The 72,089-nt window shown below is 35.5% G+C and overlaps 4 protein-coding genes across 11 annotated transcripts; 2 read left to right on the top strand and 2 right to left on the bottom strand.

Annotated features, from left to right (window-relative positions):
- The first annotated feature begins 1,062 nt into the window (after positions 1–1,062).
- DWF5 (Ergosterol biosynthesis ERG4/ERG24 family) lies at positions 1,063–8,811 on the top strand. Its single transcript, XM_006850832.4, has 13 exons — positions 1,063–1,261; positions 2,485–2,707; positions 2,955–3,010; positions 3,632–3,734; positions 3,832–3,897; positions 4,187–4,300; positions 4,643–4,769; positions 6,929–7,029; positions 7,267–7,392; positions 7,500–7,564; positions 8,131–8,212; positions 8,346–8,428; positions 8,628–8,811. Exons 1-13 carry the CDS (start codon positions 1,068–1,070, stop codon positions 8,692–8,694), a joined length of 1,407 nt encoding a protein of 468 aa, XP_006850895.2. The 5' UTR covers positions 1,063–1,067; the 3' UTR covers positions 8,695–8,811.
- Positions 8,812–22,756: 13,945 nt separating this feature from the next.
- Positions 22,757–28,170, bottom strand: LOC18440697 (Ypt/Rab-GAP domain of gyp1p superfamily protein). The gene is made up of 5 exons (XM_006850835.4): positions 27,829–28,170; positions 26,388–26,491; positions 25,930–26,106; positions 23,785–25,613; positions 22,757–22,982 (listed from the first exon to the last, which is right to left on the bottom strand). The coding sequence occupies exons 1-5, from the start codon at positions 28,032–28,034 to the stop codon at positions 22,833–22,835; spliced, it is 2,466 nt and encodes an 821-aa protein (XP_006850898.2). The 5' UTR covers positions 28,035–28,170; the 3' UTR covers positions 22,757–22,832.
- Positions 28,171–44,852: 16,682 nt separating this feature from the next.
- LOC18440698 (small ribosomal subunit protein bS16m/bS16c) lies at positions 44,853–59,093 on the top strand. Of its 8 annotated transcripts, none has more exons than XM_088849003.1 (5): positions 44,853–44,950; positions 53,884–54,022; positions 54,306–54,351; positions 57,606–57,679; positions 58,553–59,093. In XM_088849003.1, exons 2-5 carry the CDS (start codon positions 53,890–53,892, stop codon positions 58,645–58,647), a joined length of 348 nt encoding a protein of 115 aa, XP_088705129.1. In that variant the 5' UTR covers positions 44,853–44,950; positions 53,884–53,889; the 3' UTR covers positions 58,648–59,093. The 8 variants fall into 8 exon arrangements, with proteins under 8 accessions (XP_088705129.1, XP_088705116.1, XP_020526849.1 ...); XM_088848990.1 differs by having other exon boundaries at positions 53,870–54,022; XM_088849006.1 differs by lacking the exon at positions 44,853–44,950 and adding an exon at positions 46,283–46,518.
- Positions 59,094–59,694: 601 nt separating this feature from the next.
- On the bottom strand, positions 59,695–64,306 carry LOC18440699 (pathogenesis-related thaumatin-like protein 3.5). Its single transcript, XM_011627538.3, has 3 exons — positions 63,576–64,306; positions 61,154–61,427; positions 59,695–60,164 (listed from the first exon to the last, which is right to left on the bottom strand). The coding sequence occupies exons 1-3, from the start codon at positions 64,093–64,095 to the stop codon at positions 59,951–59,953; spliced, it is 1,008 nt and encodes a 335-aa protein (XP_011625840.3). The 5' UTR covers positions 64,096–64,306; the 3' UTR covers positions 59,695–59,950.
- Between the last annotated feature and the right edge of the window lie 7,783 nt (positions 64,307–72,089).

The raw sequence follows: 72,089 nt of genomic DNA, 5'->3' as shown, positions 1-72,089 counted from the left end.
CTATAAAAATTAACCTATCCTACTAACAAAGAAACCTGACTTGCACTTAATTTTGGGAAAATCACAAAAACCCACGACTACACTTTCTATGCAAATACCAGCAACCTAACTTTTCGTTCACTTTTTTCTCCAAAATACACTTTTTATGCGAATACTCTCAACCAAATAAAAAAAACCTAAATTACCCTCTCTTACTTTTATTTTACCGATGCCTCTCTTTCCTCTATCCCACCAAAATAGGGGCTCCGGGCACGCGGTCTGGCAGTAGGCTCCCACACTATGTAAAGTGCGGTTCGGCAATAGGGCTCCAGCATTGTGTAAAGTGTTGGTCCGACAGTTGCAAAAGACGGTTCGACAGTTGCAAAGGGTGGTTCGGCAGTAGATATTACTGGATTCTTCTACTTCGTAAAGTGCGGTCCAGCAGTAGGGCTCCAACATTGTGTAAAATTCCAGTTCGACAGTTGCAAAGAACTGTAAAAGGTGTCCGGCAGTAGATGTTAATGGATTTCAGTACTTTGGTACTATGTAAAGAGCGGTCCGACAGTCGGTTCGAAAATTACCTTAAAGCGGTCCGGTACTTGTGTGCTCTGGCAATGTGATGGTGCATTTCGATTACTAGGGTCCAAAAGTCAATGTCAAATCTGGCCAAAATAATTTTTGTTTTTTGTGTACAACAAAAGCATTTCTGTTTAGAAAAAATTAAAGTTTTTACCTTAAGGGTATTTACATAACAAGTTTTTTGTTTTTTGTGTACAACAAAAACATTTATGTCTAGAAAAAATTAAAGTTTTTACCTTAGGGGTATTTACATAACAAGTTTCTTACGAGGAAAAAAGTTTGAGAGAAATTCGGGTTGGGGTAAGTTGCACAGAAAGTGTGCTATTGGGGTTTTTCCAGTAATTTTGTCTTAATGTCCTCCATAATTATTCGGCTCCCCAAAAATTCCCTGTCAATGCTACGATGTTTGGAAGCCATTTTCGATATTTATTGCAAAATGATAGGCTAATTCACTAAAAAAATTTCCCCCCGATCTCATATAAGTAAATAATTCTATTTTTTTTTGGGCTATGCGTAACAAAAATCTCTCCCCTCCACCTCTGATTCACTTGTTCTCCGTTAGGCAGAGAGAGGGAGAGTTTCAGAGAGAGAGAGGAGAGAGCGTAGGAGCAATGGCGGAATCTAAGACGGCTCATTCTCCCCTCGTAACCTATTTTTCAATGATCTCTCTCCTCACCCTTTGCCCTCCCTTTGTGATTTTCATGTAGGTTCTCTCTCTCTAACTATATTCTCTCTCTAGCTAACCTGCGTTCTCTGTAGCTTTAAAACGCTTGTATAATTTATGATGTATTCTGCGTTAATTGATTTATCTGATTTTTGGAACTAGGTGTTCGAATCTGATTGCTTTCTCTCTCTAGCGTTATTTCCATTTTTCTGGCTTTTTTTAATTTGAATTTGTTCTCATTTTTTCTTTAATTGCGATAGTAAGCTTCAGTTGCTCTTCGGGTAATAGTCAGATCAGCCTAAACGGATTTGGTTCTTGGAAAACCTCCTGTAATATAAACCAAATGGAACAATTTTGCTCTCTCTCTCTGAAAACCTGCATTAATATAAACCAAAAGGAACAATTTTGCTCTCTCACAACGGATTTAAGGACTTGAGATTCAGCATATTTATGCCTTATTTGGATTAGATGGCCTTTAATTTGGACAAAAAAAACTTATTTTTTGGAAATGTAGATCATCCTGGGCTATAAAAGAGTAAAAAACTGCAGAAATCAGGGTATGGGATTAGAGTTACGGATCGATCCTGCGATTGGAATGGCGCTTGAGCTATAGTAATAGCTAGTTACAATACTTTGATGGACGCCTAGATGTCGTATTTTATTTTAATAAATAGTTATATTGCTTAATTTGTGGTAAATGTTATTATATTTTCAAATCAATTCAATAACCAATCTCTCCTGAGGTCAAATGAATGAGCATTTTTTTTTTAAATTTTAAAAAATAGGTCATGGAATTAAGTTTGCTCGAGTAAAGTTGGATGCTGAAAGACTGATATTTTTACTGTGGTTGCAACGATGTAACAAATTTTCAGTAGATTTAAGCTAATTTCCTGCTTGAATTTTGTTATTTGTCATGCTTCTATCTGCTGTTTCAAGTCAAATACTTCTTGATCTCTTCCAGGCAAAGTGTAAGCTTGGCTTGAACAATCTGGATAAGTATATGATATGTTTTTTTTACTTGTTAAGAAGAGAAAGTTAGAGAAATGATTTGCATATGAATTATTTGCCCGCAATAATAGTGGTGTGCATACAAATTATTTGACAGAAATAGTAGTCGTGTCGCCAATTATATTTCACCTTTTTTTCTCGATCTCTAGTTCCTTTTGATATATGAGCCTAACTTAGATTTCATCATATTATGTCTTTCTTTTTTATGTTTATTTATTTATTATTATTATTATTATTATTTGGTAATGTTGCAGATGGTACACAATGGTCCATGGTGATGGGTCTGTATCCATCACTTGGGACTACTTGAAGCAAAATGGTTTGCAAGGACTCATTAATATCTGGCCAAGACCATCACCTATAGCATGGAAAATTATTGCTTGTTTTGGTGCATTTGAAGCAATGCTTCAACTAGTTCTTCCTGGCGAAAGAGTTGAAGGTCCCATTTCTCCTGCTGGGAACCGACCTGTCTACAAGGTCTCTTATTCGGCACCGTTGTTTACTCAACCTATTGAGATATGCTTTCCCCCCCCCCCCCCCCCTCCCCCCCCTTTATAGAACTACTGAGAATCTTTTTTCTCTTGGAATGATGTGTGACCAATGTTCCTAACACCCAATGAAATAAAGCATCTGCATAGTGTTCATATGAAATTCATCAATATGATACAATAATTGAGGTGAGAATGGTTGATGAAGTAATATAGCTGTTTTTCTATTCTCACAGGCAAACGGTTTGCTGGCTTATGCGGTCACATTGATAACATATATCAGCATTTGGTGGTTGGTTCCTTTGCTTTTCTTTATGGCTAATGTAAATTTGTAATTTAACTGTCTCCAAATAAAAAATTGAAATATGCTTTATACTTCAATAATTTGTCCTTTAGAAGTACTCATCAAAAACGAATTTCTACTTTCATAATTTGTGTTTGTGTGTTGATGAAATGTGCTGATGTGTTGATATATAATCCAAGCATTTGTTTTGCTAAATCCTGTTCTCTCTACTATTTTCAATGTTCCTGTCTCTATTTTTGCTGGCGCTTTTGATAAAATGTCACTTCTGATTCAACTTTTATTCATTATCATACCTAGGGGCAAATGTTCTATATTGCTTGGGTTATGTTTGTTTTTGGCATTTAGCATACTTCTCAATTAAATGTGGCGTATAATATTATTCTCAAAGGTTTTGCTTTTGAGTCATCTATGACTCTGTGATTCCCTAACATTTCCTTAGCATGCAAAAGTTGCAACTGCTGTCTTAAACCGGAAGATTTTGAATATTTACCAGGAAAGCATAAAAAGAAAATCCTATGTTTGATGTGCAAGCTACTGTTGCAGTTATTTGCTGTTCATGGAATTTTCCTCATTTTGGCAACCTTTGTAGCTCTTATATTTGTTATGCAGGTTGGGAATATTTAATCCTGCCATTGTGTATGATCATTTGGGAGAAATTTTCTCAGCACTAATCATTGGCAGCTTCTTCTTTTGCATTTTACTGTACATAAAAGTAAGAAAGCTCAATTGACCTCATCCATGCTCAGTTTCAAATACAGTTAAATGCATTCCTTTTCTTGTATTTAAGAGCAACTATATGTGCTTTAAAGGGGCATGTGGCACCATCTTCAAGTGATTCAGGTTCATCGGGGAACATAATAATCGATTTCTATTGGGTGAGTCTTCTATATATTTATTTTTGAAATGATAACTGTATATAATTGTATTGCTGCAAGGCCCAATAACTGGGCTCGCTTTGGGTGAGTTTCTTTTGCGTGGGACTCTAAAATTCTTAAGCAAGTTTTGTTCAATGCTGGAGCAAGGTGTTGTCATAATATATGTTCCAAAAAATATGTATCAACGTGATCTCACTCAAACAAAATTTCGTCTTTCTGTTATCTTCCAGTGTAACATAGAAATTATATATAGTCCTTTGCTGTATGATTATCATGTTTGCATGCGCAGGGCATGGAACTGTATCCTAGAATTGGTAAAAGCTTCGACATCAAAGTTTTCACGAACTGCCGATTTGGTATGATGTCATGGGCAGTTCTTGCTGTGACATATTGCATCAAGCAGGTTGGTCACTGTGCAGACCTATACCCACCTGTAAATGGATGTGAATTTTTATTTCTTCTTTTATTGTTTTTAACCTTTGGCAGTCTGAAGCACTCATGGGATGCACTCATGTACTTTGACACCAAACATTGTTTAGGAACTATACTGGAGGGCGTCTTTTTTCTGATATAAGAGTTTGTGAAAAGAAAAGAGTGATTTTACTGTTCATATATAGGGGATCTTTATGTAATTTAGTGATTTACTTTTCATTACACCGCATTCTTTATTTCCTTAATCTTTGTCTCTTGATCAGGACATTGTCTTCCATTATGTCTATTAACTTCGTCTATTTCATGACTGCAGTATGAAGCAAATGGTCAAGTAGTGGACTCCATGCTTGTAAATACTATACTGATGCTTGTATATGTAACTAAGTTCTTCTGGTGGGAAGCTGGGTATTGGAACACTATGGATATTGCACATGATCGAGGTTTGTTGTGTACTGTCATGTTGAATCATGTTGAGTTATTGTTCTTACCAAATAGTATTCTTTGCATGATGAATTAGAATGTGAAACGAGCAGTAGTTTGATTCGTGAATGTAACTTAGCAACAAAATAAAAGAGAAAAAAGATAGATGCATGAACATAGAAAACTAAGTTTGAAGAATATGGAGTTCATTTGAGACTTACATTATGAGAGGCATGTCTTTATAAAATAAAAGTTCCCCGTAAATCAAGGCTTGCTTTTTCTACTGAAGCTGTAGATACACTTTTCTTTTCTTATGAGGTGTGATTATCTATGCTGCATGTATAGTGATACATCTGAGACTAGTTTATTGTGTGTGATTTGGATTTTTAAGCCAGAAACTATTCCATGTTTCTCTTCCGGCCTTCTAGTTCTATATATATATATGGGAAATGACATTGTAAGACCCTCCCATACCCATGTGTGTAGGACCCAATAGGATCACCATTAAATTTGGCACAGATCTCTAAAAAAGTCAAGTCCCACACCCATGTGATAACTTTTCTAGAGATCTGTGTCAAATTTAATGGTGATCTTTTGGGGTCCTACACACATGGGTATGGGAGGGTCTCTTAGGATCATTACTACAAAGAGACAATTTATCTTTTGTACATGGATCACAATCATTATCATTTATTAGATGTCAAATTGGATGGCTTTCGATAAGTCACGAAGTCCGAGTTTTTTTTTGGAACTTTGTCTCTATTCAATGACACTTTTACAACAACCCATTTTGAAATTTAAGGGACAAGAATGATTATGACCTCTATGTACAAAAGATAAATGGTCTCTTTGTAGACAATTCCTATAATGGAAGACAATGTCCTGATCAAGAGAAATGGTCTCTTTGTAGACAAACCCTAAACTCTTTTTCCTAGGAAAAAGCTACCAATAGGTTGACACCTAAAATGAATAGTAATTTAGGTTATGCTTCCATCTAGTGCTTCATATTATGGCGCACAAAAGAAATAGAAAACAAATATTTCCCTGGTTTGTCTGGGGTCTTTTGGTCATTTTATTTTTTTGAAAATACTTATTTTATATTTCCATGGTGTGTGATGTTGTCAAGTACATAGGCCTAAAATTTCAGCTTAATCCGATTTATAGATTAAAAATAAAATGGAAAGAGAAACATGCATTTCTCAACCATTTGATCAAGATTTTATGGTTGGGAGTATATAGCCTTAATTACTATTCATTTCAGGTGTCAACCTATTGGTAGCTTTTTCCTATATATATATATATATATATATATATATATATATATATATATATATATATATATATATATATATATATATATATGTATGTGTGTGTGTGTGTGTGTGTTTATGTGTGTGTGTGTGTGTATGTGTGTGTGTGTGTGGTTTGTATAGGGCCGAGGCTCTAAACAATTAAAATAAACTGCACCTTCAAATAGTGTCGAAAGATGTAGTTTCAATACTGGAAATCTTTGTGATGGCCTGAAAATTTATTTTCATCTCTAATTATAAAATTTAAAGTTTAAAAAATGTTGTAGATCGAGCAGAACTATGAATCCAAAAATGCATTACAAGATGCACTATTTCCAAAACTTGAAATTCATTTTTTCTCACGTCGATGAATCTTGAGGTCGAGATGAACAATTTGAGGATTTTTGGGCATCAAAAGAACCTCTTCTAGTGAAATTTTTGAAATTTTAGAGCCTCGCACTTATATAAACTTATATATATATATATATATATATATATATATATATATATATATATAGGTTGGGAGGAGGGGTGTTTGTGGTTATTTTTCCATATCCAAGTTCTGCATGCTATCAGGAATATCCAGACAATTTATCTTGCCTTTTTGAAGGGATGTACGTGTTCATACAAGAGTACACACCATATCCATAGAGATACTGATGACTTTACTGGTTCCTAGCTATGGTAGGCATGGATTTGTATATCAGTCATTTGTTGCTTATTGGAAAATCATGGCTGGAAAATTTGTCATTTTATGCCCTATTAATCATCTGATTTTAAAGAGCTAAATTATTATTAGAGGTGTTTTTTCTCATTCGAGTTTCAAGATGGAGAAGTTGTTCTACTGCATTGGTCCCTTAACATTGTGTGCCTGTCTTTGGTTTTGACAGCTGGATTTTATATATGCTGGGGATGCCTAGTGTGGGTCCCATCTGTCTATACCTCTCCTGGAATGTACCTTGTCAACCATCCGGTTAGCTTGGGTTCTCAGGTAAATTCTAAGAAATAGATGGTGTTTTGTGAATCTATTGGACAATTTTATGAGAGTAACTCGCTTGCAAAAAAGTAATATTTGATGGCAGTAATGCATTGTCTGCCATGCTTTGCTTTTTGACCTTCTCTACTTGCATAGTTCATGTTTGATGATGTAACTTCTGATCTTCTAAAGTTATTCCTATGCTGATGATTATCTCATCCAAATTCTAACCAATTTTGAGAACCAATGCAGCTCGCTCTTATGATTCTTGTTGCTGGCATTGGATGCATATTTATCAATTATGACTGTGATAGACAGAGGCAATACTTCCGCAAAACAAATGGAAAATGCGTTATATGGGGAAAACCTCCATCAAAGGTGATAAGGCTACTTTCATTTCTAATACTCATCAATTATGTTTATGTAATATTTATTGTTGCATTAATAGTCCTAGTGAGGATTTTACTAATGTTGATTCTATGCAGATAGTGGCCTTCTATCATACGAACACTGGGGAAAAGAAATCCAGCCTTCTCTTGACATCTGGCTGGTAAGACGAGGAAAAAATGACTTTACATCATACTACTTATTCAAATCCATAGTAGCTGAAAATGATATATTTTGTTTCTTTCTAATGTCTGAACTTGATATTTCTTATGCAATTTATGTTTGCAAAAAGCCTTGTCATCAGTTAATTTGTGAATCTTCTGTCTCTGACTTATATAGGCTCTTACCCAGTACCATATTAATGGGACGGCTCTTTGAAGATACTTTTCATGACTAGAATATCGACTTTAAAAACCTTGGGAAGATAATCCTGGTCCTCCTAGATTAGTTGTTTTTAGAAATAAACAAGGATTTGGCATTTGTTGTCTTTGACTAGGAATGCTTTCAGAAGTTATTCTAATTGATTTTCGTTTGTATTAAGTCAGTTGATGCCTTTTGACTTGAACATAGGGCTAGTTTATTGTGAGCCAAGTAAATTCTCCTTCCTTGGAACATCGTAGTAGTATTTTCAAAAAGTTAGAATTCACCTTTCTAACTTCTTTTTTCTTTTCCCGTCTTTTGGAGAGAACAAGTTGTATCATTGGAGTTCACACGTTGCGATGCATGCAGGTGGGGTTTGTCTCGACATTTCCATTATGTTCCGGAAATATTGGCAGCCTTCTTTTGGACTGTGCCAGCTCTTTTCAATCACGTAAGGAGCATCTAATTTATCTGCTTGTTTTTACTTTGAATTGATATTGCTATGACCTGATATTTCTTTATGTGCTGGAATCTGATTTTCCTTGACATGTTTTTTTCTTGATCTTTCTTTGTGACATTTTCAGTTCCTGCCCTACTTCTACGTGATATTCTTGACAATTTTGCTATTTGACCGAGCTAAGAGAGATGACGAACGATGCATGGCCAAGTAAGCTCTCGCCAATTAGTAAAACTTCCAAGAAATTTTGAGTTTTGCTTTCCCAAATCAATTTTTTTTTTTTTATATCTCAAAATAAAGGAAGGGAGTTTTAGCTTTTCCTTAACAAAGAAAAAAACATTTGTGAAAGGTCTGTTGTTTGGATATATATACAGCGTTAAGGATGGAGATATAATTTATTTGTTAACAGGTACCAGAAATACTGGAAGGAGTACTGTGACAAGGTGCCTTACAGAATTATACCTAGTATTTATTGATGCTTTTTTAGGTATCTGTAACCTAAGTGATGGGGTATGTACGATTTTTTATGAATTGGTTGTAAGTTTTAGTAACTTATAAATTGTATTCTGTGAGGCCCTTGTTTTCTCTTCAAATATTATATGCATCTTTAGGTGAGAGAGAGAGAGACTTATTTGAGAGGGAGAAAGAGAGATGGATTGTCTTGTTTACTTTCGGAAAACTTATTTGAGAGAGAGTGGTTTATGTTGTAGAGAGAGATTCCCTTTTTGTGTGTGTGAGAGAGAGACTGTGTTTGTCTGTATGAGAGGGAGATTCCATGTGTATGATGGGGAGAGGGAGAGGTTCCCCATGTGAGAGAGAGATTCCCTTTCCCGTGTGTGAAAGAGGGAGAGAGAGCTTCCCTGTTTGTGTGTGTGAGAGCGAGAGGAGAGATTCCCTGTTTGTGTGTGCATATGTAAGAGAGATGAGAGAGAGAGAGATTTTCCCTGTTTGCGTGTGCATGTGTTACACATCCTCCTGTGTGTGTAAGAGAGAGAGAGACTCCCATGGTAACATTTTGTGTATCTCTTCTAAGGGATATTGAAATTCGACCAATCAATGAAGAAGGGGCCATTTTTTTATTCGTTTGGTTAGATGTAAAAGAATTGCAATGTTGGATTCCAGTTGACTTGGGAGTCAAAAACTTCCAAAAAGTTGTGAATTATCAAAATGACAGACTCGACTAGGGCTGTTCATGGGTCGGGTTTAGGCCAAGCAAAGCTTGGGTAGTGTTCAACGAGGAAGTTGGATTGAGCTGGGCCAGGTCGTTGTGTGAAGCCCTGCCTGCCATTTTGAAATTCTGTAAAATAATTGTCATTTTAACATTGCATTTTTAAACCCCACCATCTTAGTTAAAAAGACTTGTCTCTCCTCTAAAAGTTTCATCGTCTGCAAACAAAGTGGAAGGGAACACATGAACTAGAAAATGATAACCCTGAAAGGATCAAAGAAATATACATTACAAACACGAAACAAAGGGCTAAATCAGCTTGTTTGGACTTTTTGGAGACAAAACTTCAAAGTGTTTGAACTCTATGTCTATCGCTAAGCCAAATCCAAGGGAACACATGAACTAGAAAATGATAATCCTGAAAGGATCAAAGAAATATACATTACAAACACGAAACAAAGGGCTAAATCAGCTTGTTTGGACTTTTTGGAGACAAAACTTCAAAGTGTTTGAACTCTATGTCTATCGCTAAGCCAAATCCAAGGGACAGCTCATTAGAAACACAAGCACCAAGAGAATTTGACCGGGTAATAGGAGTACATTCTGCTCCCTTTGCGTCCTAAAAAGCTATTTGCAATGCGTCCTAAAATGCTATTTGCAATGTCATGTTATAGACAATTTTGCTTTAGAACCTGAAATCCAAACCTTACACTGCACTCGGAAACCGATAAAAGTACCCTAAAATTAATCCATCAGCCTAGTGAGTTGAACACCATCAAATAACAATCTATATAGAAACCCCGGTGTATTGATTTTTGATGAATTAAGCAATAAAACCAAACCCTTAATTTGATGCATATTAGTGAGAAATCCATAAAAATGGCCATTGACCATGAAACTAGTGGAATTTATAAACGAGCTTATGCCAGAATTCCATCAATGCATAATGAGCCTTTATAACTTCATTATCATTTAAGTTTTATCCAAACTATTTGGGATCTTCTACATGAATTTTATCTACTAAACTTACAACATTGGTTTATGATTTATGAAATAAATATAAAGTTTTACACTTGCTATCAACCTAACACAATCCTCTTCCTTTCTCCAAACTATTTCGGATCCAAATTGATTCACAAACTATGGGAATAGAGGAAATCATTCCGACTCTTCAATCTTATTGAAATAATCATGCAAGAGCATGCATCTGATGTTAATATAAATAGAAAAAATAAAATTACCGGTGTGGTTGGTTTCCTTATACACTGGACGTGCTGATGTTTTGCTGTTTTGTGTACCAACACAACTACAATAACAAGAGCTTCCTCACTTAGGAAAATCTTAAAATCACATATAATTACTTTCGTATTGCCACGTCCAGTAAATCTCAAAATAACTACGCAAACTCCAATCAATAAGTGGCTATTCAGAAGAAATTACTTGTTTCTTTGCATATCCAGTAATTATCAATGTGTGACTCATGTTATTGTTCTAGCTGTTTTTTCCAACTAGACTCCACTATTTTTTTCTTCGGGAAACATTACTATTCCTTTTATTTAACTGGGTGACACTAGTACTATATCTACAACCATTAACCATTCAAGCTGACGGCACGGATTGCTTCAAAACAATCATGTGTGGTGGTGTGCTTGCTATCGACACGCGTACACAGAGGTCACCTACATGCATGCAGAGAGAAGGAGAGAGAAAGAGTTCAACACACCAGCGTGGTTGATGTAAAAAATAACATCAGAAAAAAATAAAAATAAAAAGGTTGATAAAATGTACTTTATCTCAAGATCTGTAAGGGAATTCACCCCATGATTGAGAGAATATACCCTCTCTTAAGATCTGGGAATCTACCACAAAATAATTTCTTCACGAGACCAAATTTTATTAACTTATCTATCTCTTTTTACGATGAAAGGAAACCTCTTTTTAAATAGACTAAAAAAATAAGATAAACATTAACAAGAAAATCTTTTTCTGCACTTTTCCTATTTTATCTTTTCTTCCCTATTTTCTCTCTCTTCCCTTAACCTCACGTACAATCCCTTTTATCCAAAGCCTAAAAACTACTTTTTATGTAACCTTAATTTAACTTTATCTATTTATATTCCAAACTAAGTAATACAAATCAATCAATAACTAATTAACCCAAATCCATAAATATCAACTCACACATAAACTCAATGCCTACAAATATCCCTGCGCACCTCCTCTCCTTCTCATGAAGAGATAAACCAAAGAATAATAAAAAATTAAAATAACCCTAATATTATTTGCATCATTCTCCCCGGGTTGGGAGAAACTCGACCTCGAGCTCAAAAGTTGGTGATGAAGTCCCACCATGAGCCTTAATACTTTTTCTTCAAGACTGATGCCTGCAACTGTGTTCCAAGAGTAATTGTTGAATACGAGCTTGGGCTGATTATTCCTATTCCGGAATGAGTCTAGCTCCAAAAAAACATCAAGTTCAACCGATGAACACGCTTGACTATGAAATTTTAGGAGATAGATTTTAATGTCAAAATCTCGTGATCATTTTATCGGACGTGTTGGATCTGGCTGCTGTATAGAACACGACGAATCTAGCTTGTTAATTTCTTCTTTACGAGGAAGATTGTTCTCCAACCGCTGTATCTCTTGTTTCTTCTCACGTATTTTAGTTCGAACATCCTCTAGGATGTTAGAAAACTTTTCTATAGCTTGATCCCAATCTTGTTCACAACGATCATCTATAGCAGATCTAACTTGCTTTGATCTAGCTTGGTCTCTGTAGATCTAACTTCTCTGGATCTAATTTGCTCTCTGGATCAACCTGGCTATGATATCAATTGATGTAAATAAAATAATACAAAATAAAAATAAAAATAAAAGATTAAGAGGATATACCCTATCTCAAGGTCTGCAAAGGAATTCACCCTAAGGTTGAGAGAATATACACTCTCTCAAGGTTTACAAAGGAATCTACCCCAAAATAATATCTTCACGAGACCAAGTTTTATTAATTCATCTACATTTTTTTACAATGAAAGGAAACCTCCTTTTAAATAAACTAAAAAAATAAGATAAACATTAACAAAAAAAAAAAACTCTCTCTACACTTTTCCTATTTTATTTCTTCTTCCCTATTTTCTCTCTCTTCCCTTAACCTCAAGTACCATCCTTTTTATCCAAAGCCTAAAAACTAGTTTATATTTAATCTTGTCCTTTTACTTTTCTAAATTAGCTCCCTTATATTCCAAACTAAGTAACCCAACTCAATCAATAACTAATTAACCCAAGTCCATAAATATCAGTTCACACACAAACTCAATGCCCACAAATATCCCTACGCACCTCCTCATCTATTCCTGAAGAGATAAACTAAAGAATAATAAAAAATTTAAATAACCCTAATATTATTTGCATAAGTGGTGGTCAAAGTTGTTCCCCTCATTCACATTTCTATACGATACCATGTCTCTTTTACCTAAGGCTTCTTCTTAACGTCCAAAACCAGATCTAAATTTCACTATAAATAGGGGTGCTCTCCCCCATCTCTACACACATCTCTTTCTCCCATAAACTCTCTCTCTCTCCCCTCCTTAGGGGCCACACCACTCTCTCTCCTTTCAAATTTTCTCTCTCTAATTTCTCTCTCTAAAAGTTTCATATGACGTATTCTCTCTCTAAAAGTTCTATAAGAGGCATGCCCCAACCCTAGGTCTACTACTCTCTCTCTTGACCTAAAGATATTAACCCTAGGTTTACTACTCTATCTCTCTTGACCTAAAGATAATAAGGGTTTGGAAAATCAGGGGTAAAGCTTTAGTTAATTTTGGGGTTAGGGTTTTGTAGAGATTTAATGATAGTTATCTAGTTTGGCCGAAATTAGCTTTCACGGTTCGAGATTGAAGCTAGACCGCTGATCCCGTGCCATTGGATGTGGTGACTTGATATGGGGTGTAATAAGCCCGATTGAAGTAATCTTCAGTATCTTCTCTTTTACTGACTTGCTCTCTTTTATTTTTATATTCTCAAGCATAGTATTAGGTTGAATAAATGATATCAAGTAGGTGAGTTTTATTTTATTGTTGTGCTGTTTTATTTTGAAATATTTATTAGTTATAATAAGACTATATATAAGTGACCTTTTTGTCAAAATAAAAAAAAGTGATTATTATCATTAATAAAAAAAAAAAAATTGTATTCTGTGCCAAAATATCACATAGGTCTTCCTTTAATCTCAAGCATAGGGCGATCCAAGTGAAGACCTTTATCCATGGAGGGGGTCCAGAACCTAGCAATGATGGACCGTTGGGAGGGATGAGCAGCAGGGGGAGGTGAGAGGAGACTGGGAAAGTCCCTGATGTAGCCGGACTCCAAATGATTTGGTCCTCACCATTAGGTGAAAAGTAAAAGGAGTGGAGAATAGAAGAGAGTTCTAGAAAGACAGGGAGTTCATCATCTCGAAGCGGTATGTGGAAATGAGGATCCCAGGGTCTAGAGTTTCCAACTGTGCCAAAGAGCTCAGCTGTTGAGGCGTCGCGATTCCGCGCTAGACGAAAGAGATTAGGAAATTGCAGCGAGAGGGGACGTCGGTCAGTCCATAACTTCACTCTCGTCCCCGCCCTAAACGATTTGAATGGGTGGAAGGAGAAGCAAGGATTGGAAGTTGTCCTATCCACATCCCCCCACCCCATTCATTCGTTCTATTTGCATAATAAACTTTAGTAGACTTTTTCGTCTTGCCATCCTTTTTTAGTTGTTGGGATCAATCTCCTCCTTTTGTGCCTCGTTGGACATGCTTGCCAAGATATCATTTAGAAGAGTGACCTTTTTAATTAAATTTATATTTAGCTTATCAGCCCATAATTCTTAAAAAATAAATAAATCAGGGTTTCTTAGCTGATGTGCACATATGGAATCCATTTATGATACATCTCGATCATAGATCCATTAAAGTGTTTCCTCTCTCTAGGATCCCGCAGCTACATTTCGCCATCTCCGTTTATATACAGTGTAGATTTTTTCTTCCTTTACTTCTTTTGTCGTCTCGCTTGCAATGTTGGATTCTAGTTGACTTGGGAGTCAGAAAACGTCCAAAAAGTTGTGAATTATCAGACTCGTCATGGGTCGGGTTTAGGCCAAGCAAAACTTGGGATGGGCTGGGCTGGGCCAGCTCCTCCTGTGAACCTGCCTGGTTGGCTTGCCATTTTGAAATTTTGTGTAAGATAACTGTCAGTTTAACATTGCATTTTTAAACCCCACCGTCTTAGTTAAAAACACTTCTCCCTTCTCTAAAAGTTTCATCGTCTTCAAATTAAGTGGAACACATGAACAAGAAAATGATAATCCTGAAAGGATAAAAGAAATATACATTAACAACCACCCAAAAAAAAAGGGCTAAATCAGCTTGTTTGGACTTTTTAGGACAAAACTTACAAGTGTTTGAACTCTTTGTGTCTACCACTAAGCCAAAGCTCATTAGAAACACAGACACCAAGAGAATTGACCGTATAATAGGAGTACATTTTGCTCCTAAAAAGCTATTTGCTATGTCAGCTAAATGAAAAAAAGCTCTATATAATTTTGCTTGAGTTAACCTGAAATCCAAACGTTACACTACACTCGGAAACTGATAAAAGTGCCCTAAAATTAATCCATCAGCCTAGTGAGTTGAACGCCATTAAATAACCATCTATATAGAATCCCTGGAATATTGATTTTTGATAAAATAAGCAATAAAACCGAACCCTTAATTTGATGCATACTAGTGAGAATCCATAAAAATGGCCATTGGCCATGAAACTAGTGGAATTTATAAACAACCTTATGCCAAAATTCCATCAATACATAAAAGGGGTGCGGTTTGTATGGAGCCTAGGCTTTAAACAATCAAATTAGAGCCTACCTTCAAATAGTGTCGAAAAACGTGATCTCAATACTAGAAATCCTTGTGATAGCCTTAAAATATAGTTTCATCTTTTTTTATAAAGTTTAAAACTTAAGAGTTTTTCTAATGACATAGAGAGAGAAACGGGGATGTCACATGGTTCTCTCTTTGTTGATTGGCTGATCATGTATGTACTGAAAGAGCATGATTCTTGACTGCTAGTACAAATGAGAAAAATATCCCTGCATAATGATTTGATAGCAGCCTTGCTTAAATATAATATTATTCTTCTTTTTTTTTTTGAAAGGAGATCAATAAGTTTTATTGATTAACTAAAAGAGATTACAGAGCCAGAAACGAAACTTGAAGAGAGAGAAAGGCCCCCTTTAGTAAGAGAGTCTGCTAAAGAATCAGCTTCACGAAAGACGTGGACAAAAGAGATGTCAAGAGACCTAAATTGAAGACGATAGGTAAGTTCCTCTTAACATCAACTTCCAAGATTTCGGACCCCTCCTTAGTAATGAGGCAACAGCGCCAAAGGTCATGAAGGATGATGTTCAACAGTCTCTCAAAAGGACAGCCACAACCATCAAACACTCTACGATTCATTTCTTTCCATGCTTCCCACAAGATCAGTCCTCGAACAATTTGCCAAAGAACGCACCCCAACTTGGGGAGTGGTACGGACACATTCGAGATGATGCCAATAACCTCGGCAGGCATGATAAGCGGTATGCCCAATTTATCAAAGAACCAATACCAGATACGAAGGGTAAAAGGGCAGTGGAGGAACAAGTGAGACTTTGTTTCAGCATCTAATTTGCAAAGCAAACAAACATTAGGCAAACCTTACCTCTCTTGATAAGGTTATCAGTGGTCAGCACCTTGTTTTGCACAGCCAGCCATAAAAAGGCTTGAACTTTGTGAGGTAACGGTCACTTCTAGATGGTGGCAATCTCAAACATAGACCATCTCCACTGGTCATGGAATAACATATTATACATCGACTTGACTGAGAACTGACCATCGGGCCGAATCTTCCAAATGGCCATATCAATGGCATCCAGAGGGATATAGACCTCGTGAAGAAGTGAAAGCCACTCCACATATTCCTAAAAAATAGAGTTGGAAACTCTAGAATAGGGGAGGTTGATGTTTCAGCTAATCTGGGAACCCCTACGAATACACAAATCAGCTACAAAGGCATTGGGGTTGTCCATACACTGGAAAATAGATGGAAAAAGATATTTCAAAGGCATTAGACCCACCCACTTGTGGTGCCAAAAAGAGATGTTACGACCATCACCCAAACTCCACCTAATGTCCCTATGAATTAATGGATTTCTAAATAAAGGACAAACCTTGTGAACCACTTCTTGCCTCCACCCACATCCGACCACCACTTGATACTATAACTGATCTTTGTGAAAAAGGCTTCTCCATCACCATTTAGAGAAGAGGGCTTGATTAACCAACGACACCCGCCTCAATCCAAGACCACTCTCTCTCCTTGGGGTACACACTCTATCCTATCTAAAGAGATGGTATTTTTTTGAGTTATCAAATGAACCCCATAAGAAGTTCCTCATCAAAGATTCAATCTTCTTAGCCACCCTAGGCGGAATCAACAATAAAGACATCTGATGGATGGGTAAGTTAGACAAACACGCTCTAATAAGAGTGATCCTACCCCCAAGAGAAAGGTGTTTATACTTCCAAAGATTAAGTTTGACTTGAATTCTTTGAATGATCTTATCCCAAACAGCTAAGGGAAGTCGACCATCCAAAAGAGGTAAGCCCAAATAAAAAATAGGGAAGTTCCACCTTACAACCCAAAATAGCAGTCAAGTTTGACAAAAGAGACTCATCACAACTAATACAAATAACTGCTGATTTCGCAAAATTGACCTTGAAACCCAGTGCAATTTCGCAAACATTCAGAGGCATGACAACATTAGCAATCTGCCTAGACCTAGCTTCACAGAAAAGAAGCGTGTTGTCATCATATTGCATGTGTGAAATACAAGGGCCACTATTAGGCAAATGAAAACCATTAAAGTGGCTACAACATTGAAGATGAACCGACTGAAGTATTCAACATAAATGGAGAACAAAAAAGGGGAAAGGGGTTCCCCCTGCCGAAATCCCCTAGAAGCACGAAAAAACCCCGATGGGGAACCTTTGAAAAGAATAGAGAAATGTGTGGAGGACAGGCAGCCAAAGATCCAGCTCCTCCACTTCACCCCAAAACCCATATTCTTCATGATTTCTAGCAAAATGCTTCATTCCACTCTATCATAGGCCTTCTTCAAATCCAACTTAATGATAACCTCAAGTTCGTTGCTCAACACGCGCGAGTGGATACACTCTTGAGCTACCAAAACACTGTCGGTGATAAGCCTATCCTTAATGAAGGCAAATTGGAAACCAGTGATAATATTTGGTAGGACAACTTTAAGTCTTTCAGCAAGCACCTTAGCAATAATATTATAAAGATTGGAAAGAAGACTTATTGGTCTGATATCACCTAAAACTTCGATGACTGAAGTTTTGGGGATCAAGGCAATATAAGAAGAGTTAACTCCATGAAAAACCTCACCATGCCTCATAAAGTCTCTAACCATCTCCAGGATTTCCCAACTGATCAGATTCCATAACTTGTTGAAAAAGAACAGCAGGAAGCCATTAGGGCCAGGAGCCTTGTCTCCTAGTAAGGCGAAGACTGCTTTTTTGACCTCTTCCATAGTCAACTCTACTGCAAGAAGACCTCTCGCATAAGAGGTCAGACCTTTAAAACCCACTCTAGATAGTCTTGGCGTGACCTTCACTTCAGAAGTAAAAGCCCTCTTAAAGTGATCGGTCATAGCCGAGGCCATCGCGGATTCATTGTCAGGGTCAGTTCCAACAATCACTAGACCCGAGACATCATTTTGACGCCTCCTAGCACTGGTGATCGCATGGAAGAATTTGGTGTTAAGATCACCTTCCTTAAGCCACTTAACTATAGATCTCTGCCTCCAGAACACCTCCTCAACTTTGCGGAGCTCCTGAAGTTCCAAGGTTTTAGCGAGCCTCTCCAACTTCTGCTCCTCAGAGAGAATGCAAGAATTTTGGACAAAAGCATCAAAGTCGGAGAGAAAGGTAAGGACATCATCAATTTTAAGACTGACATTAGAGATGTGCTCACGTTTCCAGGCAATAAGCCTATGCTTGACGCAAAGAAGCTTTTATGGAGCTAGAAGTCCATAGAGCCAAAGGAGATAGAGTTCTCCCAAGCACTCTTGATAATGTTCCCAACCACTTTTTCAGAAAGCCAAGCAGCTTCAAATCTGAAAGGTTTAGGGCCTTTGGAAAGGACCTTAAGGCACAAGTGTAAGGGAGTACGATCAGAAGAGAGTCTCGAAAGAGCCCTCACCGCTGCACAGGAAATAATCAGTCCACTCCCCGAACACTAAAAATCGATCCAATTTAGACATGAATAAATTGAAAGAACTATTGTTAGTCCAAGTAAAGTAGGCACCAACAATAGGCAAATCAATGAGAACATGGGATTCAATAAAATCATTGAAGAACCTCATAGCAGACGAAATTGAATCAGAATAGGAACATTCATCCGGCCATCTCATAAAATTAAAGTCCCCACCCAAACAAAGCGGAAAAGAAAAGCTCCTAATAAAAGCAGCCATATCATTAATAAAAAGCCTGGCACTAGAGATGGTAGGACTCGAGAGTTTGGTTTCCTGTAAGATGGTAGGGCTGCGCCGAAGATCTCGACCCCTTGACAGGATCTTTACCAATAGCTTTGCCTTTGCCCTCTCCAGGGGTTTGAGCACCCTTCTGTGGATCCGAGGGGTGAAGACCCCTAAGAACCTCTTTTGCAACTTTCTTCTTATCAAGAATCTCTGTGAAGACCTCCGCAATGGGGACATCGTAATCCATGCCGCAATCTGCCACCAAACCAGTAATCTTCTGCTCGTACGGGATGTCTGGGCTCGAAAAGGAATCAGCAAGGGGCACCGCATCCGAAGAAGAGCCAACAACGGGCAACCCACTCACAAGTACAGGGATAGCAGTAAGATGAAAACTAAGTTGGACATCTTCCGGACGGGAAACAACAATTGGAGACGGCGAATCCACTTCCATCAGCACAAGGCTGTGGTCAACCATCCCCACTCACAGAGTCCGGAACTTCCCCTTCAAGAACCATGGCGTCTGCAGGATCATCAAGCGCAACCACTGCCAGCGGATCCACCAGCAATGGGTCAAACCTCAGCTTGGGAGAAGAGAGGGATCTCCTAGCTGCTTTACGAAAGAATAGGGGGGGTACATCTTTGCAGCGATCACAACAAAAGGTTGAAAGCAACCACTGAGCAACAGCTATAAACAGAAGCAAGGAAAGCAAAAAGCCCAACCGAGAGGAAGGAAGAAGATTTACAGGGAAGCTTCTGCTTACGTTGTGGAGGAGGCAAAGGGAGTGTCGGTTGGGAAAAGGAAAGAGTCTGTGTCGTCAGATAGCGTGCCGTCAGGGCAGGCGTCCTTCCGGGACGAAGCACCGGCAATTCACTAGAAACTTTTGGTGGTCCCCTGCAGACTATCGCAGGAAATGGAGTAGCACCCACCGGCAATTCACTAGAAACTTTTGGTGGTCCCCTGCAGACTATCGCAGGAAATGGAGTAGCACCATCAGGCTCAGCACATGTCAATTCCAGAGACACGTCATGTCCCCTATCCCGGAACGGCTCCTTATGAGTCGTCGGTGGCATCGCGAAACCGCCCACCAGGAACCAACATTTGGAGATTTTCAAAGTTTGAACGAGCTTCTTATCCTGCCTGGATTTCCGGTGATGGCGACATTTATGAACTAAACCGGTGTGGTTGGTTAGCCACGGGAACACGGCCCGTTAGTTAACCTTCTTCCCCCAATCCCTCACTTCCCCACGGCCTGGACCAGAATCTCTCTCCTCTCTTCAACGGAAACAAGGATAGAGAAAGCCTCCTTACCCACCACAAGTCTAACAACGTTTGGACTCCGTGCCATTTCCAAATCCGAATGCAAGCAAAGCTTAAATCTTTCCCAAGAACCGAATTATTATCGATGTCACAAAAGTATCCACTGACCGCACATGCAAGGGGACACCATTAACCCTAATCCACACACTCTCCTTGCTTAAATAAGAGGAGTGAGAGGATGGATTCCAACGGTCAAGAGAAAAGGAGCCTCCCCCTAATCCTAACTAACCTGTTAGATAAAGCGACTTGAATTTCTTCCCCATGGTAAAGCAAAAAAACTATCCTCAAAGATTTTTAACCTTAGGAGCATAAAGCAGTTTCCAACATCTTCTTGTCCAATCACTCAATCCGAAAAAATCAAGAGCATAAGGCAGTTTCCAACATGTTCTTGCCCAATCACTCGATCCGAAAAATCCAGATGTAGGTGGGGAGAAAGACCCAACGACCGGAAAATAACACCACCAGAGACGTAGGGAACAACGACACAAGGAACCCGGATTCCTCCCACGACTTTACCACACCTACAATCAGCCTCCTCACCAGAGACCATCTTATTATTACCGTAACACAATTATTCAACCCAATTCTTCAAGACATGGGATGTTGACTATACCTAAAACTTTCAGCAGCATTTGGCCATTTGTTTTCACAAGAAATATTTTTAATATAATATACTCCTTGACCCCCCTCAAGAATTAGCACAAATTATCAACCATAAAGAGGCATTGTCTTGAAACAATTACTGCTTGTGCATAGGCAAGCTGATATCTGGAGAAATGATGGACTAAGAACTTGAGCAGTTTCGACACAGTTATGAAAGATTTAAGAATGTCAAGATGCCGCTAAAGACCACAGCCGCGCACGCAAACAAACACCCATATGCAAGTACTCATATACAAAGGGACATTACTGCCCTTAAAGACGAGCTTTTGGCTAGAAAAATAACATTGACCAAAATGACGAATAAAAGTTTTTATTACTCATAAAAGAAAGAGGCTTGCATGGGTAACTACTCCAATAAAACACCATCAGTTGGTCACCTTAATTAATCACTCCTCCGAAACGAAGGCTCCACTATGAAAATTTAAAAAATACGTTACAAAATAAATTATTTTCAAAACTTGAAATTCATTTATCCTTTTTTTTTCTCATTTTCATACATCTTGATGTCAAGATAATCAATTTGAAGATATTTGGGTATCAAAACAACCTCTTCCAATGAAATTTTTGTGGTAGGCTCTAATTTGATTGTGTGGAGCCTCAGTTCTATATAAACTTTTCCCATACATAAATGTATAAGTCGTTCTTTTTCTACTTATATTTGTGCTCTAAATGATTTAGTGTAAATTAAAAGAGCCTTTACAATCGTGATCATCATTTGAATGTTTGAACTTTATCCAAACTATTTGGGTTCCGCTACATGAATTTTCTCTACTAAACATACAACATTGGTTTAGAATTTATGAAATAAATGTAAAGTTTTACACTGGTTACTAATCTAACACAACCGTCCTCCTTTCTCCAAACTTGAGACCGGCATGACCAGCTTGGGACCGGCCATGACAGAGTTTAAAAGAGCCTTTATAAATCATTAGTTAAATTTATAATTACATATCAAATGATTTTTATTCAAAAATTGTGATAAGATTTAATAAAAAATAGTGTATACTATGGGACTCATTTACTTTTTTTTGTACAAAAAGATCACAAATATTTTTAATAATTGGATGTAAAATTGAATAAATTGAAATGTGTCACAACATTCGAGAAATTTCGTTTTAGACTTTGTGCTCAATCAACGACACATCCCCAACCACCCGACTTCATGTCCAACAATCAATAATGATTGTGACATCTTTATAGCAACGTAAATGGTCCCATTACATACATTTCCTTACTAAAAATGTTTAATCAAAACCATGAGGGCGTGTTTGTCCCAATAAATAGAAACTCTAATATTCTTGTGCATGAATATTTTTGGAACTCATTTGCCTCATCCCATTTCAAACCCTACTTGTGCAAAAAATGCCAGAAAATAGCTTTTAAATAAAAATCATCATTGTCGTCGTCCAAGCCTTATCCCAATTATTTAGAGTCTGCTACACGAATCATGTTCTGTCATTCTGCTATCTCAAGAGCTATACCCTCAATCAGATCACAAGTCACCCTATCTCTTTTCACTACTTCCATCCATGTCCTTATGGCCTTCCCCTTGACTTTGTAGGGCCTTGACTTTTTACAGCCTTCAATGTTTTCCCAATGTTATTGATCGGTAGTATTATGAAAAGTAGACTTTCTATTTACTTCCACGACAAACACATCCTTATAGTTCAATTTTTTCTTCTTTGGGCTTATCGGGTAAGTAAGAAGGCCACAAGGCTTTGATTGATTGAAACTGAATATGAAGTCATTTCAGAAAACAAAAAGATCAAAAAGATAAAAAGCAAAGAAAGAATGTGGACTTGAAGAAGCTTGGTAGTGATGGCAAAACCAGGAATATTATTTATTCATGGATGGAAGAATGATAATTACAGTTATATATTCACAAAACCACCTCACATTTCAGAAAGAAGGTTGCTAATTTTCCGGAGTTCCTTGAGAGCCGCCATGGCTGTGACTTGCCCTTTGCTATTCAAAATATTTCTTGACAAGTTCTCCAACGAACCCACCTGGCTTCGTTCTTGCTGGAAAACTGACTCGATGACCTGCAACATAGATATGTGTCAGAGTTAGTTATCATAAATATTACTAGAATTTCGTCTCCTATAGCAAAAATGTTTCTTCTATGGCGAAATATAACTAGTCAGCCATCTAGTTAAGAAATGAAACTACTGCCAATTTCAACAATCTTTTGATGAAAGCTATCAATGCAAAGAATTGATTCACAAACTATGGGAATAGATGAAATCATTCTGACACTTCAGTTACATTGTAAAGGATTTGCACGCCAAAAACAATTATGCAAGAGCATGTATCTGATGTTAACATAAATAGTAAAAATAAAATTACCATTGTAGTTGGTTTCCTTACACAATATATTTACTGATGTTTTGCTGTTTTGTGTACCAACACAATTAAAATAACAAGAACTTACTTAGGTAAATTTTAAAAACACATGTAATTACTTTCGTATTGCCACGTCAAGTAAATCTTAAAATAACTACACAAACTCCAATCCATAACTGGCTATTCAGAAGAAATGACTAGTTTCTTGCATATCCAGTAAGAGTCAATGTGTAACTCTTGTTATTGTTCTAGCTGTTGCTTCCAACCAGACTCCACTATTTTTTTGTATCATTGAAGTTTCGGGAAACATTACCATTCCTTTTATTTTACAGATGACACAACTACTATATCTACAACCATTAACCATTTAATAAGATGGCGTTAATTGCTACAAAACAATCATATGTGTGGTGCAGGTGTGCTTGCTATCGACACATAAAACATGTACACATAGATCACTCACATGCAGAGAGAGAGAGAGCAACCAATCAAATGACACACCTGAATATTTTCAAGCATAGACTGTCCAAGGCTTCTGAATGTACTGATCACATTCTTATCTGCTGTTTCCGCTACATCAGTACACTCGGGCAAACTACTTGACCCTTCGGAGGCCAACCCACCAGCACGGCGGTCAGAGTTGTTGTGCCCCTCATTCACATTTCCATTCAATACCATGTCTCCTTTCTCGAAAGCTTCTTCTCCATTGGACCGACCAAACCTCCAAAACCACTGAAATTTGCCAGAGATAGGTTTCCTATCCTTTGAGCCAGCCTCCTTTTTACCATTTGCTTCCTCGGTGACCTTCACAATTGCGTCAGCCCCAAGTTCTCTCTGCTCCAAACCCTCCTTGGTTTCAGATTCCAAAAGGGGTTGGCACTCAGGAACAATGGTGCATGCTTCATCCACACGATCACTATCATCACCATCAAGAGATAAAGCACTAGTGACACTACTTTTTTCGGAGTCATTCTCATTGTCGATAGCTCGAATAAGGGCACTAGCATATGTTGATATATTTGGCGAGCTTTCCTCACTTCCTCCTGCTCCACTTGTTTCTTCCTCCATATCCTTTTCAGCATCTATCTGGACAGAAAAAGGCCTTTCAGGGCTAGACATACTGCCAGATGGGTTTTCTAAATCTTCATTTGAGCAAAGCTCTCGGTTCAGATCCTCTAAAAGCCTTCTCCTGACAGGGTACTGATGTCCATTTTGGCCATTTGCTGTCTTTGTATGAGATGGCTCTGATTCAGCCCTTGCTAGGCTTAATCGTCCCCTTCCTAAAGCCTTTTTCTCAGTCGATTTCAAGCTTCCTTTCCTTTGCTCTGACTTCAACATTGAGCTCCTCCATTTCTCTTCCCAGTAGCTATCAGGTAGTGAACCCAAAAGAGAATTAGGAGATAGCGAACCTGAAATCTGGCGAGGAGATGAAAGGCTAGAATTACGAGTAAGTGCAGATTTACTAGCATCAAAAGCCCCTGGGTAAAAATAAGAGGGTACTCTTGTATCAAGAGCAATAGTATACAAAGATCTTGCCTTCTCAATCAATTTTTTCACTTCTATATTCTCAGGAAAGTTGAGCAGCTTCTGAAGACAGGCAGTGGCAGTTTCGGTAGCGAGCAAAGAGGACCGGAGATGCAGAAGCATAGAGACGGCCATGGCTGAAATAAATGCCTCTCGAGGAGAATTTGCAATTCTCACATGATTATCATTGTTATTATCGGGAATAACAGGACTATTATCGCAAGCAAATATTGAGTCCCAAACAAGCAAGAGATCTTCTAGTAAGAATTCTCGCCCAAATAGTACACGTAGCCATCGAAGCGCAAAGTACTGTGGTTCAACCCCAAGCTCCACCAAATGGTCAAGGAGGGATATATCAACTATAGAAAGCAATCGATATAATGAAAAGGATGCTTCTATTACAGGTGGTAGACCAGTTAAAGAACCCACATTAGGTGAAGGAGAGAAGTAATCAGCCATGGCCACACCACCACCACCTCCGCTCAATAGTGCATCAAACATACAGTAAGCATCATGCTCCATGAATCTCTCAGATAAGAGAACCCCGAGTTCACCTTCTGCCCCATAAGCATCACTAACTAATACAATGGACCTTATGTCAGGATCAAGCTCATCCAGGCTGCTAACTTTGGCCACAGTTTGCCGAAAATTTATGTCATCATCACCGTCCTCTATTGCCCATTTGATATTGGACAAGCCATCAAACTTGTCATTGAAATGATCTTCATGAAGTTCTCTGACCTGGGCGAGGCGCAAGACATCAACATGAAGAACATATAATAAAGGAGCCAAAAGCTCATGCATACCTGCAATCCAGAAAACACCGATGATGTCCAAGAAACAGAATATTGATATATCAAAGTTCTGATGGGATAACTAATAATCCTTGCTTTTTACAGTACTCTAATGTTCAGAAGAGCGAGATGCTCTTGGACCATAAAGCATATATCTATGTGTCATGTTTCTACATGTTTGTTATTTTTATATATATTTTAAAGGCTGGATTCATGATGGCAGGGAGAAATTCGGGGTGTTCACTAATGGCACACATGCAGGTGCGCACACACACATGCACAAAATACACAGAGCAGTTTCATTACGAACAAACAAATTCCAGAATACCTTGTCTGTAACCAGTCTCTGGATGCCTGAGAGACCACAACAACAATATGCGTCTCAACATGGCTTGACATGCCGGTGTCTGGAAGTAGCTGCCATGCTCTGGGTATAACCGTGACAAATCCTGATCGACCATCCTCTCCAGCTCAGCATTTCGGAAAAATCGACTCCACATGCTTTCTACAAAACCAGAATCAAGTCCTCTTATATAGTCTTGAACCCAGGAAGAAACCAAAGCAAAGCATAAATGAATACTTAACAGAAAAAAAGCAATTGAGAATTTAAAACATAGTAAGAAAATATGAAAAAAAAAGAAAAAAAAAAGGATCCAATCTGGAATTACATATGAGCACTAAAAACACGATGAAACCAATCATCAATTTCTTATTTTTCTATTTCTTTGTAAAATAAAACTCAATATAAAATTCCAAGTCTAAAAAGTTTGTATCAGTTTAACAAACCAGGATTTTGTGAGAGCGGATTATCCATAACATGATCTGAAGCTTTAGTCCCATCGTCAGGAACATGTGGATCTATTAAAAGACGCCTTCTCAAGGTAGCATACCTGCCACAACAATGATTCAATATAAACCAGCAACATGAGCAGCATTAACTTGGAAGGATAACGAGTAACTCAAAATTCCAGATAATCCTATAGAAACAAAGATAACGAGTGACCATTGACCCAGTTGATCAAATATTAACAAACATAACTTTGTCAATTTTCTATTGGATTGAGAATTAAAATGGAAAAAATAACAAAGAAAAAATAGTGAAGGCCATGGGGTTCCAATTACAACTAAGCTCTTTAGGTGAAATATTCTTCCATACAAAAACAATGTCACTAAAAAATCCAATTTAGTAAACCTATAAATAGCTGCTTACATAAGAAAGGGACCAAAGGAACAGAATAAAGAAAAACTGGGAGCTTGGCCAAAGCCCTCAAAAACCCTGCGCGGAAGAAAAGGGCTTAAAATTCAAAGCACAACAAATAAATCCATTAAACTTCACAATTTAATGCCTATTTTGCTTAAATATCTGGTGCATATATTTCTTTGATAACTAAAGTCTGGAAGAAAATTTCACAAACAGAACAATATGCTCTGCACCTTACAGCTGACAGGGAACACCGCATAGCTACAAAAGTCAGATCGATTAGGTTTAGAACCAGCACAAATATTAGACTTGCCATTATCAATGTAATCAATCCAATTTCAACATGCCTGTTAGAAAGATATTCAAGAACTTCCAATCTCTCCCAGAGGGACTACTTCCATGGAGACTTTAAGGGGACATTGAAACATAAAGACAGAGGCATTATACAAAAAATCAAGATGAAGTGCAAAACTCAGAATTAATCCACAGAATAATTTCCAAAACCCCTAGAATAGATGTAGCAGTGAAGAGAAATTCACCCAATTGAAAAAAACCAAAAACCCAAATACATGAACATTATCGGTCCCAAAATCAATATGTAAATTTCCTAAATGCAATGTAAACCAAAAAAAACTCAAACGACCCAAAAAAAAAACACAAAATAAATAAAACCCATTTCGTAATTCCATACTAACCATGAATTATCTTAATCATTAGTGAAAATATTCAATAAAAAAAAAAGGAAGATGTAAGAAAAAAGCCATCTTTGATAAAAAAAAAACGCATTCGACTAAAACCTCAATAAGCAACATAAAATTCTCTTACCTTTCTCCAAAAAAAAAAACAAACAAAAAACTCTCGTAAAATATGCAAAAAATAATGCAAATAAAGGTCACCAAAAACATCTAACCAACCAATACAAATCATAAAGGCCGTATTGAAACCATGAGAGAATTCCATAAGGAAAAAAACAAAAACAAAAAACCAAAAATTCATAATTCACAAAAAATGGTCCAAAAACCCGACCTTCTTCGTGAATTAGCAGCAACCCTTCTCAGCTCATCGATGGAAGAGTCATCAGAAGGCAAAATCCCGAGATCTACTCGCCATTGCACGCCTCTCAGGCCAGGAAAACGTGATTTTGTTTCAGAAATATCATGAATTTTCAATGTTTCATGAATTGGCTTCTGGAGAGAAATGGGTTCAGATTCAGAAGGTACAGCAGGAGACATTTTTCAATCAAATTCTATTGTTTTGTGAAGAAAATTTAAGACCCAAGTCCTAAAAATGATGGAAAAATGGAGAAATTTAGAGAGAGAGAAAGGGGTGAAAGAAAGTCGCCTGCTCACGCACAACTCAGGCGTCCGATGAGTCATAAAGGATGAGAAGCGTCTCCATAAGAACATAGGAATATTACAGAAAAAAACAAAAACAATATAAGGATTATTTTTCTTTTGGTGGGATATATATATATATATATATATAATTTATTTATTGAAGGACGCAGTTTTGTATAAACTCGAAATTTTAAACAATCAAAGTAAAGCACACTTTCAAATAATGACGAAAATTGTGGTTTCAATATTAAAAAAATTTATAATAGCTTTAAAATATATTGTTATATTTAATTATAAAATTTCAAGCTTAAAAAATAGTACCTTCAAATAGTATTGATAAATATAATTTTAATTTTAAAAATATTTGTGATAGCTTTAAAATATATTTTCATCTCTAATTATAAAATTTTAAATTTAAAAAATAGTGTAGATCAAGCATATCTACCAAAATTTAAAAATCCTTGAAAATTGACGATCCAAAATTGATTACGAAAAAACAATCAAGAATTGTATTATGGACCTGGTTTCTATGCGGCCAAGCCGCATTGGTAGAAGCGCAGGCTCTTAATAAATCTATTTTTGAAATGGATTTTAAAACTTAAAAGTCTGGAGATCATGAATATGAATAAATAAATAAAAATTAAAAATTAAAAATAATAATTATAGCATGAAAACATTTGGACCGTTGGTTTTCATTATTTTTAGATCCATCTTTAAGATAGATGCTTTACATTTTTTGGATGGCATATGTAAAAATACGGCTCAGCCCGTTTAAAACAATTTTCCTTGTATTATTGATCTATGTGAATTTTGCAAATAACTAGCATATGAATTTTCCAAAAAACGATCGGCTCGAAACTGAAATTTTTTTTTTTTTTTTTCAGCTGTAGGAGACACAGTGTAGGAGCAAAATAATTAAGGTTTTGTCTGATTGGGCTTAGAATCAAACAAATATTCCATGGGCATATGCCACATATATAAAACGCGGTACCCCTTTCTTTTGAGGGAAACTGTACAAAAGGACACCATCAAATAACAAATGGTCAAAGAAGTCCACTTCTTTTTCAGAATTAAAGTTATTCCATTTTTATGGTACATGACAAGTTTGGTATTTGGATACCATATTCAAATCAAAATAAAAAAAATGAAAGGTATAAATTTTAATGAAAACCCCAAAAATCATGAACATAATCAAGGGAAGGGTTAGCACAAGGCCTGAGCTTTATCGTGAAAAGTAAATTTGCACTTGGATCTCACTGGAAATGATAAGTTTTGTCCGGAAACCCTCAAATTTGATTATCTCTTTGGGATCCGTCGGGTATACCTCTAACATTTGGAGTATACCTCTAACATTTGGACCCTGCAGGTTGGGTCCGGGTCCAAAACTTAGACTCGAGCACTATTTAGATATGAGTTCAAGTCCGGTTGGACCTGCCGTACCTGTAGACTATTGGAGATAAAATACTTCAAGCTCTATTCGTTTGGATGTATTAATGATCGTGTACAATAAGAACTCGTAGTCATCTTTAGCTATTAAATAACAAATCATACGGTTTGAAATTTAATAGCGGTTATTATGACGTTGTTGCCAATAATATGGGTATATGATAGTAAGAAAAGTGTCAAAAAAAAAAAAAAAACTCATCGTGAGGGTGGCAATGGACCCGACTAGACCTGGGACCCGAAGGGATAAACCTGGGAACCAACGTATACGGGTATGGGTCCAACTTTTTGACCCAACAGGTTTGGTCCGGGTCAAAACCTCGACCCAAATACTATTCGAGTGGACCTGTATCCAACCTGTTGCCACCCCTAATTTTGGTAATTATATAATTATAAAAAATAATTTATTGGCCCTGAAAATAACATACTTTGTTAAACATTAGTTGGATTGTTCAATTTTAAACGCTCATAAACTAATTAGAAATGTATTATTTTTCGTAACTTTAAATCTTATAATTAAAGGTAAAAGTAGATATTCGCACAAATTTCCAGCCATAAATACTTTTTATGGTATAAATGCATCATAATATTAGTAGACTAATATAGAAATTTAAAATTCAAGACTTGGGGAGAAACCAAGAAGTCCAAGTCGTGCCATACTTGGACTCGAAATTTCCATTCGGAATTTTACAATCAAATTAGAGCCTACCTTTAAATAGTGTCAAGAAATGTCGTTTCAATATTAGAAATCCTTGTGATAACCTTAAAATATATTTTCATCTTCAATTATAAATTTTAAAGCTTAAAAAATAGTGTATATCGAGTAGGATTATGAAAACTTGAGTAGGTCTATGAAAACTTTAAAATTTTGAAAATTGACTGTCCAAAAATGCATTACAAGATGCACTATTTTCCAAACTTAAAATCTTTTCTTTTTTTTTTTCTCATGTCCATACATCTTGATGTCGAGATGATCAGTTTTAGGATATTTGGGCATCAAACAACTTATTCCAATGAAATTTTTGAGGTGGGCTCAAGTTTGATTGTTTAAAGCCTCGGCTCTATATAAACTTTTCCTTTTACAAATAGTCAAATTGTAGTCAGTTATTTATTCTAGAGAGAGAGAGAGAGAGTATTGCTACAGGTAGGAATTTCTGATAATTTTGATGAACTTAAATGCAAAATTGCACTTTCTTATGAATTTTTTTCCTTGTTAGGTAGTCAGTTCACACTTGCAACAAATAGCAAAAAATATTGTTATTCTAACATCCAAATTAGGGACTTCAATTATTAGAGAAAACATTCTTGCATGTTAAGCAATAAATTGTTGTCATTTACTTATAAAGAGATTAAGGTAGGTGACTGGTGACCTCTTTTCTTGTAACACATTCTTATTTATACTACAAAATCGAGTTAAACTTATTGAACCCCCGCTCTGCACTTCTCAGCAAGAGTAACACGTTTCTATTTTATGATTAGAATTTTATGATAGTAAAAATATATATATTTAAAAACTAAAATCTTAAGAAATTAGAGATTATAGAATAAGTTAATAATGAAATTAAAGTTATTAAGATAGGAGATAACTCGCGATGAAATTAATAATATTTTAAGGGATTGTACACTATCGGACTATTTATTTTTGGTGTAAAAAGGTCACAACTTTTCTTACTTATTTTTGGTATAAGAAGGTCACAACTTTTCTTAATTATTGGTTGTGAAATCTAACATATTAGAATGTATCACAAGTTTCGAGAAAATTTGAGTCGAACTTTGTGATCAAGTAGTGACGCATCACCACCCATCCTATTTCACATCCAATTGTTGACAATAATTGCGACCTTCTTGTATCAAAAGTAAAATGTTTCATCATATGCAGTTCCATATTAGAATTTGTAATCGTGTCTATATGGATGGATTTTTTAAATTAAAACATAAAAAGTTTATTGTTATTAATGGGATAGTTAATCTCTTAGTTGTAAATACTGAAGGTTTAGTTTTTTATTCGGATTAGATTGTCTATCATACATTTCCAATTAAAATACCAATAAAGTTTTTATTTTATTTTAGAAAGGGATAGATATTGAATTGGATTAAAAGATTGGGGCTTGGGCCCTTTAATAGGAATCCTACCCTAAAGTCTCTTTATTTTCTTTTTCTTTTTTTCAAGTTATATTCCATTTGAATGCCACATGTCTTTAACTTTAACTGTGGCTTAACTGAAGTCGAATATATGTCGGATTAAAACCTAAATAAAAGTATTTGGTGAGTCAGCTGACTCATCTATTTGTGTGCATCTCAACTCCAAAATCTATTTTTCCCACCGATTCACCCAAAAAAAAAAAACTCGAACATATATTTTAAAGATGGATTTTGGATCTAAAATTTCAAAGTTTGCTAATCTCAACTACGATGATGATCACGACCAGAGATGTTTACTTTTTTGAAATTTATTTCCACCATCAATTTTGGCTTTTCGTGGGGGCACCATCTTTAGGCATCCATCTCTAAGATGGACATTTGATGCATGAGGAGGAGACGTATAAAACTGTATGAGTCAGCTAACTCACCAAAACCGTGCCTTTTTTTTAAGTCCATTAAGTCTTTTTCACTAATAACAAATAGAAATCAAAACTCTATAATTACAATTTTGGCCTCAAATTCAAAACTTAATACTTTCAAAAATAGAAAATTGTTTCACGCGACCCAATCTAGAAAGTTTAAAACATCCATCTTAAAGATGGATGCAAGTAGGTGTTCCATCTAAAAACAATAGAAACTAACGGTTTAAATGTTTTTTTTTTAGAATGATTATTTTTAATTTTTAAAATTTATTTATTTTTCATATTCATAATCTCCATGTTAGATATTACATGTCTCTAAAACTTAAATGTTAAAATCCATCTAAAAAATATATTTATTAAAAGGCATGCATTTGCACGTAGGCTTGGCATGCATTTGCATTCAACATGGGCATTTTGGTCATCATGCTCCTAGCGCAACCATCACACTCACCTTGGCCGCCAAGGAAGAGTTGGTAAATAAATAATAGAGGAATAATGCTAAGTAAAATGAATAGAATATTAATTGAAATAATAAAGTAACAACCACCCAAAAAACAAACAAATAATTATGATAAAAATATAAGATTAGGTGATTGGTTTAGTGCAAGATTGAGAGCTTAACAGGGCCTACTTTTAATTTTATTTGTTATGTTCAAACTCAATGGGGTCGGGAGGGGGGGGGGGGGGGGGGGGGGAGGGCTTCACAATAAAAGAGCCGCACCTCACAATATATTATGTGATTTTGTCAAAAAAATAATAAATAAATAAATAACATTATTATTAAAAATTAAAGTATGACACCTATGTTTTGTGGCAAGATGAAACCATTTTTGTTAGCACAATCTGTAAGGTCTAAGAGAGAAAGAGAGAGAGAGAGAGGAGCCGACCAAAAGAATATCTAAAATTCAATGGCAAGAAGATAAGAGAGAGAAGGAACAAGACAATTTATAAGATGGTAAAGACCAAAAAAATTTAGAGAAAGATAAGCCATTGCGGGTCCACAATTTTATATGGCTCTGGGAATACATGTTTTCATTTTTGTGAGTGTGAAGTACATGAGTGTGTACCATAGGAGAATATAATAAGTGCATGGAAAAAAGGCATCATCACTTACCCCTAAGTGCATGGCCAAATGGCATTATCACTTACCCACTATATGCATTTGGCATTTGTTTAAAATAAACAAGGAAATTTAACAAAATACATGTGAGAAATGTATTATTTAATACTTTATATACTTTTAAGTATTCCAAATCATGATCATATATATTTTGATGGGTATTTTTGTAAAATGTAAATTAGTGATCTCTCATAAGTCTTTTGATAACTTCCCCAATAAATAGAACTGATCTTGTTAGTCCACCAGCCTGTGGCAATAGAACAAGTGCAATGGTCGAAATTGAAGGAACCAAAAAATAAACATGCAATGATGTTCTAAAATACTTTTTTTGAGAAAAATAGGAGCTCAATGAATTCCAAATTTTGCAAATGTGTATTAATAAAAAATCAACTGCAAATTGGATCAAACTACATATATGATCTGAACAATTCATATCTTACCTATATTATTTTTTCCAATTTCAAATTACCCATCAAATGACCTATCATAAATTGGTTTTGAAACTTATCAACATATACCTAGGGTAAAATGTTAAATAGTTCAAATACTACAATAAAAAAATAGGATAAAGTTTATATAGAGCCGATGCTCAATCAAATTAGAGCCTACTTCAAAACTTTCACTAGAATAGGTTGTTTTGATGCCCAAATATCTTCAAATTGGTGTCAAGATGCATGGACATGAGAAGAAAATGGATTTCAAGTTTTGGAAATAGTGTATTTCGCAACGTATTTTTTTACCGTCATTTTCAAGATTTTAAAGTTGTCATAAATATGTCGATCTACACTATTTTTGAAGCTTTAAACTTTATAAATAAAGATGAAAATATATTTTAAGATTATCACAAAGATTTTCAATATTTAACCCACATTTCCTGACACTATTTGAAGGTAGGCACTAATTTGATTGTTTAGAGCCTAGGCTTTATACAAACTGCACCCTTAAAAATATCGAGCAATAAATGATCCTACCATCAGGAATGACATATTGGCCTAGCTAGCTAGTCAGGGTTGAAAGACGGTTGACATCTAGAGTTCCATTTCTATGAAAATCATGAGTTAACATTAAAAAAATGGAAAAAAATATATATTTGCCTTCTTGGGCCGCTTTGATCACCCATGTTCCTTCAATCGTGGCCATTGATCCTATTCCACAATATTATAAGGATCCGGTTTCTATATGGCCAAGCCCGCATATGTAGAAATGCCCTCTTAATAAATCTATTTTTGAGATGGATTTTAAGACTTAATTTTAAGGATATGTAATCTTTAACATGGAGATCATGCTTATGAATTAAATAAATTTTAAAAACTAGAAATAATTTTTTTAGTAAGAAAACATTTGGACTGTTAGTTTCTATTATTTCTAGATAGAACACCTACTTGTATCAATCTTTAAGATGGAGGCTTTACACTTTCTGGACCGTTTATGTAGAAATACGATTAAGCCCGTATGAAACAATTCTCCATATTATAATATCTATTTGGATTACACAATTTCATCCGTGATTCTCCACTGTACTATGCTCCCGATGCACACTGTATGTTTTCTCTCTCGTGCAAAAGACTTACTTGATAAATTATTTTTTATTCAATTAAAAAAAATACAAGCTTATGCCACGGTGGACCAAAAATTAATTATAAAAATTATTTTTTTAAAACTAAAAAAGTATATTGAAAATTATTTTTTTACTAAAGGGTGTGGTTTCTATAAAGTTGCAACCTTAAACAATCTAATTAAGGTGCACCTCCAAATTTTATCATAACATGAAATTTTGGTGAAAAAAATCTTAGGATTTTTTCAAAATCTGTTTTCATATCTAATTATAAAATTTTAAACTTCAAAAATGGTTAAAATCAAGTAGATCTATAGACATATGAAAATATGGAAAATGGACGGTCTAGATAATATGTTGCAAGATGCACTATTTTAGGAATGAAAATCTTTACTTTTTTTTTTCATATTCATACGTCTCGATGTCGAGATGATCAATTAGAGGTTTCTTCAACATTAAAACAACTGTTTTCCAATAGATTTTTGAAGTGCATTTGTAGTTCTACATTTTAAGGTTGCAACCTTATATAAACTTTTTCTTTTACTAAATAGGAAAAGTTTATATAAGGTTGCAACTTTAAAATGTAGAATTACATATGCACCTAAAAAATCTATCAGAAACGTTGTTTTAGGGTTGAAAAGCCTTCTAATTGATCATCTCGATGTCGAGATGTATGAATATTAAAAAAAAGAAAAAAGTTTTTCAGTCTTAGAAATAATACATCTTGCGACACATTATCTAGATCATCTATTTTCAAGATTTTTATATGTTTATAGATCTACTTGATTTTAACCATTTTTTAAGTTTAAAATTTTCTAACTAGATATGAAAATAGATTTTAAGATAATCTAAAAAAAATTTTACAACAAAATTACATGTTTTGATAAAATTTGGAAGTGGACCTTATTTGTTTAAAGTTGCGACCTCATAAAAACCGCACACTTACTAAAAATATAAAAATAAAAAGTAGATTATCATCTCATGGGTTGGCCCAGCCGCAACCTCAAAATGGTCGGTCCCGCCCCCACCAAAACCAACACTTTCTCTTTCACTTGTCACCTACGTGTCAAAACGACACGTGTCAGCTGTCAAATCTTAGTTTCGGTGGACGGTTTGGATCCATTTATGGGCACTCGTGGGCGGTGGGCCGTTGATTCCTGCAAGCCCCCAATAACCACACCTTAAATTTAGCCTTTTTCAGTGTAGGGAAAACCATTTGGCCTTATTTCATTGATAGGATGAAGGACAATAATTCAAGTTTCCTGTTTAAAGGACATAGCTTTTGTGAACGTCTCTTAGAAAGCGGGAGTACTGACGTGGGTCTTCTTTTGCCTCTTCTTCTGTCTTTCTTTTATCTTTTATTTTTTATTTTTTATTTTATTTTATTTTTTATTTTTTATTTTTTATTTTTATTTTATTTTCAATTATTAGAAAGCATTGTACCCTTACGGCTACACGTTATGTGAAGTAAAACCCCTTTGCCCGAGCTTCACTTTAACTGCGGTAAAAGGCATTGCTTTTGTACTTTGAGGATTGCCTCGAGCCTGGCTCAAACGGGCCCAAAGATACCAGTGCCTATGCTTTGTCTCTTGGATAGGTGGCCTGACCCAATCCCATAATGGGTTTAATTGGGATGAGACAGGCCAAGCTAATATAAACTATACCTACTTTTTAAATTGAAAAAATATCTTTTTATCTTTTATATCTCACGAGATTCAATAATTGAAAAATATTACTTGTAGGTAAAATGTTTCCATCTTTTTCATTTTACAACCCTGGACCCCTTTGATTATAAATTTTTAACCTAAACAAACATTAAAATGACATCCTATTCAAACTTTGTCTCTATTTCTATCTAAAACTCCATATCTCTCTCTCCACTTCTCAATGAGTTTACCAGCCAAAGGGTATAGCTTGAGCTTGAACACGAACACGCCTTCTTATGTGTGTGTGAGAGAGAGATGGAGTTTTAGAGAGAGATATGTACTTTGGGTTTTAGAGAGAGATAAAGTTTTAGAGAGAGATGGAGTTTTAGAGAGAAAAAGAGATGGAATTTGAGTTTTAGGGAGAGAGATGGAGTTTTGAGAGAGAGAGAGAGACAATGATGTGTATGTGAGAGAGAGAGATAGAGTTTTGAGAGAGAGACGATGATGTGAGAGAGCGAGATAGAGTTTTAAAGAAAGAGAGATATAAAGTCATTTTATAAGTTGTTGAGGTCAATAATACATGGTCAAAAGGGTTTAGGGAGTTGGAAAATAGAAAAGATGAAGCATTTTTGCTTACAAATATTTTCAATTATTGAGTCTGATAAGATATAGAAGTTAAAAATAAAAAATAATAAGATATTTTCTTTTTTAAATTTTGTAATAAATAAAGAGAAATTTATCAAAATACTAATAAAATATGAACTAGGTTTACCCATTTGTAGCTATTCCAGCTGACGTTATCAAGATCAAACCATAGCGGCTGAATCGGTGAGGGGCATGGTGTAATCCAAACTAGTGCACCAATTGCTTGAACTGGTTTAGACCGGATTAAAAGAAAAAAATAAGTAAAAAATGGATAAAAAGTTTTAAAATATAAAATTTATCAAGATCAAACCATAGCGGCTGAATCGGTGAGGGGCATGGTGTAATCCAAACTAGTGCACCAATTGCTTGAACTGGTTTAGACCGGATTAAAAGAAAAAAATAAGTAAAAAATGGATAAAAAGTTTTAAAATATAAAATTTATTTAAAACATTGTTTAATTTCATTTTGATGGTGTATTGGTTAAAGTTGGTTCATCCGACCAGCCAAAATTGGTCTAACATTAGTTTTGACCAATTTTTATCATACATGTGTTTGCCTTAGACCAGACTTGACACCAATCAGCAATCAAGTCAGTCGAACCACCGGTTCAATTTGGTCTTGATAACCATGATTCCAACTCATGATCAAGTGTATTTTTATAGGTGTTTCAAAACTAAATAAAAACATATAGGTATAATGTTAAATAATTCATCTTTTATGAGTATTTACATAAATGAACCAAAAACAAAAGCAAAAGTAGCGCAGGCCATGGACAATGCCACATACCCCACCCGGCTCTATCACAACGCTTGGATTTCAGGCCTTGCTCTGCCCTTGGGCCAAATTTAGTAGCTTAGGCAGGGGTAATTTAGGAAGAGGCCGCATAGAAAGGGGCAGGCACTAGGAGGGTTTTTAAGACTCCCAATTCAAAGATGGAATTTAGAGAGGAAAAAATAAATAAATTAATTAAAATTAATATATATATATATATATATATATATATGTGTGTGTGTGTGCGCGCACGTGCGCGTGCCTTATTGAAAAACAATAAGTTCTCATATGTTTAAATCATCACTATCATAATCTTTTTTTCAACTATTTAGGGTTGGCTATACGAGTCCTACTCCACTATTTTGCTCTATCAAGAGTCATATCTTCATTGAGTTAGCTAAAATAGATATTAAAATTTCTAAATTTTATATGTACTCTCTTAAATAGGTATTTTTACCTGATGGAGCAAGTATATATTGTGCTCTCATGAGATCACGCCATACTCCAATATCTTCAATTATCTCACACACAGGCGGTTACATGAAAAATGACAGAAACCTAAACAAGCAAAAAAACATTTTTTAGGAGGCTGTTGAGTTTGGACAGAATAAGAAAGATTAGATCATGCAATCGGAATGCATAATGTGTCTCGCTCTTGTCATTACTTTTAGAGGGACCCTCTCTCTAAAATGATGCAATTGACCACTGCTTTTTGACCCTCTCTCTCTCTAGTTTTGTCACACCACCTCTCCTGTGTCTCTCTAGAATGATGAAACCGCCCACTGCTTTATGAGACCTCATTTGCAAGAATGATGCACGTGTAATCTTGCACTTGGAGGGATCATTTTTGGTGAGCCACAATAAATCTATTCAAAAAAATTTAGGTGTGGCATTAATTGGCGTTTAGATGAGAGATAGTAGATTTTGATGGACTAGCCATATGTGACGCCAACCCAGTATAACACATGTTAAGACGTGCGAGTTAGTTCAAGTGAAATGATCGAAAAGAGCAAGGGGTATGCCCAAAAGGATGTGGTTGGAAGTATTCCAAATATATATAGAGATTTATAGCATCACTGAGGCTATGACATTTAATAGAGCAAACTAGTAGACCAAGATTCGTGTAGCCAACCCCAAATAATTGGAAAAAAGCCATGATGATGATGATATTGGGACCTGAAAAATATCACTGGATCCGGACCTGAATCGCATAGCAAACTCAACCTGCTGAGTCCAATTTTTGAACTCATACTCGAACTTGGATCAGGTCTACCCTCGGGTCTCGAGTCGGCTCCGGGTCCATTGTCACCCTTACTCTCTCTCTCTCTCTTTCTTTTTCCCCAGATGTACCCATTATATATGTATTTCAAGGCTAATCGTTACTCAATTTCAAATAGAAAATTAATAGGAAGCCAACAACGATACCATACCATAGATTAATGGTAAGTTGACAAAAACATATGAAAGTAATATGTAAAATTATTGTCAGTATGTTGTGCAGTTGTTTGAACAAGATTAGGTGATAACCTATATCTAACCACATATAAATCATGTGGATAGAGACATGTATAAATGAAAAATTTAACAAATTATACATTTGATCTTTCAAATAATTAAGTATGAAACCATTGAACGACTAAACTAAAAATAGAGCCTAAGCTCTGTACAAACCGCACCCTAAAAAAAATTGAATAGATAAAATTGCTAAAAATACTAGACTACAAATTTTAGGCCGAAACCGTTCAAGGAAATTTTTTTGGGGAGGATATGGGCATTTGAGAGTATGATATCGACATTTGAGCAATTTGTAGATATCAAATATTTTTATAGTTTTTATATGTAAATCATAATTTATTTTTTTATGGCAAAATCTTAAATGTTTAATTCAGTGTTGCCGAAATAAATGTCGTCCATGCCTTATTCATTGCTCCTAAAGAAGCTTCCTCATTGGTCCAGAATTTGTTCACTGTTGCTAACATACCCTTTGCACCATAAATTACAAAACGACTATAACATTTCAATAAAAAAAAAGAAGCAACTATTACAATGTATACTATAATGTTTGTCTTTGATTAAAAATAAATATCATAATTGCCCTAAAATAAAATGCTAGTACAATGTATACGTTTGTCTTTGATTAAAAATAAATATCGTAATTGCGCTACCTCGTCTCGTAGAAATCATGATTTAGGTAAGGGGTAGGTTTGTATAAGGCTGAAGTCATAAACAATCAAAGTAAGGCACGACCACAAGAAATATTTGAAAATTTATTTTAATATCTAATTATAAAATTTAAAGCTTCAAAAATAGTATGGATCTATGAACACATGGAAATCTTGAAAGTTTTGATGGTGTTTTTCATTTGCTCAACCTCAACTATTGGAACTGGAGGCACGACCTTAGCCGTTGTAGCTCTCAATCGTTGTAGCTCTCAATCGTCCCACAAACGTAGCAAATGGCTCATCTGGGTTCAGAAACTGCATATAATATTTGCTGTTTTCAATACTGAAAATCTATTTTTTCTCATGTCCATATATCTTAAGGTCGAGATGATCGATTTGAGGATTTTTGGACATCAAAACAACCACTTCTAATGAAATTTTGAGGTGCATCTTAATTTGATTGTTTAGGGGCAGTATAAAATTTTTCCTATAGGTAATGCACTAAAATATTTTATCTCACTTTGAGCATATCAATTGTTCATTCAAAATTATCCATTTTTACATTTGATAACTATAAGTGATTGTGATCTCGCTATATCGAAGACAAAGACATATATAAGAAAACCGGTCGATTCAGTTCGGTCTTGATAATCCTAGTCTGTAGAGAGAAAACCGGTCGATTCAGTCCGGTCTTGATAATCCTAGTGTGTAGAGAGCTTTGGTAAATGATAGTCTTTTTTTAAGAAAAAGAGTAAATGATGCATCTTTATGAAGTCAATTTGATCACGTTTCTTGATGCTCAAGGCTTTCTTTGGTCGTTGAGTGGTGCTCAACACTAGCAGTTAAATGAGAGTGAGTGACACTCACACGCCACCACTCGAATTTTTTTTTTAATCAAATTTTCCAAGGCTCCAAAATAATCAATAATGTTTTGGTTTACTCAATGTTAAAATACATTTGCTCCATCCTTGAAGCAACTTTAAGAGTTTCAAAGGAGAGTGCACCATACACCAGTGGCGTATTATGGTGCATCATGGACGCATACAGTCCGTTCTCATGATGAATGGTGGGGATTCTCTTTTTTTTCTTTTTTTAATTATATGCACGGTGGAAATTAGCACTGCTGCTTTTTTACATATACCAAGCATTTGCCATGGAGAACATAGAGTGGATGCTCCCGGGGTCCTACAGAGTGTACAACTCGTGTACTTCTTGGTTGTGGTTCAAATAATAGTTATGAGTATTGGGCTAGTCATTGAATTGGCTAGGGTTTGTCTAATCAAAATTAGTTCGATGGGTTCGACTATATTTTAAAAAAATATGAAAGAATAAGAATAATATTTTTTTTAATGAAATATTATTAGAAAAATTTAATACTTTGTTTAGCTAGTGATCAAAATCATATGGTCCAACCGGCCAAAAACCAGTCAAACACTGATTTTGAACAATTTTCGACTAAATTAGTTTTTTACTTTAGATTAGACAAAGTAAGGCACATGTTGGCAATTTGACAATAGGATGATCTGGTGTGACCTTGGAAACTATGGTTCGAAACTCTCTCACTCACTCTCTCTCACTCTCTCTCATACACACGCATACCCCCACATACACAAATTTATAGAAGGGTGAGGTTTGTATAAGGTGTCAACCAATATATACAAAATTGAACCATAACGGTTAATCGGACATATGGGCCGGGAAGCGGTATAACCGGCCTCACCGGTAAACGGCCGAGTCAACCGCTCTAACCGGGCAAGTCATAGACAGTCAAAAAAGTGTTGAAAAAAATAAAAAATATACAAAAAAATATACTAAAATATGAAACACATATAAAGAATGATTAAAACAAAACACATTCAAATGAAGTTTAAAATTAATGAAAAAATGAATTTTAACCCATTTTTATATTTTTCAAGGGCTAGTTCTAAAATTTTCTAGAAAAGATGGGAAAATTTAAAAATGAATATTAATGACCAAAACAATTTTTAATCTTTACCATAATGTAAAAAATATTTTAAAATACAATACAAATCAAATTCCTTATTTTTTAGAATTTATATATATTTTTTAGAAATTTTTTTTTTTTTAAATATCGGTTGATCACCCTAACCTCCCAAAACCGGAGCCGGCTAGTGGCCGGTTCCAATCTAACCGGGTAGTTAGTGGTTAGATCGGGCGACTTTGCGAACAATGGTGTCAACCTTATACTATTGAAGTAAGGTGTGCTTCAAAACTATGCAGTTTGGGTGCTGTAAAGCCTTGTGATGATATGCAAATCTATTGTTGCCCCTAATTTAATGTTTTCGAAATAGTGACGATCAAACAGATTTATAAACACTTGAAAATCTTAAAAATGGACCGTCTAGATAATATATTAGAAGATGAACTATTTTTAAGACTATAAATCTTTTTTTCTTTTCTAGGTATATGAATATCGAGGTAAAAATGATCGATTTGAGGGTTTTCCAGCATAAAAACAACCTTCACTAGTGGGTGCACCTTACCTGTACAGTATAAGGTTGAGGCCTTATATAAACTTTTTCCTTTATAGAATAGTGGCTGAAAAATATTGATTCAGCTCATGACTCAGCTCGAGTCACCCTGGCTTTGCACCCTAGTGAGTCCCGAGGCAAAACCTCATGACTCACCCCAAATCACTGCTCTTTTTTTAAAATAATTTGGTAATTTAGTTATTAATTAATTTATTTATTAATATTTTAAAATTATTATTATTATTATTATTATTTTAGTAATTCAATAGGGAAAACATGCCCTACCCATTTTTTAAGTGGATTAGGAGTTAGATTTGTGAAGATGTTAGTAGGGTGATATTATTGGTAGGATTGAAAACCACAACATAGTGACTATGGTGTGGGGTGCTACCACCACAACCTTAGCCTCTTCCCTAAAGTGGTATGGTAGTGGGGATTTGAGCTCTTACCTTTAAGTGAAAATGGAATACTACTGCCAAAGCTCAGGCTATTCTCAAAATTTATTAATTTATTTACTAAATTGTTTATAACATTGCAATTTATTTGCTAAAGAATAGCCGTCCAAGTCAGACCTCAGCTGAATCGGACCACGTTATTTGGACTCGACCTAGCGAGTCTGAGCCTGAGCCTGCACATTAATATAAAAAGTTTAGTTTTAATGTGATTTTAGGCCAAAACTTAATTTTACTGAACTCAAAAGAGCTCCTTTGGTGTCATGACTGGTGATTGGGCATTATCGAGGCAAGTTGTTGTCTAGTTTGGCAAAGATAAGGTCCAAATTCCTGTTTGTAATAGCCTAATAGGATTACAATTTTCCAGTCTTTTGTGTTCTTATTGAATCTTGATGAACTTGGCTAGCTAACGCCAATGGTTTCAAAACCCGGGATATGTGATGTGGATTATTTGCCTTAGATTTGCTTCAAATCATTGGATTGATGATCCAGATGGATCTGAATTGAGGATTTAGAAATATTAATAAATAAAATAAAAATAAAAATAGGTGTATACATGTTTTAAGGAGAATTGGGTTAGGACCTATACTATCTCGAAATTGGTTCAGTCTTTATCGATTTATATCTAAATCGATGATCCAGACCGAAAGTCAGCGAGTTCTAAAACAGTGGTAACATAAGGATAGTACGACACTAGTTTAAATGTAATCAAATAATTATAGGAAATGCATACTGTAAGAGTATTTAACTTGAGGCCACAATCATCCCCAACCATCCGATGTCAAATGTCAAATTTGATAACATGTAATCTGTCAAAGGGTTTGAGAAATCTTATTTGGAACTTTAAGTCTAGTAAATGGCACACCTCTAGTGACTTAATTTTAAATTGCCTCTCTTGCGTAAAACTTACACTAGATGTATATTCTAGATCTCAAAATTTGGGGGTTTAATTTTAAATTGCCTCCCTTGCGTAAAACTTACACTAGATGTATATTTTAGATGTCAAAATTTGGGGGGTGTGATCTCTAGAACCTGGCAACTAACTTAAAGATAAAAAATGAAATTGTAACCCTCTATATGCTTAAAAAAAAAATGACATTCTAAGATGGCAACATAACCATCTAATATCTAAAGGAATGATCTAGAAGTTTAAGAACTCAAGATCCAATTTTTTTAAAAAAATCAATCATCTAGTTAAAATTAGATGGATCCCAATATTTCAAATAGAAAAAAATCTCTTAGGGCGTGTTTGATAACAGGAAGTTGCTTTCGAGACTTGAAAGTTACGATGTTCCGTGTTTGATAAAAGTGAGTAGGTTAAAATGGTAACGTACATAAGCAATTTTGCTATCTGTTTCAAACTTAAGTCAATTTTGTCAATGCAACGTGTATATAACATAATTATATCAGGATGACAAGAGTTGTTGTCATTGATGAGGAGTCGAGGTTTGAGAACACACATTAGAACATGCTGATCAAATGGTGCAAGTGATCATAACTTATCATCAAAGTGAGGATGATATTGCTACATAGTTACGCACGACAAAAATGTTAGACCAATGTGGGAATGATATCAAAATAGATGTAGTGGTTGTGATGGTATTACTTCTTCATTTTTTACCAATGGGTTACCAAACGTAAGAAACCCCAGTCATGTGAACCAAACATGAAAAAAACAGCACTGAAAAACTCTTGCATGTGGAACCTTTAACATATGAAAATTGTTTTACAAGTGCAATCTGTTGCGCATGAACCAAACAAGCCAGTTTCCTCCCAAATTGTCAAATCTATTACCTGCCCCCGCAGCTTAAAAATGTATTACAGGATTGATAAATAATATAAGCCCCACGGACCCGCTAGAAAACATAAAAGAGAGCTGAGGTCCTTGCAGGAGTCTCTCTTTCGATCTCTGAAGTGTCTGTCTAAATTCGAGGACCTGCAACCTTGCTTACTTTATACAGGTGTGCCTCTTCCCTTTTCCCTCTCTAAAACCTAATATTCACTTCCTTATCTTCATTTTGTCATGAGGAATTTTACTCATGATGTTTTACACCTGAGTCCTTGTATTTGGACTTGATTTTATTAGCATGGCTTTGGAATCGCAAAAAAAAACAATTTTTGGGTTTAATGACACATCAATCAGTGAAAAATTCAGCTTTTTCTCAGATATATATATATATATATATATATATATATATATATATATATATATATATATATATATATATTTCTAGCATAAAATATTTATGGGCTGTGTATTTCATGGGCCGTGTAAGTTTAGGTATATAGGGTTAAAACCTAATCTGAAATACCTCTCGGTATATTGTGTGCCTTTATTTTTTTGGGGCGGTAATTGGTGTAGTGCTTACTCAATGATATGGTGATTGCAAGTTAGATTGGGATTAGGGTTTTTATTGGCTGATTTGATTTATTTTATTTTGAAATGTGATTCTTGAGTGAAGTGTAGTAGTAGGGTGGGAATTTTATTGGGTCATTATGGGTTTGCCCTGTTCTTGTTTTTTTATGCAAATTCAAATTTGCAGGGAAGCTTTTGGGCAGTTTCAATTATCAGATTTATTTAAAGCAAATATATAATTTTTTTGAAATTTTGTTTGAAGGCATGTAATTTGTTGTTGCAAATTACCTGTATTTTACTTTAGTTTATTTTTGGCCAATGTGATGCATATAAGTTTTATCTACAAATTTACAGGGAAAATATTGGTGCTTTCTTCTATATTAGATACATGTCTTGCAAACATTGTGGTTATATGAGTATGAGCATTGTAATTGTTTTCCTAGTTATAGTTCCAATTGATATTTTATCTTTAAAAAAAGGAAAAATATTTAGAACTATTAAAAAAAATCATATTACTATAGGCAAAATTTATGCAATATTTTCAAGCCGAAACGAGGGTAATGCAATCTTTCTGGCGTAGCCAAGCAACAACAATGTATTTCCGAGGTTGCATTCAGATATTAACCAAATAGCAAAAACTCATTTTTAAGTAATGCATTAGGCTTATTTCTAGGTATCAAAACCGTCCGTGTTTGATAACAGGAAGTTGCTTCCAAAGACTCTGGAAGTTATAAATGTTCCATCTTTGATAAAAGTGAGTTGGTTAAACTTCCCCCATTTACGCTTAAAAAAAAGTTCGGTCGATTTAGAGATGGAACTTAAATTGGGAACTTCAAAGTCCCATTACTGTAAAACTTCCCCCATTTACGCTTACAAAAAAGTTCCGTCGATTTAGAGACGGAACTTAAATTGGGAACTTCAGAGTGGAAGTTCCTGCATGAAGACCCTTCGCTGAGCAAGCGTGAAGACCCAAACTTAAAAGCTGAAACAAGGGTATTTTTTACTTTTTACCTTGGCTCTCTCTTTCTGCTCTGGGCTCTGGTGCTCCACTATCTACCTACACAAGCGTTTTTTTTACTTTTGACCTTGGCTCTCTCTTTCTGCTCTGGGCTCTGGTGCTCCACCCTCTACCTACACGATCAAGATTCAAGGTCTCTCTTCCAAAAATTTCAGGTACTCTCTCTCTCTATCCCACCCTATGGCCCCAAGCATGATGCCCTCTCTCTCTTCCTATGTCCTGTAGCTCTGCCCTAAATTTGGGTGTTTTTATAGAACAACATCCCTATAACACCGAATAAAGGCAAGCATCTGTACTGATATTTTTATGAATCATTATTTTTTATTGTTGCTTATCTATTAATTCGGTGTGTTATTTCCATGGCGCTAGGATTTTTGTTTTGATACTTTTCCTTTGTGATGCTTCATGAATTTTTTTTTTGACTATTTATTTGAAAATTGAAAGGATGAATTTGGTTAGATCTCAAGGATGAAATTGATTAGATTAAAATTAGGATTTTAATAATTTCTCTATGCTTTTTTTTGGTTGGATTAAAATGCTCTATTTTTTGGTTGGATTTTTGGCAATGTACATTTGGACTAGATATGGAGTTATGGACCTCATGAACTTTATTATTTGTATCTTTTTTTTTTTGTTTATATATTATGTATGTGCATGAATGTTTTTGTGATCTCTATGGTTATAGATTCGTGGACATATGTTTTTTACCACTGCATTTGTAAGTTTTTGATTGGATTAAAACAGAAAATGATGGATATTCATATTTATTATCATTTAATATTTATTTGGAATGTCAAATGATGAATACTGAAGCTATAACTTGCTCTTTGTGATTAAGGTTTATCATTGGTAATAGTATTAGCATATAAGTAGTAACAAATTTTTTATTTTTTATTTTTAAATTTTTAATTTTTCTTTTTTTTTTTTTTTTTTTTTTAACTTATAAAAATATATTTCAACTTTTAATTTCTTTAAAAAAAAAAACCCAAAGTCTTCCCCTGAATCAACCGAATTGCTTCATTTTTTATGCCCAACCGAAGTAGACTCTATAGCGAATCTGACAACATTAATGAATATATCTGTACTTTTCATTGATTTTCTTTTGTGTATGTTTATGAGAATTAGGGTTTTCTATTACTGCATTTGAATATTTGGATTGTAGAGTGGATATATGTTGATTCGTGCTGAAAATATGTACAGTCTTCTTTGGATTGTTTTTTCTTGAAGAGGATTTTAGAAGATAAGGATTTATCGTGGTGTTAAATTTCTTTGTGGCTTGGGGTACTTTAGGGCCTGTGTGATACATGTACTTTCATATATGTAATTTATGGGTGAGTGAAGGGCAATTCTTGTTTGGTTTGGTTGGAGTACAGGGTTTGGTTTGAGTACAGGTTTTTAATGATGCTTTTCTATGCCTCTTTTATATTTTTTTGAATTTTGCTAGATTTAGGTTTTATTTATTTTTCCTTTGCATCAATTCATCCTGTATATAGGTGGTTTTGTTGGTACTTATTAGTGAGTATTTTCAGTTTGAAGAACCTTTATCTTCTGCAATTTTTATTGAATATTTCTTTTTGTTTGAAATTTTTGGGAACTTGTAAGAATTGGGTTTTCCTGTTTTGATATTTCAGAATTGGGTTTTTGTGTTTTGATATTTCAAGGTTTTCAAGATGAAAATTTTCTTCATCTTTCTCTCTCTTGCCCCTGGATCTCTTTCTTGAGCTCTGATCCTTGCTATTGAGCTTTGATTCTGTGTTCTTCATCTATGATATGAGAACACGTTTCATACTTATTTAGCATCCATAGGGTTTTATTTGACCATTGAGAATGTAGTTATAGAATCAGCGGAAAGAAAAAACAAACAACTTGTTATAGATTGATTGGAATTTTTTGCAAATAACAACGTTTCTCAAGGAAATCAGCAGGAAATTGTTGAGTTTGTTGTGGAATTTGAGTTCAGAAAATGGTTGAAAAATCCAATATTGAGAGAGACTAAGAAAGTGGAATTTAAGCATTAACTTTCCAGGAGGTTATCGAACACAGAAACCAAGAATTTCTTTAACTTCCCAGGAGGTTATCAAAACTAGGAACTTTTTTAACTTCCCAGGAGGTTATCAAACACATAAACCAGAAACTTCTTACAGTTATTTCTATCTTCCCAGCAAGGAGGAACTTCCAATTTGCAGTTCATGAACTTGCTTCCAGTTATCAAACAAGCCCTTAGGGTGTGATTGGCAACTAGAACTTTAGTTGTTAGGCTACTAAAGTTCCCATCTATATGACAAGTTCCTAGTTTGGTTAGCGCGGAGGTTTGAGGAGCAGGGGCGCCTGTCTCACCCAATAACGTGAAGTATAGTCCACCTCACCTAGAGGTGGCAATGGGTCAGACCCGGACCCGAAGAAACAATATGGGATTTAGACTTGACCAGACTTGAATTCCCCGAAGTTGTGCAAAAATATAATATGGGATCAGACCAGACCCAAAAATTAAAATATCAATGTAATTAATTATATTTTAATATATTTTATATATTGTAACCCAAAAAATATTACTAGAACTGAACGCGGACCCGACCTGCTAGGTCTAATTTTTAGACCCGTACCCGAACCCGACCTTCTAGGTCTAATTTTTAGACCCCTACCCGAACCCGACCTTCTATGTCTAATTTTTAGACCCGTACGGGAACTCGATCTAGGTCTACCCCTCGGGTCCAGTCCATTGCCACGTCTCCACCCTAAGGAGAGCGGCACTTCGGTCATATATGTTTTTGCCTCCACTTGCTGCTGACTTAGCAGAGAGAGAGCTTTGCATTTGATTTTCCAGTAGAGAGAGAGAGAGAGAGAGAGAGAGAGAGAGAGGGATTCTCAGATTAGCAGAGATAGGTGAGGCTTTTATTGCTCAAAGAAGGCAACATCGAGGATCACCCGAGTGAGTTGAATCTCGCTTTTTTCTCAAGGTAAATTTTTTCGTTATTAATGATTTCTTGTTAATCTGTAGAAATTGTTTATTGGTGGGCTATTTTTCTTTTTTCTCATGGATGATTAATTCTGCATCCTTGTTTTCTTTGGTTATGTATCTAGGTTTTTTATTTTTTGTTATTTTATTTCCATGTGTGTGGAAGAGAATGGCTTTAATCATTCTGAACTGTAGATAGGCATAAATATTGACGATTTGTCTCACTTTATTTCCTATGGTTTCAATTTTCTCTATCTTCAGTTGATTTGGGGGTTTAGGGTTCGGCATTTTGGATTTGCTTTCAATGAAAAGTTAGGGTGAGGGCTTCTTAGCCCTTTCCATCACATTGAGGGTTCTGTCAATGGGCTTTCTCAAATTTTAGTTCCGTGAAATAACGAAATGCCTTGATTATTTCTTCATGTCAATTGCTTTGTCGTCAGAAATCTGTATATTACACACATTTGCCATGCTATTGATCTTCCTCTTGCTGGAGGCACATGCTTCCTTTTGACAGTGAATTGCAATTGATTATGTGTTGCTTTGTAGGATTTCTATACTTTTGTATAGGGTCCTGCTCCATCGTTAGTGTATTCATACATGCGCGTACCATAAGATTGCCATCTAATCTCTCTCTCTCTCTCTCGATCTTTATGTTCAAGTGATTGCTTTCGTGTTGCTATTTCAAATGAGAAACTTATCTTCAATAATGTATTGGTGTGGTGGCAAAATGGAATGGTTTTTAGCTGAAACTTTTAAATATCTATTTCTTAAATAACTGGCATATGTTTGCTCTTGAAGGCTGCAGGCTGCCTGTGCATTGAGTGAAATTTTGGTAGTAAGAAAATCAATTTTGTTTCTTATTTATACAAATATTGGTAGCATCAAAGGGGGTTCACACTTTTATGAAATCTCCAAGCACAATAAAGTATTCATTTAATCTATTTAAATGCTTGGTATTATATTGGATGAATGGAAGGAACCTTGTTTAATTCATCATCCTTATAGCCTTTTCCCTATTAATTGGGGTTAGCTACACGAATCTTGGTCTGTCATTCTGCTCTATCTAAGGTCATACCCTCAGTGAGATCATAAGTCCCCATATCTTTTTGGACTACTTCCAACTACGTCCTTTTGGGCCTACCCCTTACCCTTTTCAATCCTTCCACTTGAATTAACTCGTACCTCCTTTTAATCCTTCCACTTGAACTAATTCGTACCTCCTAATAGGTGTTATACTGGGTTGGCATCAGACATTGCTAGCCCACCTAAGTCTACTCTTTCTCATCTTATCTCCAATTGATGCCACACCTAAACTTTTCCAAATGAATTCATTTTGGATTCTATCCCTTCTTGTCTTGTCAATCATCCATCTCACCATCCTCATCTACGGTACACTCATTTTATTGGTATATTGTTTTTTGTTTGCCCAGCATTCTCCCCTATAAAGCAAAACTGGTCTCACAACTGTCCTATAGAACTTACCCTTTAGCTTCATTGGTATGCGGTGATCACATAAAATTCCATTGCACATCTCCACTTTGCCCACCCAGCTCTAATTCTATGTACGACATCGTCCTCAATCTCTCCATTTTCATGGATTATCGATCCAAGGTATCGAAAGTGCAAAGAACCTTATTTAATTACAAAATGTTATTAAAAATGACATTTCGCACATCATATATATAAAATACATAATTAACCATATTACAGGCAGTTTCTAGCTTTCCTATTGCCAGGTAATGATTATTCTCTCTCTCCTCTCTAAGCTCTCTCTTCCTTCCATTTTTCTCTCCTCTAACCTGCTAAATTTCCTTCCTCTTTCTCTCTCATCTCTGAGCTTTCTTTCTCTCTCTCGCTAACCTATGATCCATGTCTTGAGAAATTTGTCTATTTTTTTGGGGAATATTTAGCATTGATTTAGTGCTTTTATTATTCTCTTAGCCTTTTTGTTCAATAATTTCAGAAAACATTTCCATAATTTTCTTTGTTAATTAAAACTTTTCTGTTCTTGTGATTCCTTTGCGGTTTCTTAACTTTGCAGTAATTTTCTACATCTACTGGTGATTTATTCGTTGATTTTTTTTTTTTGTATTCGAAAGTTTTCGCATTTCAGGGCATCTTTTGTATTTTACTTGTTTAATCTCTATCAAGCACAAACACCCTTTTTTTTTCCTCTACTCCTATCTCTCTCCATCTCCCCCAAAATCTTCTCTCTCTCTCGCTCTCTCTCTCTCTCTAAACAAATTTTTTAGAGTTTTTAGTCTCTGCATTTAACACCCTAGATAAATTTTTAGGATTTTCAATCTCTGTATTTAACACCCTAGATAGGGTTTTGGAAGAGGACAGCAAAAGCTTAGTAAAGAGCCCACGAGGTAAGATTTTTTTGTTTTTTGTTTTTTGTTTTTTTTTGTTTGTGGAATGGAAAAGGCAGCAACTTCTCTTAATTTGTTTACCTTTTTTTTTTTGGCTTTTGGACCGGAAAAGACAGCACCTTGTTTTTGTATGTTCAGTGTGATTCTTGTATGCCTTGGTTTTCTAGTTACTTGGGTTTTGATGGATTTTCGAATTGATGTTGTGGTTTTTACCTTGCCTCTATGGAAATGTTAGTGGTTTTTCCTACAGAGAGCAATAAAGATGTTAAAGTAAAATTCCAAATTGAAAGGTAGAAACCGTATTGTCGGATTTTGTATGCATTGTTTACCAATTACTTAATCATACCATTTATGTCAGTTGTAATTTCTCATGTGCTTCTACATTATACAGACCTACAAATTAAAACAGCACTAACATGATTAGAAGACAAGACATTGTATCATGAAAGATGCTATAGTTTACCTTAATGCTTCAGATCCTTGGGAGAGAAAAGGATTTAATCAAGGATAGAAAAGCTCAAAATGGACTCGAATAGTTTCTTTGCTAGACTTTATTGGGTCTCCTTTTGATGATTTAAGTTGATAGAATTTTTTTTTTTATAGAAAAGGTTTCTATGAATTTGCCCATTAATATGGCCAGGAAATTTGCCTAAGGTTATAGTGGTTCAACCTGATAATATGATGAATAACTAGGTATTTATATTGCATGTGGGCACCTTAAAATATTTGATAGAAATGTCTGGCTGTCGACTCTTTTCCATATAATCTAAGGTTGAGAACATAAAGCATGAATTTAGATTGTCTAAGCACACTAACTTCCCAAAAGAACTCCTATATGCGGTGATAAGGTTCCCCAGAATAATCAACATGAAGTTCTTAAAGAAATCTTTCAAAGGACTTTGAGGTTTTTTTATGTATGTTTCCCCTAACCAACCTGATATTCTAAAGAAAGCTTTTTCAAAAAGCTTGAGGCTTGGTTATATAGGTCTTGTTCGTGAATGGTATTCCTGCTACCAAGTTAGGTATTCTTTCGTTAAATTTGAAGCCTCAACTTTTTTCTTGATCACCTTGGAGCTTTACCCATCTTTTGAAACTTAATAAATCCAATTTGGAAGATCTAAATTTTCCAGCTTTAGTTGGGTTTTCTACTTTAGATCCTGGTTCTTGTTTAAACAAAGAGAGTGAAACTTGGCTGCTTACAAACTAATTTAATGAGGACATTGTGAGATTAACAACTTGAGATGTATGGGCAATCTGACTGTGAGTTTTCTTTGTAGTGACATCAATAATAATTAAGAACCTATCAAATAGTACCTTCTCTAGTTATGTTCTTTTTGCAATCTTGTGTAAAGAAGTGACCTATGAGAAATGAAAAAAAATATTTGGGTAACATAACATCGTGCCTATACATTAAAATCTCATCATCATTGTAAGAGCTTTTTCCCAACTATTTGTGGTCGGCTACATTAAAATCTACTAGGTAAAAAAAAATTAACAAAAAGTAAAAAAAAAAAGACATTAAAATATTGTGGTAAAGTATGATACATTTATCCTAATAAATAAATTTGAGTATAATTACATGTAAAAGTAATGCTAGATATTCGTATCAAATGATCCAAACAGTAGAATTCTATCTTCCATGTTCCATCTATATGCTATCCAAACATCAGAAATCCATTTTACAGGAAATATTTTTCCCAAAAATATATGGACGAGGTTAGCATGCGGGCCAAGCCCGCATATGTAGAAATTCGGCACCTCTTAAAACCTATTTTTCAGATGGATTTTTGGACTTAATTTTTACGGACATGTAATCGCTAACATGGAGATCATGAATATGAAAAAATAAATAAATTTTAAAAATTATAAATAATAATTTTGTTAAGAAAACATTTGGACCGTTAGTTTCCATTGTTTTTAGATGGACCACCCTTTTGCATCCATCTTTAAGATGGATGCTTTACACTTCTGGACCGCATATGTTGAAATGCAGTCCAGCCTGCATGAAACAATTTTCCAAAATATATTTCACAAGAAATAGATTTTTTCAGACAATCTTTTTCCAGGGACTAAATTTTTGAAATTTCTTATAGTTAATTTTTTATATATGTCTGTACATTTATATTAATTTTAATATTAAAAAACTCTGAAGTCATTCCCTGAACTGGCTTTGCGAAGGTGTTTTCTTATAGTAAGAAATGGTGGTGAGGCTGCGGTTATCAAGATTTGGATGCAAAAACAGGCCATTTTATCGAATAATTGTGGCTGATAGTAGGTCACCCAGAGATGGAAAACACCTTGAAGTTTTAGGTTACTACAACCCACTACCAGGTACTTGTTTGATTTTTTTTTTTTGGATCATTTTCCTGTTCCTTTTTTATTGGTTTATTGGTTAATTATTTCTTTTCTTCCATTTCAGGTATTCGGTTGTTGAAATTGCTTACTGAGTGCTTTCGCTTTTACCCTTATCTTGACATTTGTGTTTTTTAATTTTTATAAACATACAATCGTGTTTTTGTAATTTATTAGATTTTTCTTTTCTTTGTATGTTATTTATGATTATTGGTTATTGGATTTTACAAATGAAATAATTTTGGTTATTTGAATTGTATAGGGCAGGATGGGGGTAAGCGCATGGGAATGAACTTTGATAGAATCAAGTAAGTCCATTTATTATCTGCTTAATTATTTGTTTAGTTCTGAAGCACACTCATACGTCTGTTTATTCTTCTGTAATTTTTTGGTGGTGGATATTTTCTTTGAAGTCTCCTGGATCTGCCATAGAAAAGGTAGTTGTTGATGCTTCACTTTTTTTGGGTTAGTTTTAGATTAGACTTTAGACCAATCAAGAAAATTTCGTCGTATATGCTTTTATCTTCTATTTTCTTTGAAGTTCTGATGTTGATTCCTGTTACTTCCTTGCCCATGAACTCTTAGTTCCATCTTTTGAGAGTTTTATATTGTTATTGTAACTAATTTTGGACTTGGTGTAAATTCATTGCCATGGGGTGGCATTGATGTCCTGTTGAAGTTCATTCCCAGTGGCATGACTCACATTTTGCTCTAGGATGAGATTTAGAAACAATTTCTTCTTCTTTATTTTTTTATTTAAGTATAAAACCTGTCTCTGAGTATTATGATTGAGTTTCAAATTTCGAAATGATTCAAGAGAGCTATGTTGGCATTAAATGATTAAACCCCTAAACCTTACCTTGATTACATCTAGTCTACAAAACTAGTTACCCCGAGTTTACCTCACTATGCACATGGATAATATCATTTTCTGATTGATGGTAGCAAATCAGGTGTCATGGCAAATACGCCTACTAAATAGGGATTACAATATCATTTTAATGGAATTGTTCTTAATGTCGTTGGTTTTGGAATGCTAATACTGCTTATATATACATCCATCTGATTCTAATCCCTAGCCAAGAGGCCTAATGCTCCAGTCCAATTTGATATCATGTCCCAGAATAGTTATATAGCATTTTATGATTATTCTGTTAGCTTTCCCCCCCCCCCCCCCTCCCCCCTGTTTTTTAAAATTTTTATTTTCTATGTGTGTGTTAGCTGATCCCAAATAGTTGGGATAAGGCCTGGGATGATGATGTGTGTTTTGTGTGAACATATTTATTTTTGGGTAGGTGAATGGTGGGATTAGAACGCTTGACAATTGACATTAGGCTTTGGTCTGTCCAGCCTAACCACTGAGCCAGGGGCCCCAATTCCAAATGGTACAAAGGTATAACATTTTGTGTAAAAGTATAAACTTCCCCAGAAACCCACTTGCCAAGGCTTCATTTTGTATTCCCATACTTTTCAAAGTTCTGGGCTGTCAAGGTAGGAATCAGTCCCATGGGGGTTCATCTTTTGGGCTGTAATTCCATGTAACATGCAAGACCCTTATTCCACATTCCTGATTGACCATTAGATAGAAATAGTATTTATGGAATGAACCCTCCCTTTGAAGTTGATATCATCGTTCTTCTTACATGGGCCCTGGACAATCACTGGCGCGGCACCGGCCTCCACTAAATCAATGATCCGTTTGGTTCTACCTCATAGAAGGAAAAATGTTTTTAACCAAACAATGAAAATCCAAGTTAATTAGGAACCAGTTCAGGATACTTCCATGTTCTGAATCCTCCATATATGTGTTTCTCAAGTCATTGCACCAGTATTTAATCATCTGCTTTTCCTAATAAATGGATAATAGCGAGGATTAAGTCTCGATGCCATGGACCAACTAGCAATTTTACTTTAATGAGATTAACTGAAAAGGTATGCAATCTCTTTGGGGGAACTTTCTTCATCTAAAATGTCTGGCTTGAATATTCTCATCCACATTTTAGACGAAGACTTCATAAATGGTTTTAGCAGCATACAGGAGGGCTTTCACGACCACAACATTCTAGAAGAAAAAAGAGGAAAAAAAAAAAGACAAAAAAAATTGTTTTTTAAAACACGGCATCTGGGGTACTCACAAGAACTCCATAATATATAGCTGAAACCACCCAAAAAAGCTTAAGATTCCATCTTAGCAGCAGTATCCAATCGACTACATCTCCCTGAAAGGACAACTCTTGTCCCTCACTCCTGTGACTTGTAGAAAGCAAACTCCAGTGGCTTCTTATACTCACACACTTTATCTTCAATTAGCAAAAGTGAATCGTCCCACCCCCATCACACATCCCCACACATACACACAAAACAAAAAAAAATCACAAAAAAAAGAAAAAAGATCACCTTGTCACCAAGTCCACGACCTCCTAAGGAGCAGTTTCATGACCTTTTGTCCTTTCTTATCCCAAACTATTGCATGTTATACCATCCTCCCATCACCACTTGGTGTCAGGTCTTCCTCGTTTATATTCACCAACTTACCAAAATAACAACGAAAATCAAATTCTTTTCAGTACAGAATGTCTAGTGATAAAGCCATCAATGCCTATGCTGAAGTCTCCTTTTCTGCTCTAAGTGGAGAAATGTCCTTGCTCAAAATTACATATGCTTTAGAAAATCCCAATTGACATGATCATAAGCTGTATTGAAGTCGATAATAATTACCTTGGCTCACCATATAGACTCTAAGTTTACTAATTAATGAGCTACATCATCTAAAATTGTCACACTTAGAGAACCCATTCATGTGGCATGACAAGTAAGACTGTAAGGGTTTACTAATTAATGAGCCACAACTTCCAAAATTGTACGCTTCGAGAGCCCCTTCATGTGACATGATGAGTAAGAATGCAAAGGAACTACTTAGATACTTTGTCTTATAGTCACTCTTCCTTTATGCTTCTAGGTATTTTTATATGTACAGCCAACTGTATTGGTGTGCCTTGAATACCACGTATAAGTAAGCTACTCCAACCAATTTTTTATACCAGTTAGATATGTAGTTTGTTCTCAATAACTCGACTTTCAAAACCATCTAGCTTGAACTCATTACTCTAGCATATCCACTTGTTGAGTCATGAAGGCAATAGTAATCTTGGAAAGTGATAGTATAAGGAAGAAATTATTGAATATACAATGCAATAAGTATGAGTAATAAGAGACAAGGGAATAATTCTAGGAAAAAAATGGTTGCAAAAGAGTAATAAAATTACTATCGAAAATGGTAGTGAAGTAAATACGATTCGTTCACCAAAACTGAATTACCCAACTAATTTCCTGCACCTCATAGGACTTACCATGTGGGAATTTATTTAATTTGGTTTATATTCCAAGCTTGGTCTTGTTTTGTGCCATTAGTGAGTGAAGACTTTTGTCGCCTTGTCGGTCATCTGTGAACTCCATTTTCAATATACCTATTGGCTGTTCCAATTAACTAAATAAACAAAGTTATAAAAATTGATAGAATGGAAGTTTAAATATTGTTTCAAATATTGCCTTTCTGACTCAGAATTGGGAATTTCCCGAGTTGGACTGGATTTGGAGCTGGCTACTTCAGACCAAAGAACCCTCGAAAAACCCCGGGTAAAAAAATTATTTACTTTATTTTGTTAAATATAACCTGGTCTGTCTCAGACTTGCCCTGGTTGGACTGGGGAAATCCGACTGGCATCCCTGCCAAATTTAGCCTGATTATGATAATTTCAGAAAAAAGAAAAGTAGCCTGATTATGATTATGGGAAGACAGGTTCAAAATGTGATAGAATGGAAGTTATGGAAATTTAGGATTAGCTTACGTTAACTGTTATTAGGACTCCATTCGCTTCAATGAAACTTAAACTATTAACCATTCAATAGTTTGTTGAAGTATGAATTTAAAACGGGGAAGTTTACATAGGATGCTTGCAATTGTTGATTTGTGGGCAGACTATCTCCACTTGATTGGGGCAGACCAATTAACGACATAGCTGGCCTGCCCATCAGACAATGATGAGCACGCGAAGGCCATTTGAGGCAACATGTCCCTATGTGTGGCCCTATTTGAATTTAAGTTATTGCTTTTAACCAAGCTATTGATACTTCGAATATTGTCTTTTAACCAAGCTATTGATATCAAAAAAAAAAAGTTACTGGGTAAGTGTGTTCCCTTTATTAAGGTTCTCTGTTATTTTATAATCTCATCTTGAGATTGTCCTTGTGTCATCCAAAATAATATATTGAATTGCATGAGAAAATTCTTCTCATTCACGCCCAAAAAAAAAAAGGAATTTCTTTCTGTTGAGTTTCCTTCTTTCTTCCTTTTCCACTATCTTCTACTGATTAATTAGGACTGAGAGATTTGGTTGAATGGGGTATGAAGGATCTATGCATGCACACATGCACATGCACCCATACACCGGAGAGAGAGCGAGAGAGAAAGAGAGGTTCTTATTGACTACGGGTCTATTGATTATACAGGTACTGGCTATCTGTTGGTGGTCAGCCATCTGACCCTGTGCAAAGGATTTTATTTAGAGCAGGTCTTCTGCCACCTCCTCCAATGCTCGCCATGATGCATAAAGGTGGGCCCCGTGACAACCGCGTCATTGACCCTTTGACTGGTCGCCCTCAACCCACCACTGAACCTTCTCACAAAGATGAGGCTGAAACCCCAGTTGACACTTCAAGCTCCTCATGAGAGCTTAAGTTCCAGTCATGTATGTGACTATCATCTCTCTCTCTCTCTCTCTCTCTCTCTCTATCTCTATCTCTCTCTCTCATAGGAACGGAAACGATATTTAATTTGTTGTTACTTCGCTTAATCAGCCAAATTTTGCTATAGTATTGAGTTGTTAGACAGTAGAAGGTATAATGATGTGAGAGTTGTAATCTAAAAGACTCCTGGGAAGTTCTTATTGAATTCCTTATCCGTCCTTATGTGTCATTTTGTACTTACTGATAACTCCTAGCTTAGAGTAAAATAATCAGTTCATGTGAGAGGTATCTCCTCTTAGATAAAGGAATGTATTTAGTTTTCTTTTATGCATCTAATACGTCTCAAAATCCACATATTAACAAGTTTTTAACTCGAATCCATTCAACCAGATGAGAACCAAATCCACATATTAACAAGTTTTTAACTCGAATCCATTCAACCAGATGAGAACCAAATCAGGCCGCTGGTACAATTCCAACAGGGCACTTCACCCTGTGGGTTCGTGTGTGTGTGTGCGTGTGTGTGTGTGAGAGAGAGAGAGAGAGAGAGAGAGAGAGAGAGCCCAACACACTTACACACCCCCACATGAACTTTTTCCTCTGTGTTTGCATTCCAGCACGCACATATTTGTAGAACAATATGTATATGCATATGCTGAGGAGGTTACCTTGCCACTTAGAATTTTCAAGTTCAATTATATATGCCTTGTAATATGTGTATATAATCAGCCCAAGCATTCTTGCATGCATACGTACATGCTATGGACATATCTCACAAAGGATAATTGACGTTGTACAACTCTTCTGCTCTTGATTAACTGCAGTCATGTATGCATACGTATACATGCATTATACATCATGTCTACTTGCATGCAAGCATAAATGCATAATACATCGATGCTTACTTTTGCGTTGAACGTTATGCTTCCATAATCACTAGTACGCTTGCTTACATACATAATGCTTTTGCAGTCCTTGTTCCTAGAACTGCTCTTTTTTTGTATTTATTGTCACCATAAGGTGGAGCAAATTCAGATATATGATTTAAAAAGTAGCTGCGGAGGATTAAGCCCCCCCTTCCTGATGAATTGAAATGCATGTACGCATGTGCACGTCATGTATCCATGCATATTTGCATCCATGGCATGGCTGTTTTCCAGCTTAAAAGTAGAAAATTAGGAGAAGAAATAGAGAAAAATTGGCAAATGGGAGGTGGCTGGTGGAGGAAGACAATGATTCTAAATCTGAAGCTTGTTGTGGCTCTGTTGTGCACCCTTGGGGATCCTGTTGGCTGCTGCTTGTGTATGGTGGTGGGGGTGTTTGGTAATTTGGTGTTGGTTGGTGATTTGATGTCAAGCCATCAGACCTCCTCAATCTGCAAATAAACAAATAGATAAGTTAGGAACTCAAGGCTTCTTTTAGACAGATAATGGTATTTGTAGGGGTGGCAATGGGTTGGGTCAGGTCTGGGTCTGGCCGGACCCGAAAAATGATATGGGACCTGGACCCGAATTCACTGGACCTGGACTCGGAGTATTTACATCCCTGCACCCTCATAAAAGGGCTAAGAAGCTTCCCAATCTTTTTTCCTCCATTCTTTTAGAATTTTTAGTAGTTAGAGGGTTAAAATTATTCAGTCTGTCCTTAGTGAATGTCATGGTCGTTTAAGAAAGTGAGTCTCTTTTGTGAGAGAGAGAGAGAGAGAGAGAGAGGTCATTCGGGCTTGGGATTGACTGATTAAGATTTGACATTGCAACACTACTTCCATAGTTGGATTCAAAATTGAACCACCTAGAAAAGAAATGTATATGGTTAGATGAGTTGTCTGAGATCTAGATTTGACCTTACGGCTGAACTACCTGGAAGAGATATGTGTATGTCCGAGTTATTTAGATTTGACTGTCTAAAACATGGATTATATATATCTTCATTGTTAGGGGGATTTTTTTTCTTGGGCAGAAGGTTTGTATTGAAAAAGCGAAATTTATCAAAATACACATTAACTTTTTAACAATTTAATAGTTTATCTTTCTTTGAACAATTCCAATTCATGGTCAAGTGTATTTTGATTGTGCTTATTTTGAAATTAGATTAAAAGATCTCGTATATATATTTTGATAAATTCCGCTTCGATGGTAGGATGTTCCAAATCCAGGATTTCAAGGGTCCGTTAGCAGTGATTTGAGCAAGAGCAAAAGTTGGAAGTTTTTTACCTTTAGATGGATGCAGAGAGAGAGAGAGAGAGAGAGAGAGAGAGAGGGAGAGAGAGAGAGAGAGAGTGGATTCATAATCATCGTACCCTGTGATGGTGGAGAGAGAGAGAGAGAGAGAGAGAGAGAGAGAGAGGATTCATTATCATCATACCCTGAGTTGGTGGGGCAAAAGGTAATGACGTAATTGGCAGCCATGCAAGTGAAGGTGCTGGTTCCATCATCATAGGCGTAGGAGTAAGCTGTAGGGCATGCTCTCTTGAACATATTGGAGTACATGGTTGGCCTGCATGTCTCTGGGTTCCCATACTCCCCACTGCAACAGTATGCATCCGAACCAAAGGCTTCGCAGGCGCTTTTACATCCCACCACCCCACCTCTCATCTCAATTTCATCGCCATCCACTACTTGTAGCTCTTTTGGACACCCTATCCATATTTTTCAGCACAATAATAAAATGAATATATGTTTTCCCTTTTCATGGAGAGAGAGAATCTAATTGTTAAATTTTTTTTTTTGGTAATCCAGTGGGGAAGATCAGTCATTACCCAAATTTTTAAGTTTTTTAAAATAGTTTAGGAGTCAGTTTTTAAAAGTAAGGAGTGGTGTCAGTGAAAACCACAACGTAGTGACTAAGGTGTGCGGGTGCTACCACCACAATCCCAACTCTTTCCCAATCTAAATGTCAAATTATCAATTGTGTTCACCCCGCCTATATTTTCAATACACTAAATAATTAGTCTTTTTTTTAGAGTGAGAATTGTTGGGAGGGAGTTATGTATAGTGTTATATAATCTTTTGGATAAGTAGCAAATTACAGATTTTTGCCTACTTGTGTCTTCACACCAAATTGATGGATCATGGTTAATGAGATAAAAGAGTGCAACTCGTCATAGTCACTCAAATGGTATGTACCTATGCCTTAATTTATTCTTTCCTCTTTTGGGCAATTTGACAGTAGGGATTGAATTTGAGAGGTAGTGCTGCTAACGTAAATGGTATGTCCCTAAGCTTTAATTTATTCTTTCCTTTTTTGGGCAATTTGACATAGGGATTAAATTTGAGATGCAGTGTTGTTAACGTAAGTTATTAACAACTATAGGCCAAGCTCGATTCTTACTATTTATCTCTTCGTTAGATGGTGATTCTTTATGCTCTTATGGATCATAGTATGCTTTTACGTAGCAAAATAAAACTCACAAAAGTAAATTCTCTAATTTCTTTTAAATGAGGGAAAAAGTTTATATAAGGATGTAACCTTATAAAGTAGAACTATGGATGTCCCTAAAAAATCCATCGGAAAAAGTAGTTTTAATGTTGAAAAACCCATTGATTGATCATCTTGACATCTAGATGGATGAATATAAAAAATAAAAAGATTTTAAGTCTCAAAAATAGTGCATTTTACAACATACTATCTACACCATCAATTTTCAAGATTTTCATATGTTCATAGATCTATTTGATTTTGCCCATTTTTGAAATTTAAAATTTTATAATTAGATATAAAAATAGAGTTTGAGATAATCTTAAGAACATTTTACATCAAAATTATATACCATGATAAAATTTGAAGGTGCTCCTTACCTCTACACCTACGGATGCATCCGTATGCCAACTGCACCCTAAAATGATTGAACTCTTCAAGATTATATTACATTTTTGAACGACTAAAATTAGTTAATATTGTTCTTGAGAGCTAGAGAGATGCTCAGGCATAAGAAATTTGAGTAAATGATTATGGGTCGTAGTCACTAACGCTTTCTCAAGTAGGCAGGGACCAAAAGGTTTCATGCTTGCCAACCTTAAAACAATTCGATTAAGGCGCACCTCCAAATTTTATCATAAGTATAATTCTGATGTAGAAAATTTATAGGATGAATTGAGAATCTATTTTATATCTAATTATGAAATCTTAAACTTCAAGAATAGTTCAAAGAAAGTAGATCTATAAACACTTGAAAATCTTGAAAATGGACAGTCCAGATAATGTGTTGCAAGATGCATTATTTTAGGACTCAAAATTATTATTTTTTATATATTCATACATCTCAATATTGAGATGATTAATTAGAGGGTTTTCCAACATCAAAACAACCTTTTATGATAGACTTTAGAGTTAAACCTTAATTTTAGGGTTACAACCTTATGTAAACTGATTTATAACTATGATTTATAGCTACAAATAGTGTCATTTATTAGGTTTCTATCATAAAAAAAGTCACCTATGGTAGGGGCTGTCCATTTCTACAGGGCCAAAGAAATAAAACTAACATGTTATGAAGATTTTTCGGACCCCAAAAATTACCTATACGATTTGGAGCCAACGAATGTTGCACCAGCGATTATTGCATGCATTTAAGACCATTAGATGACATATACTAGCTCAATGATGAAATATTAATTAAAAGCATGTCCAAAATTTGAATCAATGTTCTGTAAATTTCTTAATGCGTGATACTACAAACAAAATTCTATCTTTCAAAAAGATGAAACTGTTGAAAACCCATGTCGAAAATTTCATTCAAAAATCAAGGAACTATGAGTTGAGGAGATTGTTATGCCCCTAAACTCACCTACATTGATGTCCACTGCGCAACCGGTTGTGTTACATGAGCCCGAGGTCCCGCGCGGTACCACCACCATCGGCAAATTGTAGCCATCCACCAGGCTCACATCATAATAATCAAGGGTCTGGGGTGTTCCTAGGGTGATCTCGAAGAGAGAAGCAGGTGGAATTGCACCCATACCATCGCATTCTAGCTTCCCACCACAATCTCCTGTAAGGCAATGGCCTATACCGGAGACATCGAATTCGCAGCCTGTTCGAGCCCAAATTCGACCCGACCAACCCGGAGCGGCCGGAATGGTGACACTCTGGCCGGAGTCCAACTGGAATCCAGTGAGTGGTAGTTGAGGCGTTCCCGCTCCGGCAAGTGTGCCTGGCCATATTGCATAGGGGCAATTGTTTGCAACTGTGAATGAGCCTGCATGAGAGGTGTCAGAGAGAAAAGAGATGAGAAGAGAGAGGAGGAAGGGGAGGAGAGAGAAAGGTCCAGAGATGTTTGTGTAGAGAAATTTGGTGAATTTAGGCATTTGAAGAGAGAATGCAAGGTGTTAGAGATGGTAGCGTGTGTGATTTATGTATATAACTGTGTAGGTATGTATGTATGTTCGTGTACTGAGAGAAGGGAAGGAAATGGGAGGGGAAGAGCATTAGCTAAATATAAGAGAGAGAGAGAGAGAATGTGGTTTTTGGTTGGATTGGGAAGTTGGGTTTAGAATTTCTTTCAAATTGGGTGGCATGACATATCTCTCTCTCCTCAAGAGTTTTGCAGGTTGGGCTTTCTCTCTCTAAAAGATTTGAAGTTCGGGTGGCGCGTATAAGAAGCAATACCTTTATGGATAATCCACGGCAGAGGTTATAGGCCTATTAACGAAAGTGTCCCCTCTTTTTTTTTCGTTAAGATCCCCATGGATCATTACTTTTTCTGTAAGATCTAGGGAAATCGAAAAAATTTCATTCTCCCAAGGAGTAAGATATAACTTTGGTCCATTGGGCAAAACCCTAAATGGGAGTATATTGAAGATACCAAATTCTGTCAAAAAGGAAAATGACCCATAGGAAAAATATCATTAAAGGGTTCTAATTATCTCATAGTATCATTTGAACCGCTCAAAAGCTCCAATTTATCACAGCAGGGTTCAATTTCTATACTTATTTTATAAAGGAAATCGACCGTTTATATAAGGTTGTTAAAAGTAATCTTGACCATTGGATGTGAAATTAGGTGGCTACATCTATTCCATTGACCAAGCTCAAAGTTCAAAGATAATTTTCTTGAACTTTGGGACACACTCAAGCTATGGAATGTCACATAGAATGGTTATAAATAATTATGTCTTCCTTGTATAATCGGTAAATGGTCTCATTGTACGCAGTCCCTTTCATAAAATATATCATCAAATCATCATAATCACCATCATAATACGTGCTTTATCCCAACTATTTGGGGTTGGCTATACAAATCTTAGTATACTATTGTGCTCTGTCGAGCGTTATATCCGCATCCCGACTATAAGTCACCATATTTTTTCTCTCTATTTCCATCTATGTCTTTTAGGCAATATAGGTAAAATCAAGCGGTTCAAATTCTAACCACTTGATTAGCCCGGTTAAATTGGATCCAATCATTGATCAGTTCCGGCTTTGGTGAACTGGTCAGGTATTTTCAAAAAACTAAAAATTTATATAAAATACCAAAAAATAAGGGATTTTGTTTGGAATTTATTTTTAAATATTTTTTTTTATCATTTTTGCCGATATTTAAAAATGTTTAGGCATTTTCCATCTTTTTTAAAAATTTCAAAAATACCCCTTGGTACAAATCGATTCTTTAAGAGCTCTTTTTTTTTCATTAATTTTCAACTTCATTTGGATGTGTTTTGTTTAATCATTCTTAAATATATTTTTCATATTTTTTTAGGGTTTTTAATATATTTTTTTACCATTCGGGACTTGCCCGATTAGGTTGGTTGAACCAATGTCCGGCTAACCGTTCCAGTTCGATCGTTTTTACACTCATTTGAATCTTGGAGGGGGTTAATCATTCCGGTTCAATTTGTCCTACACTGATTTGATCCTTGGATAGGGTTCAACTTTATGTAGTAGTGATAAGAAAACAACACTTTAGTATATCTGATTTAAATTTAAGGTATTAATTTAATTAAACTATACAATGTAATGTCCAATTGAGTCGTCCAAAACTCTAGGCCAAGTTACTCGGATGAGTCCGAGTTACCTCTGCCGAGTCTTAAAACTCTGATCTTGCTATTGTTGGATTCCATTGAAATATGGAATATAAACATTGGAGTCTTTTTGGTGGTATTTTCCATATTCATTTCTTTACTGGATTAATTTCATTTGTTTTGCTTAAAATTTTATAGATAACTTTCTATATTCCCCCTATAACATAGAAGTTCTATCATCCTCTTTATTCAATCGTCCATTTTTTAATTCAGGGCTAAGATTGTCCCAATCACAATGTCACGTCTCTACACTGTTTTATTTTTAATTTTTTTTTATAAACTATTTTGACACCAAAATTTGGACGTCTATTCCTCTATTAAACTCGCACTAATGAAAATATGTAAAAAATATTTTCAATAAAATAAAATAACCAAAATGCCCCTAAAAGATTCAAGGGGTATTTTGGTCATTATATTTTATCGAAAAATTATTGTTAATCTTTTTTATAGGTACGCCCCAATGAGAATATGGCACGTACCAAATTCCATATTCAGAAAAATTGTATTAAAAATATTAAAAATAAAATACTTTTAGATGTCGGATCTAAGATCAAACGGTGAGTGGCTCTCTTGATAAAAAATGGATGGCTGGATGGTAGAAAGAAGATAGAACTTCTATGTTGTAGAGAGAACATATAAAGCTTTCCTTTTTATCTTTGCTGAGTTTACTTGTTTGTATGAGTGTGAGCATTTGGAACTTCGTTGTTTGCTTTATATTGTGTTGTTGCTTAAAGTTCAATATATGTTCCTTAAATATGATATATGTGGTTTTATTTTATTGTATTTTGCAAAATTTATTGGTGCTTTTGTTTTCAGGTTTATGATCTCTTTGCAATACTACCATAATTTTAGAAGCTCTAAAAATGCAGTGGTTTAATTAACCTAGGGATTTTTCATTTTTCCTCTTTCAAACTTTATATTTTGTGGCAAATCATCTCATAGAAATTTAATCTATTCTATTTTGCAGAAAATCTTATCATATTGATAGATGGCCCGTCGCTTAGGCACCCAAAACCCTATGCACCATAGGCCTATACGGCCCAAGGCCGATCTACTTGGGAAGGCGCCCGGGCTCGGCAATTTTTGCCAAAAACTTCGATAGTTTAAACCTGCCTAGGTCGGTCAGGCAATTTCTGTCAAAAATTTCAATAGTTTAAACAAACGAGAAGACCTTACTCAAGAAAGGTAACCTATATGAAGGGTTGATAAGATTTAGTTCATTTTAAATTTGGTTGTGTAGGTTCAATTTAGATGATGTGATGGGAATGTAAACCATTATTTATTTTGTATATCTCGACTTTCAATGCCCCTAAACAATAAAGCTTTTAAACTTAAACTTATGTTAAGAATATGGGAACCTCTCAATGCCCTTAACCAACTACTTGGAGTATGTTCACCTTTACAAGAACATTATACTGTGCTTGTGCGTGCGGTGCATAGGATTTTAAGCCCCTAGGTGCCGGGCGGACCATTTTTACACTGTGCATGAGGTGCATAGGATCTTAGGCCCCTAGGTGTCCGACGGACCATTTTTTGAAACACTGCCATGTGTTCAACCTTACAAAAAAACATTACACTGTGTTCAACTTTATAAAGTATTTTAACCTACAAGATAAACATCCCAAAATTTAAAACATACACCAAAATATCAAGAAGTTCATCAGTATAAAGTTTCTTTGACTCGTCTTCGTATAGGGCACCAATGCACTCATCTTGCCAACATTTGAATGATAGCGCATGCATCTCTAAATAATTCCATATGCCCAACATTTGTATATCATTCGAAAACATCAATCCCAACCTTTGTATGCCTAACAACAATCCCTTTCTTCTTCTGATAGTGGATGCAGTATTGCATAAATCTATCCTCACTATCTCTTTTATTAAATCCACTCCACACAACGCAGAACTTTTTATCTTATCAGATTAAATATCAATAAACTCATTTCCTCCCCAACTTTTGGTCTATGTCATGCTCCTATTTTTAAAAAACATAGTATCATAAATTTTTTTGCAAAATAGAATAGATTAAATTTCTTTGAGATTCCATAGATCATAAAGTTTGAATGATGAAAAATAGAAAAATCCCTAAGCTAACTAAACTACTACATTACCCAGAGCTTCTAAAATTAATGAGGTAGTATTTGCGAAGAGATCTTAAACCGGAAAATAAAAGTACCAATAAATTTTATAAAATACAATAAAATAAAGGAAAAGTATACAAAGAGAGACATTTACTTTTACCCCAAAGAAATCACAATATTTTTATCAATCAAATTTCAAATCAAAATAAGTGTACTTGTGACTAAACTCAAGATAAAGGGTCTTCGTACTAAAGATAAAAGGTCTCTCTATACAATCCCTAAAATAAAACTACATATACCATATCTTAAAAGAAACACGTGTGGAACTTTAAGTAACAAAATATAAAGCGAGCAACGAACTTCCAAACGCTCACACTCATATGAACATAAGTAACTTAGTAGAGATAAAAAACCATCCTCTAAAGAAAATTTAAAAAATTTAAAACAAAACAAATGAAACTAATTCAGTAAAGATATGAATATGTAAAACACCACCAAAAATTGAAACTATCACTTCTTATTTCATAATTTTTTTGCATATATGTCACTAGAAAGACCCCAATGTTTCTAGTCCATATTTCAAATGGAATCCAATGTTTCTATTCCATATTTCAAATGGAAACCAACAATAGCAAGTCTTAGAGTTCAAGGGTATTTTTGAAATTTTATAATAAAAATATAAAATAAAATATAATAAAATATAAATGCTATATTTAAAGAATGATTAAACAAAGCACATCCAAATAAAAGCGAAAATTAATGAAAAAATCGATTTTAAAGAATCTATTTGTGTTTAGGGGGTATTTTTGAAATTTTCTAAAAAAAGATGAGAAAATGCTAAAACATTTTCAAACCTGGGCAAAAATGATAAAAAAAAAAAAAATTTAAAAATACATTACAAACAAATTACTTTTTTGGGATTTTATATAATTTTTTAAAGAAATTTAAAGTACCTGGCAGGTTCACCAAAACCGGAACTCGTTAGTGGCCGGATCTGATTTAATAGTGGCCTCCACATGAGTGGATGTCAAGACTTCTTATAAGGAGGTCAATTTAACCATCATGTCAATTTTTGCTTAATGTTATATGGCTGTTTGAAGATATTTTTCATCACTTTGGGTCCCCGATGCGGAATAAAAGATAAGCCGGTCAATAAAGCCTTGATTTACAGTGGAATTTTCGACAGTCTAAGAATTGCCCCAGAATGGGTGAGGATCTTCCTAAGGACCCCAAAAGACCACCTATCAAGTTTCGTCGCATGCCGACATGTCTAAGATAGTGCAAACAAAGAAACCGTTTTGAAAAAATCAATCTCGAGCACCTTGAAACGGACCCTATAACTGGAACTCTATTAAAGAAGCGTCAAATGGTTGTGAGACCACTGCCATTGGATCCGACACAGTCAAAAACCCCTAAAGATCAAGTTTTGGCTTAAACAGACATTCCAAGAAAAAGTTATGGGAAAAAGACTAAAAAAAAAAAGAGGTCGTACGCTATTTCTATGTGCCCTCCATGCACCAATCTCCAATAAAGGAGATTGGTTTTCACAGTCACGAACAATAGCTTTGAAGACTCATATCTCCCTAGTTACAAAGCGAGTCACGTTCAAATTTTGAAAGCGTGTTCGTCTCATTAAGATGAACGTTCTGATATGTGGCACGTCTCGTGATGATGTCCGAGTAAGGAAAAAAGCTAAAGAGAAGATGACAATTCGTGATCAAGGTTGCAGGAAAATCAGCAGTAGCACGTCCCACTCGAGTAACCATATCATAGTGCTTGCAAACCCAATCGATGCGAAACCAGTTGCATTGCATGCATAGGGTCTAGGGCTACCACTGGTCCAGACCTCGTGTGTGATGAACAGTTAGATTTTGCAAACAATGATGTTAATCTTACTCCAAAATTTCGGTTGTCAGAATCCAAATTCCGGCTGTCAGAATCCAAATTATGGTCAAAAACCCAAACTGGTAAAATCTTCGTTCGAGCACGAAGTCGAGCTGCATTTGTCGCAACGCGATCGTGACGACATGCCTAGTGTAATTCGGCAAAGAAACCAAAGAAATACATCAAGAAATGAGCGCACTATTGATCAGAAGTTTTCAACTTTCGTAAAATTTCAAGTCACATGATCGTGGCCTAAAAACACGATCCGTGGCTCAAAGTTAATATCGAATTGATCGTTATGCCTAGCCCATCGAGAAAGTAATAATCTTTTAGCCATTCGGGCGCGGAATCACGCTCCATGGTAGCAGCATGGACTGTTTTGAAATTTAATGTATTGTTGAGCAAGGGTAAAATTGTAATTTTATATCTATGTTTAGATTTTATTTTAATTCCAATAAATTGTATTTTTTAGCAATTAGGGTAAATTTTGAGCGTCTACCCATGTTTTGAGCCCAACTTTATAAAATACATGTTATACCTCATTGTAAAAGGACCCCTTAGGGCTTCAACTTGATGAAGAGAGTTTTAGTCTTGAGATTGTGGCATGTCTTGGAGAGAGAGAGAGAGGAGAAAGAAGAAAAGTTTTGGTACCCCTAAGTGAAGGTGATTTTCTCTTCTCCTTCTTCTCTCTCCTTTTCCTTCTTTCTCTCTTTTCTTATCCTCTCTTCTCTCTCCTCTTCCTTCTTTCTCTCTCTTCTTTTCTCTTTCTCTCTTTTCTTCTTTCTTTTTCTCTCCTCTTCTCTCAATCTTCTTCTCTCTGTCTCTCTTTTCTCTACCTCACATGCACAGGCAGTAAGAATCATCGTGCATGTCTCTCTTTCCCTTCGTTACTCTTTTCTGTCTGCTCTCATTTCTCTTTTTTCTTAATCTTTTCTCTTTTTCCTAATCTTCTCTTTCAGTATCTCTCTCTACTTTCCTTTCTTCTTTCACTTCTCTCTTTCCTTATCTCTTTTTGCACTTTCTTCTCTCTTTTCCCTCTCTTTCTCTCTCTCCTTGTCTCTCCTTTTCTCTCTCTATCTTTCATTCTCTCTCTATTCTTTCCTTTTTCTCTCGTCCCCAGTCATTCACGGTGGTACCCATCTTCGAGCATGACATCCTCCTTTTCTTGGAATATGTACAGTGAGTCGGGCGTTAACCCGAGTGGCTGTCGGGCTTCTATCTAAGTTCCTCTTTTCCCATGTTGTGCACAGCGATGCCCATAGTCGCTCACAACATTTATTCCCCTATTCTCTGACAATGACATTGAATCGGGCCCTTTTCCAAGTGGTGGTTCGGGTCGTGTCCGAGTCTCATCTGACACACACGGCGATGCCCATTGCCACGCGTGTCTTTTCTTCTTTTCTCTCTCATGTCTATTTACCTCTCTTTACTTATTGCCGTGTGTGTCTTTTCTTTTCTCTCTCATATCTCTTTATCTCTATCATATCTCTTTATCTCATGGTAGAGCCCATCGCCATCTATGATACCTTCTTCATCTCCTTCATATCATGAACGGCAATGATCATCGTCGTCCATGACATATCTCTCGTCTCTCCCCTAATTTTTCTTTTCTTTCTTCTCCCTTTTCTCTCTCTTCTCATCTTCTTCTTTTCTTCATCTCTCTCCTCCCCTCTACTCTTCTTTTTCTCTCATACTTTTTGTTCCCTCCCCTCTCTCTCCAATCTTTCCTCTTTATCTCTCCCTCTCTTATGTTCTTTATCTCTCCTTCTTCTCTCTTCTCTTCTTCTTTTTTTTTTCTTCTGTATTTCTCTCTCTTCTTCTTCTCCTCTCTTATCTTCCCTTCTCTTCTCTTCGTTTTTTTTTGTTCTCTCTTCTCTTTTCTTTTTCTCTTCTCCTCTTATCTTCTCTTTTATCTTAATCTTCTTCTCTCTTCTCTTCTCTTTTTCTTTTCTCCTCTTGTCTTCTCTTCTCTTCTTCTTTTCTTACTCTTTTATTCTTCTCTATTTTTCTCTCTTTTCTTTTTCCTCTCTTCTCTCTCTTATTCTCTGTTTCTTCTTATTTTTTCTCTTATCTTCTTCTTCTTCTCTTTCTTATCTTCTCTCTCTTCTTCTCTCTTCTCTTCTCTTCTCCTCTTCTCTTCTTGTTCTTATCTTCTCTTCTGTTCTTCTCTCCTCTTCTCTTCTCTTCTTGTTCTTATCTTCTCTTCTCTTCTTCTCTCCTCTTTTCTTTTTCTCTTCTCCTCTTCTCAGCTTCTTCTTATCTATTCTCTTCTTCTTTTCTTCTTCATCTCTCATATCCTCTCTTCTCTTTTCT

This window comes from Amborella trichopoda, chromosome 1 (genome assembly GCF_054954075.1).
Source record: "Amborella trichopoda isolate Santa Cruz 75 chromosome 1, AtrichopodaSantaCruz75HAP2 v2.0, whole genome shotgun sequence".
Lineage (NCBI taxonomy): Eukaryota > Viridiplantae > Streptophyta > Magnoliopsida > Amborellales > Amborellaceae > Amborella > Amborella trichopoda.
This window is presented reverse-complemented; position numbering and strand designations above follow the sequence as displayed.

Excerpts from the sequence above, each read along its gene's own strand:
- DWF5 (XM_006850832.4), top strand. The coding sequence starts at position 1,068 with ATGCGTAACAAAAATCTCTCCCCTCCACCTCTGATTCACTTGTTCTCC. Across the intron at positions 3,011-3,631 it reads ACATATATCAGCATTTGGTG|GTTGGGAATATTTAATCCTG; the intron begins GTTGGTTCCTTT and ends TTTGTTATGCAG. Across the intron at positions 3,898-4,186 it reads TAATAATCGATTTCTATTGG|GGCATGGAACTGTATCCTAG; the intron begins GTGAGTCTTCTA and ends TTGCATGCGCAG.
- LOC18440698 (XM_020671190.2), top strand. The coding sequence starts at position 53,890 with ATGGTGGTGAGGCTGCGGTTATCAAGATTTGGATGCAAAAACAGGCCA. Across the intron at positions 54,023-54,305 it reads TTACTACAACCCACTACCAG|GGCAGGATGGGGGTAAGCGC; the intron begins GTACTTGTTTGA and ends TGAATTGTATAG. Across the intron at positions 54,352-58,552 it reads ATGAACTTTGATAGAATCAA|GTACTGGCTATCTGTTGGTG; the intron begins GTAAGTCCATTT and ends TTGATTATACAG.
- LOC18440699 (XM_011627538.3), bottom strand. The coding sequence starts at position 64,095 with ATGCCTAAATTCACCAAATTTCTCTACACAAACATCTCTGGACCTTTC. Across the intron at positions 61,428-63,575 it reads CGCAGTGGACATCAATGTAG|GGTGTCCAAAAGAGCTACAA; the intron begins GTGAGTTTAGGG and ends AAATATGGATAG. Across the intron at positions 60,165-61,153 it reads TTTTGCCCCACCAACTCAGG|ATTGAGGAGGTCTGATGGCT; the intron begins GTATGATGATAA and ends GTTTATTTGCAG.
- LOC18440697 (XM_006850835.4), bottom strand. The coding sequence starts at position 28,034 with ATGTCTCCTGCTGTACCTTCTGAATCTGAACCCATTTCTCTCCAGAAG. Across the intron at positions 26,492-27,828 it reads GCTGCTAATTCACGAAGAAG|GTATGCTACCTTGAGAAGGC; the intron begins GTCGGGTTTTTG and ends TTGTTGTGGCAG. Across the intron at positions 22,983-23,784 it reads CTATGCTTGAAAATATTCAG|GTCATCGAGTCAGTTTTCCA; the intron begins GTGTGTCATTTG and ends TCTATGTTGCAG.